A 72089-nucleotide genomic window follows, 5' to 3' on the forward strand; every position below is an offset into this window, starting at 1 on the left:
ATCTTAATGAATCCCATGAATACTTTCATTTCAAAGGCGCTATCTGCAATATCACTTCGCTGTGAGACAAAATCATCCCTGTTCGTCAATGGCATCCTTAGAAGAGTTCCCAATCAGCCAGTCTCTCTGGCAACACGCAACAAGGTGTGTGCGCAAGAGGCCTAGCCAACCATCTTAATCGTTGCCCCTAATCAATATCGATGATGGAACAATTCCATATCTAGAGAACATTGATTACTATGTCCAACCATCGACAGAAATTTGCGCCTCAAGTTCCATCATATATCACCGCTTTTCTGATGAGTGTGTGAATGTCTGTCTGTCTGTCTGTCTGTCTGTCTGTCTGTCTGTCTGTGTCTTGATGTACACAGTCAGGCTTACCTAACGAATCACCTGCATAGGAGCGGCCGCATGAAAAATGTTTGAACTTCGGATCGCTATGTCGATAGGCAATGTGCATACAATTGTTGCTCTTCGGACACTCTAGTGCCTGAAGGGCAGCAAGTGCTGTGTCAGGGCACGTTCACGCTGAGGTAGATGGCGGCGAGAATACGCGGAATCAACCTCGACAGCAGCAAAATCCGCTGGAATGGCTCGTTCAAGCTGAACATTCCGATCATCAAAACGGTGCGAAATCCCCTTTGGTTGTAGTGAAATCCACCGAAATAGCTTTTTTAGCGACTACTGCTGCTGAACTAATTCTTTGCGCCGTCTGCTAGTGGACGCATTCGCCATGGACCACTAGAAACGCCAGTCGAGCAGTAAAAAAAAGATGGTGGACACATCTGACTCTCTTGTCATGTCCCATTGCACATCAATAAATGTTGTAACTAAACACAGTTTGATTGATTTGAAGGGTTTTACGACCCAAAAGTAAGCAGAGTTTAACTCACTCCCTGTATTAGAGACCCTGATCCGGTGGTTGGCGTCACAAAGCTTGTCCCGGTCTTGCACATTTATGTTGATGAAAGAACCAATAAAGACGAAGATCCTTTCACGACATGAATCGCCTCCTTCTACTGTCGTCGTCATAACGACATTTTTTTCTGCTCGGCATACATTTCCATGCTGCGGTTTGTGAGCAAAGTAGGCAGTACTGCTTCCTCCTTCTCAATCATCAACATAGTCGTTCAAAGCAGTGAAAGTGCGCGAAAGAGAAACAGTGAATTCTACACGACTTGATTTGAATGCGTAACGGCGCAATGTAGCGGTGTAGTTGTGTAGAGACGTGGCAACATGCGAGGGACAGTGTATCTATCCAGTACTCGCCTCATGGTGAATGGTTGACTAGGCAGGAGGAGGACCGTGGCGATCCGGAGGCGCGGTGCACGTGCAGTGTGATCGGCGCCGCGTTTCGGCGACGAGAAAATTTTGCTCGCTGTAGACAACGGATTCTCTAATAAGAACTAGACAGAAGAGCACTTACTCTTTGCAATGAACCAGGTCACAATCTCCCATAAAGCGCAGTGTCAGTTATGCCCGACCACGCTTATTGTGTTTTCAAAACGAGGATGAACCACCATTGATTCCATCACCTTTTACTGAGTGAATGTATGTTGCTGCTCCTCATGCACCGCGAAAAAGTAGCCTGTCAGCAGGTTTAGTGGTACTAGGACTCAGCTCTCGTTTATGCGATTCCCTATAACGAAACCGAACACAGCGCTAGCGAAGGGCCGCAGGTGGATACGTAATATCCGGCGCGGGCTTTTGAATCAACGCTTACCAAGACTGCATGGCGATTTGGTGACATGGCAGTTAAGTGGTGTGAACGATACGGGGTTTTGGCAAAAAGAGAATTCCGCTAGCTGTAGACAGCGAATAACCCTGTGTGAACGCGGCTTTACAGCTACCATGCCTGTAAAGAGTGTAAGATGAATTCGCCAAGCAATTCGGAATTTTCCACCGACATTTATCTCGACCGCGGCTCACGCTATCTTATCTTTCGCTTATATATGTAAATTGATGTGATCTTAGGCCTCCTTCTTGAATGCATCAGTTGACCTGTCTGCCGAGACACAACCCAAAGCACAGTCCAAAACTCTTAGTTTGTTTTAAGCAGTGAGGCCTGCTACCGGAGGCAAGCCTTTCGTAATAAAGTTGCTTCGTGCGTCGGTTGGGTCTTCACGTTCAAGAGAAACGTAGACTAAACGTGAGCCATAAAAACGCATGCGACAATGTTGCGGCACGGCATCTGGAGACCATTCGCATGATGATCCAATACAGAGTCCGGGACTCAGTGACTGCTTCTGTAAGCAACGAGAAACGCAACGCAGAAACTGGCTGCCCGTCGTCACAAATCCGATGGCTGTGGCACCAATTATGATGGCGCACCTATTTGTGCCTTCTGCCAATTTATAACGTGGATCCCACGAGCCAGAAACGCTGAGCCGAATTGACGTCATTTCCATACCATTTGCAGCCGAACCAAGCACGGAATCGTAACAGAACAAATGAATGAAAAAAACCGTAGTGAGCTGGCTCTGTTACGGCTGTTATTCCGTTCGAAGCCGGAGTAATCTACTGATACACATTAGGTGCCAAATTTGGGTGTCTTGCTTGTTTCGCAGACAATATATGAAAAACCAGACGGGTAAGTCGGTAAGCTGAAACCGTTCCTCCCTCATATATTCTGTAGCCTGGGGCAAGTGTGTGCAAAATGCGACGAAGGATGACTCCGTGACGCATGACTGCAAGCGCACCCGGTCATTGTTTTTTTGTTCTTTATTTGTTTTTGTTTTTTTTATTTTGCAGCCTGCGGCGAGAGTGACCCTGCGATGTCTGCTAGAAAAAGTTTGTCTGCTGTTTGCCAGACCTAGAGCTCATAGGCAATTTCCTTCGGCTGTAGCGAGCGTTGGTGCTTTCGCTGAGCCGTCTAACTATATTGGCCCCCTTGTACCCACCCTATTGTAGCTCGCAGCCAAGCCAATGTAACATCAGCCAGTGCACTTGAAGTAAACTTTGTCGAGCACTTCTTTTTATCACTTACAATAATGAGACCCATTTCGGACCTGCAGTAACAGCCCCATTATTCCCTCTTACCACATCCGCAATATCCTGTTTCAGAATGTTCGAAAATACGCCTATTACTATGTTGTTTATACTGGTGTGCAAATAACACCTCAATTATTCCAATAGCATATGCTACCGTCAGCTTCATTTGTAGGTGCCTCAGATGTCGTTTGGAGGCGTGGCAGTCATTATTTCGGGCAGACACCAAGTCGCTCTATGGGAGCGCCGGCGATGAAGAGAAAATATTGATAAGTTCGTTCAGCCATAGCGGAATAAAACACATTGTTTTGATATCGGAAACCAGTGATTACAATGATTACCTTATTGGAATATGTTTTAGCATACGCGAAATAACATGGTTGATGTGCCATATGTTTGGTAAGCTCCTAGCGCTACGAGGACGTTATGCTCTGCGTCATGTCAGATACGACGCAGTGAAGTATAACGAGTGAGCTCATTAGACGTTCACAAAATCTGCTGTTCAAGACAAAAATAAAAAAGAAACATCGAAACCCGCACTAAGCTGTGGGAGGCTGGAAAAAGCAAAACCGGACAACCTTGAAGTCTAATATTGATACTTTTGGGATGTTGGTAGGTCTTATCTAGGTGATTAGTGTTCTTTCTGTGTTGTTCCTGGGCCATTCTAGGCGTTATCTGGGTGATTCTAGGTTGTTCCCTCGTCAATTTTACGTGCGCTCGAGTTGAACCGCAGACGGTCACAGATACGCCATGGATTTCTAAAGTGAAAACACGAACTCAAGCTCAAGCCAAGCACTCGCACCTTACATAGATCTACTCTTCACTCGCCTTCGGTGTAGGCCTTTCATCACTTCAGTGTCTTAATTCTGGCAACCGCCGTTGTTTTTCCCCTTAATTAGTATTCTCTTGTTGTACGAACTCGGGGTCTTAGGCTTGCCGCCGTCGCTACGCAGCTATTTTTTGTTGGCTCTATTCGTTCTTCATTATCAGTGCGCCAGCGGTGAGTTGTGGAATTTACCTAATTTGCGCGGCACATACCAGGCTGATAATGATCATAGCTGTTTTAGTTCGTCGGACAAGAATTTATCTTTAAGACAGCTACAGTGCTAAAAGCTGAGATTATCATCATCTCCATAGACGGCCTTGCTTGAATGCTGACGCGAATGTCATGGGTACAATCGCGCCCCGGAAGTGGTCGCATTTTCATTGAGGCGAAACTGTAGAGGCCCTTGGAGTGTGCTACAATATGCACAACAACGAAATGATACGTTTCACACACCAAGCTTTTAAAGTAAATGGGTCCCCGACTTAGAGGCATCACAAGCAAATTCCTTTAGGATAGTTGAAACCACTGGAAGTTTCTGAAAACTGTCTCCACAAGGCCCGCGGAGTGCGCCCTAGAGGCAGCTGGAGAAATACAAGATTAGTTATAAAATAAATATGTGAAAACACTCAATGGAGAAATATAGTTTGTTTAAAAAGTCTTCGTGCTCGACAGAAACGAGAGAGAATTGCTATGATATGGGAGCGTGGAAGAAAGAAAGAAAGAAAGACAGAAAGAAATAAAGGAATAAAGAAAGAAAGAAAGAAAGGGGAGCAGGTAGAAAGAAGGGAAAAAAGTGAAGGAAAGAAGGAAGCTGTAGCCATGCCTCTTGTTTTTGTAGCCCGCGAGAATTATTGGGTGCGATCTGTTGAATACCAGCAAAGCCGACGGCGCAGAAAGCTGTATCACAATCAATTGTTCACCGTCACCGCCGCCCAGCTTAAGATGGCATTGGTATCATTGGGCGCAGTAATCTCCCCGGCTGACTCCACAACAATTATTTATCCTTCCCCATTGTTCTTGCTTTGAAGAAGGAATACTGTCGAGAACTCAAAGCAGCAGCGAGCAGGTAGAATGCGAGTGTACAACGTGTGTTGTTCACCTTGTGGGAAGAGTGTTTGCGATTGTGGACAGTGACGCCCTCTTTTTCACCCCTGTCGCAACAAACGCCACTGGCACGAACATGCGCGTCGAGCATTTAAAACTCGCGCCTAAGTATGGAACCCATCTATCTTGTGAAAATGAGTATCGTTCACTAGTGAGACCGGTTTTCAGTTCACGTTCTGAGACTGAACAGGAGCAGCAAGCGCTGAGTCGAGCAGCCAAAGCGCTTGTTTAGATATGCTCCTTCTTTCCGCAATCTCCAGCCAAGGTTTGATACCTGGTAAAAGATAGAAAATGCTTTTGGGAGTTGCTTGCATTTACGTATTTCCTGCATTCAGTCATTGTAAATTTAAGACACCGAACCTGGGATTAATAAAAATAAGATATATATTTTTCCAGCGCATGCACTATTGTTGGTGGCAAGAGTGGCCACTGGAGATGGCGCCAGTTAAGGAATAACCTGCCACCCAAACGCTTGCTGGGCGAAATAAGTAGAACGAAATGTAGAGATGTTTCTTATAAGTTAGCCTGCATAACTGGCATATTACTTTCGTAAAAAATGGAGACGTCGAGTGCCTGAACTACAAAGTCCTTCAGTGGTTACCGTTGAATCACCATTAACACTAATCAAGCTACAAAAATATCAATCACTGTTCCTCAGCAACGACCAGCACAGCCACTTTATCACGATTTCCGAACCAATGACTGGTACACGCCTTTGAAGAGCATGGCCATCCAGCAAAGTTCTAGCTCATGGCGCCCATAAGACCGAAAAAACGCATAACAACACATGAAACTGCGTCACATAATGGCAGATATACCGCCCCTATATTGCAGTGAATGCTCTTGCAAGCAAGCTTAAGAAACGGGAACAATGAACGGCGCAGAAATAGATTAACTCGAGCAGCGATTTTCAGAAGGCTGCTGCACAGGAAAGCAACAAAGCAAAAGAACCCAGGTGAAAACGAGGAATAAGCTACCGGGCGGTGCGATCCTTTTTCTCTGCAAATAGTGCAGGCGTGGTGCGTGAAGTCATGAAGTCATCAGAGCCTGCAAGAGGGCGTGCGTCTGTCTAGGTCTGGGCTTAGCTGCGAGCAAACGGCATGACGAGACGGCCACCACTCACGCAACACTCGTTTTCGTATCGGGGCTGAGGCATGCCCCCAGGTTGTTTCACAAAGGCCGGCAGGGTGCGCTGGCCACGGTTCTTAGCACTGATTTTAAAGTGTCTTCTTCCTTTCACTCCGCGCTACACTTTGCCTATGCCTAATGTCGTTTTCAAAGGACTTACGGTAGGACTGCGAAGGTTCTACCACTGCCTTCAAGCAAGCAATTTTGTTTCCCGAAATCCGTGGCACGTATTGTCAATACTAATCATGCTGTTCTCACAACCCATCACTTAAATGTAACGAACGCACGTGCCTGATGCTTCGTGACCAATAAGCATCAAGGGTGTGCCCAATTTGAGGATCTGTTCAAGACTAGAAAGAAAGCGTGCCTCGCAAGATGTGAACCACGGAGACTGATTTCTTCTTCGCCTCGAAAGCGCGAAAATATTTCTAAGAACAAGTATGTGAAAAAAGAAAAAAGAAACGGTGGTTAGGCTTGCACGAGCCCGCCCTATGAACGCGTGGTTTTTTCTGGCAATACAGGTCATTGTGATCTCAGCACGTCTGCACAACTGGTGGGCAAGCAGGCAAATCGCAACTTTTCTTTGATAATCAGACTCATGGGCTCCTCTGCTTCGTGTACTTCGTGTGCTTATGCCAGCAGCGCCACCCGCCAGTCTGTGACGACTGCATTAGACTCCAATCCGAGAGCAGGCATGCGTTTCTAATTGTATATGCCGATGCGTGGTGCTCTCAACCGACATCGCGAATGCTTTCCTTCATGCATGCATGAAAACGGCAGCAGCTTCGAGAACATGCGTCACGGCATCGCTATAGAATGTTTATAATGTCGACACTATATAGTGCAAAGGTCCGCTAATTCGCTGAAGGTAACGAATGAATTATGCCCTCCCACAAATTATGCTGGTTAGAGCCATAAATATATCTCCGAGAACGGCTTCAAGGAAAACGTCGTAAAACATAGAGGACCTGTTTGCTGCAGCCGGTGCAGTATGCCCTATGGAGCAATAACAACTCCATTTTATACGCTACGAAAGTACTTACTACCAAAGTTCCCGTAAAATATACTTACAAATATTACTTTACTCAAATAAACCATCACGAATCGACAATCATTTTATGCGAAACGCAAGTATACTGCAGAATTACGCAGTCACTTTGGTGCATCAACGGTGCCACATCTTATATATTTGACTCAAGGAAACACATGCTGTGGCGTCACACAACGGCCACCAAGAATCTGATTGTTATGCCTGAAATTACAGATTGGTAAGCACCTGTCATTACAGGGACGTGGTTACACCACTTAACCGCAGCGCTCTAACGAATCACTCATGAGAATTAACAGACAGAGATCCCAGCTTACAGCAAACCGGCCTCCTTGCGTCATATAAGGGTGCGAATGGACATACGGCGAAGTGCATAGGATAATAGGCGGCTGACGATAACACTTCCAGTTGAAGGGTGCACACAGTGCCGAGTGTCCATAGCAGATGAATAGATTATTATATAGGCGGGAAAAAAACAGGTCGTTTTACAATCACCGGGTCATACAGAGTCCTCTTACAAGTCACAAACAATATCAATAATCCTCGGGACCACCGGTGCCAAGCGAAACTCGCTCTTGAGCCAGCATCAGTCGGAGAAAGAGAGAGAAGGTTGAACGAAGTGACGCGGCCCCTGCAAATCGAATGCAATAGGCGCGGAAATTATATACACAGAAGGCTCATAGTCCTCCAGCATACATACTGGCACCGCAATAGCTACGTCTATGGAGAGAGATTCGTATTGGCTTATTTATACTGACGGTAGGAGAAAGCGACAATTTAATCTCTTGTAGAGGCGGCATGAGTGCAGGAGGCCGTATTATTGGAACCATACGCGATGTATCATAAGCACAGCAGTCAGCCAAAAGCAGACGGCAGTGCTCTTCATTCACGTAGCAGATGACAAACAGTTGGCAAGACACGAAACAAGCACACCTCGAACACTCTATGTCGTGGTTATTCGGCCAGCCACCGCAGTAATGCCAGTGGTGGTGAGGAACGACCCTACTAGAATTCACGAGAAAATAATCGTGAGTGAGAAAAACGACAAAGAAAATACACAATGTTTCAAAAGTAATATTATAAGGATTAGATTTAAGGAGCACTAAACAATACGTGTGGGGTACCGACAAAAATATGGAGGTATACCTGATATCTTGTTTTCTTTTACTCCTAGTTGATGAGTGCGAAATTATGACGTCTAACCGCTCTCGCCCTGTTGAAACCGATCTTGCAGAAATTAAAGGGAAACGCTCCAAGCATAAGCGATGATGGTGTAATGGCAATACGTGCCGGCGTCGAGCAGAGAAACAACAGCCGTGCTCGGAGCGCTTTCTTTCTCGCTAAGTATAGTGCGTCAACGACTTGTGGGCCTAGCCGAGGGTTCAGCCAAGCCAAACGGAGTGATTGAAGGTGGATGAAGAAGACGAGGGTGGGAAGAGAGCGTTAACAAGTCACCAACAAGCACTTCATACATGGGCGAGTGTAGTGCCCTTCAACACCTGCAGCACCCTGTTAAAACCAAAAAAGCTTGTCTGGTCACGAACGTTACAGACGCCACCAGATCTGGCTCATTATTTGAACAATCCGGCGATTTGCGGGGCTCAAGGGAAATACCACGAAGCATTCGCGGTGTTGACGCGGCAACAAAAACTGAATAAAATAGGTATTGCCAAACACAGTTACGGGAGCGAACGTATAATGTCGTGTGAGAAATATCTGGATGCGGAAATATAAAAAGAAGAGTAATCAAAATATAAATTGAATAATGGCAGATGGCATCTGTGCAATGTCCTCTTTAATAAACGACAAAAAGCTGAAGACTCCCGCAGCAATGGGGAAAGAAGAGAAGAAACTTTTCGTACTGAGAATGTGTCCTCGCCACTCGCTGCTCTGCAATGTGCACACACTAACTTTTTATGTACGTTCAAGGCCCAATTGCGTTCTCTCTCCTATACAATAGGAGAGCCGTTTCTGAACAAATAGGGGGTCGTTAAGGAACCAGTTCAAACTAGATGGCACCTAGCTATGGTATGTATTTTCTTCTGGTCATCTCACTTTCCTAACGGTACCTGGTATAGCAGCGATGTTTATGAAGGGGATACGCGAGCATGTGGCTCGCGTATCCAGCACGTTCGGAGTGCTGCTTTCGGAACAACATCAAGTTAAAGGTGAAACTGCAATAAAAGCTAAAAGAAACAGAAGTACTGGTACTTCTCGTTTATTCATTTACACAATCGGCCACTGCGCTGAGACACATAAGTGGTTTGAGGATATTTGCTGCGCACTCGCGTGTCCCCTTTTATAAAGTGATGGCGGTATTTATGCGAACACAAAGATACGCTTATCTTTAAGTACACCTGTTGTACTAAGCGATACCTCTCCCCCTGTTAGCAATCTAACAAAATAATTAATTACGCCAGTATCCTGTGTTTGATGCATTGCCTTAGTGTTAATCCTATCATCTTTATGGTTCTAAACTATTAATACTCGGTAAAAAAACAGAAGAAAATAATTGATCTACTTCAAACAAAAATCAGGTTTCTTTTAAATAACTCCCTCACGACCTTGTGGGCAATTGCTTATCAGCTCTATTAGACGTGATTAAGTCACCCGTGTTGATGTGTTCACGGTCATTGTCTTTGTTAAGGAGCCTTATGGGAGGCAGTAATGCCATCTTACCTTTTGCTGGTTTCGACTTCATAACCCTGTTTAATTTCTGGGGGAACCAGAGATGAAATTACCGTTGCATGAAGACGATCTATCTTATAAAAAACAACTTCTCACAGCGTTAGTACAGTTTCTAATCAGGTGTACCTTAGTAATATCCGGTCAGCTGGGATCGGTTCACGTGAAACTTAAGTCAATGAGTTTCGCCTGCGGAATCACACATAATGCATTAGGGCATCCTGGAGTCACCAGCACATAAATGCGCGTCAGGAAATTTACCATAATTTTATCAAGTTCGCTGCACTGTTCAGCATGATGCCATTTCACTCAAAGCAGCGTTTGAAAAAGCTGAACTTGGGCCAACGATGGTTTCCTCGAAAAAGATAAACAATTTGCTCCCCCGCCCCAAATAAAAAAATCAATTAAAATAAAAATAATAAAGAAGGAAGAAATGAAGCAATGAACATAGAATACTTGTGCGGTAACCTTCCGCAGACAATTACGCTGCCTGAATGGACGTGTCGAAAGAAGGCAGGCAGAGTGGCGTTTATTCCGAAGGCAAAATTTGCGTAATTTGCCAGCAGGCCGCCATGTTCTTCAGTCCGGCGAGCCACATATTGGCAGGCTGTGAACAAGAACATAACCGATCGCTCCCCCTCAAGCGCTCGCTTTGTGGCGTTCGCTCACCTAACGTAATTTTGCACTGGGAGCAGAGGGAACAGGTCACGTTCCTGACTGCGATGAAGAAATGTTTCATTTCAGCGGGTACGAAACGAGACGCGGAAATGCGGAATACTATTTTTTTCTTGTTTTGTGAAGCTGCGCTATAACTCCTAGTAGGGCACTCATGAGGGACTTGTATTCTTGACGTCTGCTTCACGCAGAAGGTGACAGACGATGGGTGAGAAACAATATGGCACAAAAATGTGTGGTTTCGACTGCGCCACGGGCATAATCGGGCAACCCTGTCACTCAAACGAGTGACAGTGTTGCAACAAAACGCTACAATGTAAATATAGCAGCTACCGATCACCATAACCTTTGTTTTATGATTTGTTTGTTTGTTTGTGTCAGTGTTGCAGCGACCACTAAACAAACGACGTCGCCAACACCAGCGCACTCGTCACTTAAGACAGCATCCAAGAGAGCTTTCAGGACAGCACGACCAGTGTTGTCGCTGTTGAACCCGTTGTTAAGCTGGGCGAGTAAGAACAAAAAACACAGCCCATAGTTGCTAACTCCTGTGATGTATCCCGCATCAATAGGCTCGTTTACGAACACGCTGGAGTATTGTGAAAAACGGCGTATCAATGCTGAAACACTGCCGGCAACCTCACAGAGCTTTTGCAGATGGCATAGGGAAGCGGAGCTTATCTATCAGTAACTGGAAGGGTGTCGACCATAACAAAGAAAGCCGTGGCTGTACTTTATGATGTGAGAGACGATACTTGTGTGAAAAAGCATGCTTGGGCACCTCCGCCCAACGGCCATAAAAAAGAATTTGAGGATTTTCATGGCTGATGCGAGAAGGTGCATCACTTGGCTAACTATTCGTGAAACATTCAGAGAAGATGACGCAATACATAGTTTTGGCACTTGACAAAAATATACAGCTGTCTTAGACAGTGATGAACTTAGTGTAGATGAGACGTCCCCACTACGCCACTGATCGCCAAAGAGAGGGAAGACCCCTCAACACCATTTTTATCCGGTTCCCTCTTGGCTACGTGTCTGAATCACTATATACATACAGGGATTCGTGCTGGGGCCGGGAAGTAAGAGACGTGACGATCTTTTTTGGTTTACTGTTTCATGGACGCATTTAATTCAATAACAAGTGCAAATGGCGTACACACATATTGTCCGTGAACGACATCTCTGTTACACGAAAATATAACACATCTGCAAATACTCGCGACACGTGAAACAGGATACATAAGCGAAGTAACGGTGACAAACAAGGGTGCCTCAATGCAGAGTAAACACACGATGACACAAATGATAAAGTCATAAATAATAAAACCACGCAATGTCTCAATATGCCGCATCCCTTCCCGCAAAGCTGGTTTAGGTAAAGGTTGCGAAGTTCGTCTCACAGAATGTCCATGTAGTCGGGGCCTCGGAGTTGGCTGCTCAAGTCGGGGCCGAAGGTTGGTTCTCGGCGGCGAGGTCTGATCTGTCCCCTTCCGTCGTCTTCTACTTCTTTTTCCCCCTCGGAATGACTCTCCTCGCCTTTCTCCTTCCTTGACCCGTGGCCGCTTTTCTCGGATTCCGACTCCGCCCCACCGGGGCACCAAACCAGTCGCCATTATCGACGTGGCATATCTTCTTGTCAGTCGGAGTGTATCATCTTCGACGGCCGCCCCCGCGGCCCACACCAGTAGAAAATCCTCTCCCAAACAAAGCCGAGCAAGTAACAATGTACAAACTCAAGCCTAAGAGAGAGAGAGATGGGCGAGCTGTCCCAAGAAACTTTAATTACGGGCGAACAATGGTCCCGATGCTTCCAGTACTTGATAAGCCGATGTCCAGACCAAGCCTCAACGTTTGCATGCAGCTCAGTGTCTCCCGCGGAATTCTCCGTAACCGCCGCTTCTTCGTCATTCAACGCCGCGGGTGCCCATCCGCGCAGAACGCAGTAATGAGCCCTGGAGCCACGGAGGCTGACGAAAAGTCAGGTCGGACCCGATAAAAGCGCTGCGGCAGGGTCGCATTCCCCGAACCAACAAAAGGTGCTCTGCTGCTCCCCCATGCCACAAATCTGAAGGGTGCGCGTGGATTATCTCCACCGTACACTGTCACACTGTCTGTAGACAACAAGGCGCCGCCCGGTTCTCGAGTTTGCGCGGCGGAGCCTGCGAGAATAGTAGAAATAATCCTTTCAGGTACTCCACTCTCGAATGCCCATTCGTTACACTGAAGGTTTTCTTTTCCTTTTTTTGTACGTAGGTTAAGAAACGAGCGAAAACATCTTGAAAGGACCGGGGTTCAGTCCATGTTTGCGGAGACGTCACAATCCCTTCATCTTGCAGAAGAAGTTTCCCAGTGGGGAAATTCAAACACGAGAAATGCGGGCGCAGGGCGCATAGCGCCTTCGGGTTGCGCAGTGAATTTCAGACATTGCGGCAGTCTTAGGAATACGATATGCGAACACAGCACACTTGTGATTCAGCCCTGGCGGTAGCGCGTCGCTGAGAGGAACCAATCTGTGATTGTCGCCGAATCATCACCCACCACAAAGCAGGTTGATTCCGTATTTCTACCGCGCACAACACACTTGAAACCTTCAAAATCACCGCAGAAACACGTGGATGGCGCGTGAGCAAAACGCACACTAGTCACAACTGCTCGTCGAATAGTTTGGCACGCAGCGTTCAGTCAAGTGTGCGGAAGGTTCACTATCATGCGAGCACATCACACACTTCACCTGCACTGTCCACTCTCGGCACAACCGAACAGAGGATACACACATTTCAATACGCTTTCATTGCACACATGCACAAAGTTGTAAGACCTTATCGAACATTTCAAACCAAACGAAAAGCGGGATGGCGGGAGAACATAGGTCATACAGGCAGCAACACTGAATCGTCCTCGCATGTTATCTCCTGCCCGGCCTCTGCTGCACCTGTCAGTGAGGGAAAAGGATCTTCAACGCGAATTGCGTGTTCGGGTTGGTTGAGAACGTAGCGTATATGCTGTCCTGTGCAACTGTGACATTGAGCGTTGTACATCAATACCGATCACGACGCCCCCTGCCTCCTAACGAGGCGCGACACTTTCGTGCGGGGACGCGCCCTGAAACCATTTCAATTTGAACTTTCACCTCAACTCGTCGATACCGGGGCTGCTTCATCTCTTTCCACAAGCCAGCTCTTCCCGCCTCCTATCGAGGCACGACACTATTGTGTAGGGAAAACGCCGCAGCTTGTCTGTTATCTTTACTTGTCTCAACTCATCACCTGTTGTGCAGCGTCTGTTTAGGTATCTCGACCAACCACCTCGCATAATCGGCCTAGTTTGGGCCACAGATGCCAGTCACATATTTTGTCTATCTAAACCTTACCGTTTCCCAGACCATTCCCCCTCATACCCTTTCTCCGACAAGTGGCGAGGTATAGGTAACCTCACATTCACGGATTCTATGTTCTCCCTATCATTAGGTGTGAACCGATCTCAGGTGGTACCACTCACTCAGTGATCAACATCAGATACCATGCAACACAAAACCACAATAACCGAGTGAACTACCTGCCTCATTTCAAAGCACAGTCAACAAAATATAACAAGAGCACAAGCCACAGCAAAACAAAATAAAAAAACTGATGCTTCGACACAAGGTCTCCACTTCAGTAACGAACACAATGACCAAGCAGAAATCATAGAACATAAAATTACATACAACATTGTGGACTCTCATGGCCCTAGCCGATCCCCGAGTGCTCAGCGTTTACCTGTATGCAGAACTCTTACCCGACTCCGAGTCCCGGACCCTCGTTGGATGATCCGAACTTCCACCTACTCTACTCAGCCGCGGCCTGGGGCATATGCGAAGCTATCTTATAAGACCACCGCTGCGCATGCCTGGGTTTGCTGCGGTGTACATCGAGTGCGCAACAGTTCCCCTCTGGTCCCACAAAAACCACCCCGTTGCGATCTAGGCATTCCTCAATCTTATCTACTCTCTCCAACGTTCGGTCTACCACCGTGTCGACCAAGAGTCCAACAACTGCATTCTCAGAAAACCCATTCTCATCCAACTCCATATCTGCTACTCCTACTGGTAATGTCTCATCGTCTCGTGGGACCTTCGAGGTAGAAACCACAGCTAAACCGTCTGTATCCGCTCTAGCAACTACGACATCAACAGCATTTGTTTCACCCAGTGGCACCGGCGTGAGAGCGTTCCCCCCAAACACACACTCACTCAATGGCGGAACAGCCTTCTCGATCACGGAAAATACATTAACCACCTCCGCACACAGTGAACGGCGACTCGTTTTTATGGAGTTTGTTTCCTCGCGAATATTTACGATCGAGATTGACCTCTGCGCGTCAACGTCATGAGGAGAAGCTGCGTCTAGGTTTCCAGATTCGAATTTTGTCACTATCTCCTTGTCTTTGTGAAAGCGGCTGCCACCCGTCGAATTCACCTTTCGTCGCCGTTACCGGTGGAATTCTCACCAAAAGTGACCAAACCTGCCACAATTAAAGCACCCGCCGGGATAAGGAAGCTGCTTTGGGAATTCCTGCCAATGCTGCTTCACCTTATTGCGTACTGCCAAGCTCTCCACAAGTTTTTCGAGGCGGTCAAGGCGGCTATGCATCTCATGAACATCCATGTTCTCTTCTACGTACCCAACGGGTAACGAATAGCTCCTCGACAATTTCTCATTCTGTTCCTCCTTGACCGCTATGGCAATGGCCTCGTCAAACGTTTTCGGGTCTCGAGAGAGAACAAATCTGCGGACCGAATCCCTCAGGCCTAATAAAAATTGTGAGAGCAATTGTTCGGCTACAATTTCGCGGCAGAATGAAGCTTTCACCGGATCCTGACTATCGGAGCTCGCCAGGGTGGCGGTCCCGAGCGTGCGCAAGCGACTCGCGAATGACCTCAACTCCTCATCTGCCTTCTGCCTCGCGTTTAAAAACCGTTCCTTTTTAAAGATAAGTGGCTCCGTATCGAACCTCTTGAGGGCCAAATATTTGAGTTCAGAAAAAGTTGCAGCCGCAGTGACGCCATCATCCCACCACGCAAAATTGTGCGCCGCGCCTAACATCTTGCATCGTGCTATGCAGGCCAGATCACTATCCCGCCATCCACCCAAGCGACCAACCTGCTCCAAAATTTTCAATAAGACCCCAACATCCGGACCCATATCACCTCCCGTAAACGACGGAACCATGTCCGCTAACATTAACGCGCTCATTTCTAGTGGGTCGTCTCTGTCGGTAATTTTGTAGCCTGCTCGTTCATTTTGCCACCTCTCCTTCCCTAGTACGAGGGTGAAATCTCGCATCGTCGCCCCATCAGTAATCCCACCACTGCCACCACTTGAGACGTCCCCACTACGCCCCCGATCGCCAAAGAGAGGGAAGACCCCTCAACCCCCTTTTTATGCCGTTCCCTCTTGGCTACGTGTCTCAATCACTTTCCACATACAGAGATTCGTGCTGGGGCCGGGAAGTAAGAGACGTCACGATCTTTTCTTGTTTACTGAATCATGGACGTATTTAATTCAATAAAAAGTGCAAATAGAGTACACACATATTGTCCGTGAACGACATCTCTGTTACACGAAAATGTAACACATCTGCAAATACTCGCGACACGTGAAACAGGATACATAAGCGAAGTAACGGTGACAAAACAAGGGTGCCTCAATACAGAGTAAACACACGACGACACAAATGATAATGTCATAAATTAATAAAACCGCGCAATGTCTCAATATGCCGCATCCCTTCCCGCAAAGCTCGTTTAAGTAAAGAAGGTGAAGTTCGTCTCACAGAATGTCCATGTAGTCGGGGCCTCGGAGTTGTTGGCTGCTCGAGTCGGGGCCGAAGGTTGGTTCTCGGCGTCGAGGTCTGATCTGTCCCCTTCCGTCGTCTTCTACTTCTTTTTCCCCCTCGGAATGACTCTCCTCGCCTTTCTCCTTCCTTGACCCGTGGCCGCTTTTCTCGGATTCCAACTCCGCCCCACCGGGGCACCAAACCAGTCGTAACTATTGACGTGGCATATCTTCTTTTCAGTCGGAGTGTATCATCTTCGACGGGCGCCCCCGCGGCCCACACCAGTAGAAAATCCTCTCCCAAACAAAGCCGAGCAAGTAACAATGTACAAACTCAAGCCTCAGAGAGAGAGAGATGGGCGAGCTGTGCCACGAAACTTTAATTACGGGCGAACAATGGTTCCGATGCTTCTATTACTTGATGAGCCGATGTCCAGACCAAGTCTCAACATTTCCATGCAGCTCAGTGTCTCCCGTGAAATTCTCCGTAGCCGCCGCTTCTTCGTCATTCAACGCCGCGGGTGGCCATCCGCGCAGAACGCAGTAATGGGCCCTGGAGCCACGGAGGCTGACGAAATGTCAGGTCGGACCCGGCACAGGTGCTGGGGCAGGGTCGCATTCCCGGAACCAACAAAAGGTGCTCTGCTGCTCCCCCATGCCACAAATCTGAAGGGTGCGCGTTGATTATCTCCACCGTACACTGTCACACTGTCTGTAGACGACAAGGCGCCACCCGGTTCTCGTGTTTGCGCGGGGGAGCCCGCGAGAATAGTAGAAATAATCCTTCCAGGTACTCCCCTCCCGAATGCCCATTCGTGATATTGAAGGTTTTCTTTTCCTTTTTTTTATGCGTGGGTTTAACAAACGAGCGAAAACATCTTGAAAGGACCGGTGTTCAGTCCGTGTTTGCGGGGACGTCACATAGATAATCAGGACGTTTGAATTTCGAATTCTTACGTACTGTCAGAATCCCAACCGAAATACTTGATTCGTACGAGTTTTCTTGTTGTGGTGGCTGGAATACAAAATATTTATTATTGATATGGGTAGCTGTGCATCGTATAAAATATGAGAAACGTGTCATGGACAAATCTATGGCCTCAGTGCTGGTCGTTAGTTTGATAAAGACCTTCCAGAATCACAAACACGACCCTAAAGCCTCAATATACGCAAGAATGGGTCATATACATTGCGCTCAATAGTTTTTTTTCTTAGGCAGCTATATACACTAGCACAAAATGCTTAAGCTTTTCCTTAATTTTGTCTGTTCGAGTATACCCGATTGCGAATAGCCTATAGAACACCCTGTCTGCCTACACCCCAGTCTAGTATTGCTCTAAAATGCATTGTATATAAAACACTGTGTGGAGGAGTCACTCAGCTATAGACACGCATTTCTTAACGTTTTGCTGCTAACGAACACGCTTCAAGGCGGATGCGATCATCGCACAGGCTTGATAACAAATGTGTGTATGTTTTCAACGCATAACACCACGACCACGAAGTTCAACGTGCTAGTCATCGTACAGTTTCCTAGAATTAGGTAACTAGAGGGGACTTTGGCTTTGTGATCATTCAGTGACCATGGGGATGGTGGGTAATTCACGAATTCACCTGGTCTTCGTACTTGCGGCCAGTGAATCATACCTGTGGCTTCGTTTATGGCGGTGTTTTGCTTTTCTGTCGAAGGAAAGAACGAACCTTTTTGAAGTTCTGGAACTGATTTGTAAAGGTAAGTCTAAGATTATAAGGTGGTGAAGCGCAACCGTCGCCCATTCGCAGATATTTCTTTCATGAGAAAACAGGTTCAAGTCTCACTAAAACACAGTCTGATAAACAAAGATTAGGCATATCCGTGTATTACCCATCATTCCCATTCTCGCTACAGCGTCGTGTGTTAATACCCCCTTAGGCACTAGCGCGAGAGTTCCCTCTAGTGTATATTTAAGAAAATCTTTGCTAGTCACAGGCGGAGCTGGAAAAGAACCGACGCTTAGTTCTAGGTGGAATAACATACCGAATGGCTTCACCAACCTGTACTCTCGACTTGATGAGGTCTAGCTGTATGGCGAGAGTGTCTTACGATAAAGTCCGGGTAGTAACTGGCTTAGAACATGTTCTGGTGTTTCCCGGGCGGCCAATCATTGAAGTTGGTCGCGTACGATGGCGCTTGCCACTGCCGCAATTGTTCTTTCCGCCGCCATCTTTGTCTTACTCCACGGCGTCTACGATAGAAGACAGCAGACCCGCAGTGTTGGGTATCCGCGGTTAATTCATCACGGATACGGGGTATTGCTCTAGCTAGGAAAAGCTGCAGATGGAGTGGTGCCCTGATTAGGCGAAATCTTTGTATAACCTGTTCAGCATGAGTTGTGAAAACACCACGTACTTCTTTTGTGCCACTGTTCCCGTTGCGGCAATTGCATCATGGACTCTCCAGTAGACCGTGATTAAAATTGTTAATGAAAAGCCAACGGCACATTTTTGAAGACGATAGTTTTTCCTAGAATACTTGAAAGCAAATCCTTTGGTCTGTCTGCCTTTATGTCTGTCTGTCACGAGATTCAGCAACCACTGTATTGTTTAGGCTCTTGTTGAATGTCCCGCAACCTTCAACTGGTGGCTGCTATCATACTTGTGAACACTTCAATCAAAAAGCAAATATTACACCTATCTGAGGCGCCACATCAGTTCGTAAGTGCTGAATTGTGTGTTTTTTTACTATAAAATACATAGATAAGTAATCCAAATACCCCGGTTTTTTATAAGCTGCGCTGAGAAATGCGACGTGATTCATAAAAAATTTACAGCATGTCCAGGGAGTGAACGATGATAAGCGTGGTGAAGCTTCCATCCAGCCGTCGGCCCGTTGTCCGTCCGTCCGTCCGTCCGTCTGTGTGTGTGTGTGTGTGTGTGTATCTGTCTGTCTGTCTGTCTGTCTGTCTGTTTGTCGTCTGTTTGTCTGCCTGCCTGCCTGTCTGTCTGTAAATTACAGACGAACGCACGCTTCGCGCCACTCATCATCAATCACTCCGTGAATATGCTTTGAAGTTCCATACGAAAATCCCTAATTATATCCAGTTACAATAATGCCAGGGACAATGCACAAAAAGCAATGTAGTGAGAAATTCTTTAAAATAACTAGAAGCGGCTACTATTAAAACACACTACGAAAAAACTACCCACACCCTAGGAACTTCGCCTCTAAAATGCTTTGTGCCGTAGATATGGTGCTGCCTACTTCGACAGGCGTGTACTTCAGCGCACCAGTAGCACAATTGCACAGCCAGTGTCTCTACCATCCAATGCAATACGTTAAAACCTCAAAAATGGTTATTCTTTGCAAACTAGCATGTTCTATTGCACCATACGCAACCAAAACCTTGCTGACATGTCTTTTAGGAACTAACATATGGCCTGCCAGTGGGGATAATGCGGTAAAATGAAATATGTTCAGTAAAACATCCATTTTTATAGTACCAGGACGGAAAGTGTATGGGAACAGAATTACCGGTGGCCATGGATGACACCAGAAGAAATGTTGCATGGTGAGCAGAGGACTATTGTCTTTCGACAACATTTCCAGCGCCGCAGGCAGATGCGCTGCCGATATTTTTTCTGCTCATATTTTCCAGCTCTCTTCGAACAGTTGATTCATATTCAATTGTGTTTTGACAATATTTATTCGCCAATAAAGAACTAATGATGCAGCACCAAGCGAAGTGCCCACACGGGGCAGCACCTGCATCGAGGTAGTGTAGTTGGCACTGCTACGCCACGGCAACATACCAAAAAAGGCAAGACGCTGAAATGGCACGGCACCTTCACGCTGGGGTACCAATCTAGCAAAGTGTGGAGGCGTCGTATACAGCAACGCGAATACAGAGAGTGAAAGCTGAACCGTGAAAAAGCGAAGAGTGCGTAGAAACAGAGTCAGTCAAAATACGAATGTCACTTTTAGATGGCTGCAGAACGATTTAGGCGAAAACCGTAGGAGACACACAGAACACAGACTATGCGGCATTTTCTGTGTGTCCCCTGTGGTCTTCGTCTGAATTTCTCTGAAGCTTCTCCAACTATGTACCGACTCGCCCGAGTCTAAGTGCTTTTAGAATGTCACTTTGCCGTCACGCACGCCAGGTAAACGAGGAGACAAGTATCTACGACTTCACATACTTCCCCACACGAACTTTGCGGCCTTGCAAGGTATTAGTTGGCACACAATGTAAAAAGAGGAAGTACCTTGTATAGGTGTGAATTGGTAACTGATGTAACATTCAATGTGTTGCAGTTAAATGTTAAAATGCAACAATTAGGAGACTAATACCTCCCAATTCTCCAACGTTCACTTAAAAGACCCAATGCCTGTCCAACTGTCACCTACGGTATGACCACACACCATCCACTTTGCTCAAACAACAACTCTCCCAACGTCTATAGAACACACCGAACACCTCTCCGACATTTACCTACTGTATGCCCCAACACCATACATTTTACCAATTTAACAACTCTCTCAACGTCCACCCAGTCTAACCCAACCTGTCCGTCACCTAACTACACTGTACCCCAACACCCACCCATCTTATCGATTCACACTTACAGAACTTCCCAACATCCACGCAACATACCTTCTAACTGTCTGGCATGCCCTTATTACTTTATGCTTCCACACCCAACCATTTTACCCACCTACCAACTCTTCCAACATCCACCCAACACATCCACTAGCTGTGCGGCAACCAGCTACTGTATGCTCCTCCACCATCCCTTATACCCACCTTCCAACTCTCCCAACGTCTACCGAACACACCCACCAAATGTACCACCATTGAATTGCTGTAAGCCCCAACACCTGCCCATTGCACACCTCGAGATCCCACGCACCCATGAAGTCTTCCAACTTTCACCCAAGACACCAGCCAAATATCGCAGGTTTCTAAACCTTATTGCAATCATAGCCTCCTGGATGTCCATCATCCACAATGAATGTTAAAATAGGACATACTGGTCACCAAAGTATGGTACGCTGCCAAATGAAGTATGCACTCGCTTAGAGACGCGTAGAGGGCCGGACTTCATCCCGAATAAGGTCCTATCCACAGTCCTGCTCACTGTATGATGTGATTATAACCAGGTCACATAATGCTAATAGTTGATACTTACAGCGGCGCGTCTACATGTGCCTTTTCTGTTCGTATTTTTGGCGTTGCTCTTCAACTACAATGAAAGCGTCTGTAAGCAGGAGCAAGTGCTTTCAATAAAAGTTGCCAAAAAAGTTTCTTTCACATGCGTGAACACAAGCCGAGTGATTTTACTGTGCCTACTACCACAACAATTGTTGACGATTTCGCCAGCATGTAGCAAGGGCCACTCACTTTGTGCCCCACAATCAGCAGACATTAAGAAGCATAAATGCTCCCTAAGCAGGCAAAGTCCTGACGTGAACCATGGTGGCATTTTTCAAAGGCGATAGTCTTTCAACGCAAAAATTCAACGCAAACCTTCAACGCAAAAATTTTGGTCTGCCTGCCTGCCTGCCTGCCTGCCTGTCGGCTTGCCTGTCTGTCTGCCTGTCTGTCTGTGTGTTTCTCCGCCATAACGATACCTCAAACGGCCAACCCCGTTCGTAGCGCCCGCTAATATTGCTCAAGTTTCAGCGTTCGTTGATTGATTGATATGTGGGGTTTAACGTCCCAAAACCACCATTTGATTATGAGAGACGCCGTAGTGGAAGGCTCCGGAAATTTTGACCACCTGGGGTTCTTTAACGTGCACCCAAATCTGAGCACACGGGCCTACAACATTTCCGCCTCCATCGGAAATGCAGCCGCCGCAGCCGGGATTCGAACCCGCGACCTGCGGGTCAGCAGCCGAGTACCATAGCCACTAGACCACCGCGGCGGGGCAGTTTCAGCGTTCGTACTTGTACATTCGTTAATTAAAAATCAATTATTGCGCATATCTGAGGCAAAACAACATCACGTAAATATTTTGTATGTGTGAATTTGCACTACAGAAGGCATACAAAAGTAATTTTAAGGACCATAGCATTTATCACGCTGTGCTGACAATGCAACGTGATTCTCAGAAAGGCAAGGGGTTCCAGCGCTTTGCTAAGACGACACGGTGGTGGCACCTGCACATCGCTTTACGTTTTTACCTCATCGCCTCCAAAACGGGCCTCCACCTACACCTTATCGCCTCCAAGGCGCCTTCCTTTGTTTTAGAAGATAACTGCCAGATAGCGCTCGTGTCTAACCTGCCTCGATGCGCTAGTTCGCCTTCGCTGCATGAATCAAGACTCTCTAACGCAGCGCCTCCAGAATATAATTCACTAATTTCCTCACGCAGAACATCAATCAAACGTTTTGTTCACTCTCTTCAGACGCGGGCATTGCCATTTCAAGAAATTCTCATCCCGTCAGCCCTCCGCATTCCGGTGAGCACATGTCTTGTTTTCACGCTTAAGAGCTAAAGCAATACTAATTTGGACATTACGTTTAATGCACCATTAAGCTTCGTTAATAACATTCGAATGGTCCTTGTAAAACAATAAAAGGGCAGTAAACAAAGTTTTTCAGCCATTATCTGAAAGTGCAGCTCTACTCGGTAGGTCCCCTAATTCAGTGTTTTTCGGTGTAACGATGGCGTGATTTCTCGTTTCCTACCAATACTAAGCGCCCTCAATAGTGAGATCTGCTCACTAGTTTGATATTCATCGCCACTGACGTGAATTCTCTCGAAACGAACCTGAAGGTTGTCCAACATTAAACAAACGTCGTCTTACAAGCAAACGAAGAAAATGAAAACAAAGAGACGCAACAAAAGATAAACGTAATCCATTTATACAAAGCGATGAGCTGCGTCTGCCACAAACATGACTGGTAACGCCCATGTGCTCTTTTGAATCTCGTGACCGGGGCTAATTATCGTGCTTCAGTTCTCCGTGAAGCCCGTCTACGACAACAACTCACGCAGGGCTGGTGAAAGCAAACGTATCTTGGTAATCTAGTTCATCGTGTTGCATGCGATGAGTCCGCTCACAATTTATAATTCAATTTCAGCCCCAGACACACAAAAAAGATGCCCGCAATAGTGGGAGCCACAGCACGCTGTCATCCCGCTTTGTACGTGAACCTTCGAAACTGACAAAAAATGATAAACTTGCCGCTTCTTAGGTAACTTGAAACGTATACAGTTGCACACACGCAAGCAGTGCCCTTTTGAGCTCAATTTAGTTGTGGGTGCGGCACATTTTGGTCACTACAGCAAGCAGACTGCGGTGCGTACAAGGCTTGTATTGTCTCGAACAACACGCTTTCTGAGGCCGTTGATCAGAAAGCACGACCGTTAAATACATCGTACACACGAGCATGATGAGGGTCTTTGCAGAATGCTACATTGAAGGGACACTAAACAGCATGGTAGATGGTTACATCCCCTCACGCCACGAGGAGCACAAATCTTACGGCGATAGGGTAAGCCAGACACTCGTTACAGAGGAAAAGTGACGTATTACTGATGTTCCAACAATTACTCACCATGGCATTAAAGTTTAACATGGCGTCTCTTTATGCCAATATGCAACTTCGCCAAAAAAAAGATTAATGGAAATACGAAGATATCGAAAAGCACAAATGGGCACATTTATCAACTAACGCTTTATTGTAAGAACAAGGCAACATAAAGAACAAGATAAAGCAAGAAACGACAAGAGGAGGGGGGAAGCAAGAGGGATCTACGTCAACAAAGACCCAGACAACAAACACAGCGGACGTTGTCTAAACTTTAGATTTCAAGAACATTCAAATTCACTGAGAGGCCTTTCCGGCTTTCATTAAACCAAAGCATTTCAAAATGGCTCTGTGCTAATTCCTTTAGTGACACTTTGGCGCTGTTCCACTAAAATAATCAAAGAGCGTTCGAACTAATTGAGACTGTGCGTATGCTCAACGAATCTGTCTTGCGTCGGTGCTCTCTCTGTTGCTTTACAAGAAATAAAGTGAAGTCATGACGGGCTGATGTTGCCTGGTTTGGCGAGTAGATGGTGCCTGGGTAATAGTTGATAAGGATCTCTGTTGACTTTTCTTCCTCCTCCACCCCTTTGCCATCTCTTGATTTTTATCACGTTCTTTATCTTGCCTCAATTTTGCTATAAAGTTTCAGCCTGGTAGTCTGTGCTTTCCTCTACTTTCGTGTTCTCTCGTTTCCTTTTACGCATTTACATAACTAATAATTACCAACTCGCCCACCATACCACTCTTCTGTCTTTTCGTACCTATCTAATTATCACCACTAAACAGGCGCTTTAACGAATTCGAATAGTTAGCGGCTGTTCACAGTTTTTTGTTGCGCTAAGTATTTTGAAACAAGAACGGGACCGAGGCAAGAGGCCAGCAGATGGTAGGCAATATTGTCGTTATAGATACCTTATTGAGAACCTTCTATACTGATGATGATGAGGATGATGATAATAGAAATATTAATGATAAAAATATTACTAATATAAAAGTAATAATGACGATGAAGATGATATGCGGTGTTTTTTTTCTTTATTCATACATATCCCCGCTTTGCCAGAGGCGTTACAGCAGGGGGGTTACAAAGTTGAAAAAAATACATCTTCATTAACACTGCACACTTGCTTAGATGTCAAACAATTCCATTCGTTAATAGTTTTAACAAAAAATGAGTTTGAATACAGGTTCGTCCTGGCCCGGCACGGCTTTATTTTGTGTATGTGGTCTGTACGTTGAGATATGTAATCTGGTCTTTTTAAGTAAGTGTCGCTGTCTAGTCCCGTTTTTTTATGAAATATCTGGTATAAAAGCTTCAAACGCAATTTTTTGCGACGGGACGACAGTAACTCCCAGTTTAGCTCCTTTTTCATTTCGGTACAACTCTGCTTTTGTCCGTACCGACCCAAAACAAACCTGGCTGCTCTGTTTTGTATTTTTTCTAATTTATTTATCAAACCTGTTTGTGTTGGGTCCCAAAGAGTACAGGCATACTCCAAGATTGGACGAATACAAGTGAGGTAGGCCGTGCTTCTAAGGTTAGGATCTGCACATCTCAAATTCCTTTGAATATAATTCAACGCTATCGCGGCTTTGGAAACCACATAATCCACATGTGCATTCCAGGAACAATCATGCGACAGCAATACACCCAAATATTTGTACGAGTATTTTTTATCTAATTTATTTCCTCCTAGACAAAAATTTGCATCAAATATTTTTTTCTTCTTTGTAAAACACACATGAACGCACTTATTTGTGTTTAACTTCATTTGCCACTTAAGGCACCATTGATGAATACGTGCAAGATCAGCCTGCAATTCAAGGACATCATGTTCTTTCTGAATTTTTCTGTAGACTACGCAATCATCAGCAAAGAGCCGTATACTTGAGCTTATATCTTTGTTAATGTCCTTATAAAAATTATGAATAGCAGAGGCCCCAATACAGATCCCTGGGGGACGCCCGAAGTGACCTCTAGAAATTCCGACTTAGTACCATTCAGGACAACACATTGGCGGCGTTGTGACAGGTAATTCTCTATCCAATTAAAAATTCTCTCATCTATATTAAATATTCGTAATTTTTCGAGGAGCAGAGGATGCGAAACAGAGTCGAAAGCTTTACTGAAATCTAAAAAGATGCAGTCTGTTTGCCCACCTAGATCAATTTCGGATACTAGATCGTTGTAGAACTCGAGAAGTTGGGTCGTACAGGAAAAGCCCTTACGAAAACCGTGTTGAGTCTTTGTTAACAAATCGTAATCTAATAAATGCTTCATTAGAGCCTTATATATTACATGTTCAATGATTTTACATGATATCGAGGTAAGCGAAATAGGTCTATAATTCGTGACATCTTTTTTAGGACCTCCTTTGTGGATCGGGACTACATTTGCCACTTTCCAGTCTTGTGGCAACTGGCCAGTGCTTAGTGATTTTTCAAAGATCAGGTAAAGGTAGAGCGAAATGGGGTTAACGCACTGTTTTAAAACTCTTGGAGAGACACCGTCAGGGCCGATAGCTTTACTGTCGTCGAGATTCCTGAGCAAGGCCTCAATACCGCTGACACTAATTACAAGAGGTTCCATGAGAGGAACACTGCTACTTGTCAAGGATGAGCTCAATGCAGATTTAGGAAGAAAAACGGATTGGAAGTAGTTATTTAGGCACGTGGCTTTATCCGTATCATTGGAAAGAGTGCGTCCATCGAAAATAAGTTCATTTATTCCAACCGGATCAGACCCACATCCCTTTAGATATTGCCAGAAAGGTTTAGGATTTGTACTCATATTTTCATTCAATCGTTTAAAAAAATGCTGCTTTGCATTTACTGATTCTTCTTTATATTCACGTGTTAGCTCCTGTAGCTTCTTATAATGAACTTTACCTTTCATTTTTTTGTATTTTTTGAATACCCGTCTTCGTTTCTTAATTAGTTTCAGGATACTGTAAGTCACCCACGGTTTTTTACGTTTCTTAAGCTTAGCCGAATCCATACTTGGTATGTACTGCTCTGAGAGTTCGAGTATCTTATTTTTAAATGTGTTCCACAAATACTCTACACTGTGTTCCTCTACCAAGCATTCAAATACAGGCAAATAATCAAGAAGCCTTGCGGAAATTGACGGATAGTCGCCTTTGTCAAAAAAGAACAACTTTCTTCTGATACTCTTCGTGATTTTTTGAATTTTTGTTATAACGCCTGCTACTACAACCTGATGGTCACTAATGCCTGGAATGATATCAACGTTACTTACTAAATTAGGGGAGTTACAAAAGAGAAGATCAAGGGTATGCTTAAGTCTTGTGGGTTCTAAAACGTACTGTATCAACCCAAAAGTGTCAACAATGTTCTTCATTTCTAGGTTATTACGGCTGGCATGCAGCACCTCGCATGAGTGACTTCGCCATTTTAGATCGGGTAAATTAAAATCACCCGCTAATAATATCGTACGGTCAGACGCCTGTGAAACGATGTCACCTAATAATTGCAAAATACTGGAGTTCTCGGCGGGCGGTCGATAAAACGTCCCAGCTTCAAAAGAAAAATTGTTACTGACTGTAACAGTACTCCAGACACATTCGACAGCGTCATTACCGATATCAAGATTAGCGAATGAAAGGGACGAGTGAACTAACAAGAAAACACCACCCCCATGATTCGGCCTATCTTTACGGTAGGCAGTATAATTGTTTGGAAACACTTCATGATCAGAGATGGATGGGTTGAGCCAAGATTCTGTACCGAACACGACATCGGCCTTCACGGTATCAAGCAAGCCAGCGAATTCGTCTATTTTGTTTATTACACTTCGGCAATTCACTACTGCAATAATTAAATCACGATGAACGCAGATGGTACAATTTTTCTGTAATCGTTTAGACAAGGCAACGACTTCTTCCTTTTCATCATCCCAAGTAAATGCTCTGCCGTTTATAATCAGTTTATCGGCTTTTAGCTTAACCAGGTTTTTCTTATCCGCCCTTTTCGCTTTACCATATTCCCAAAGCTTATTTCGTACAGTGCGCGTTTCGAATGAATAGTCCTGCTCAATGCTGTACTGTGTACCTTTCAAATTCTTGGCTTTTTTAAGGACGACCTCTTTTTCCTTATCAGATGAAAAGTTCACAATAATTGGCCTTTTTTTCCGTTCATTAAAACGACCTACGCGATGTGCCCTTTGAACTGATGTCAGTTCGTATCCGAGTTGGGCAGTGCAGATGCCCTTAACGAGGGCCTCAGACTGTTCCCAAGTTTCATGCTGGTCATTATCGTCTATCCCGTAAAACACAAGGTTCATTCTACGGCTTCTGTTTTCGAGGTCGATATTTTTCTTTTGAAGAATTCGCATCTGATGAGTTAGATTCTTTATTACAGTGGCTTGCTCATGTACCAATTTCATGACGCTTTCTATATGGCCCTCGGTCATCTCTAGCTTGCTCTTTATTTCAGCTACGTTAGTATCACTGTTAGTTATCCTAGTATCAATATTCTCTAACTTACTCATAATAGTATCCTGCAACTTCTTCAAATAATCCATTTCACCTTTATCGAAAGGCCCAGGATTGAGCTCAATGTCTCCAGAAAGTAGTAGAAGAAGAGCAACATATAGCACTCGGTTCACAATAAAGCGAAAACGCTTCCCATTAACTCCAGTGCACACTCGCACCGTGGTGCTCGCGACACATGCCTTTGTGGGAGGAGCCGGCAACGCTAAAAGTGCTTTAGGAATTTCAAGCATACGAACAGCACTTACCTGCAAGAGCAGAAGTGTTTTGAGCTTCATGTCGGCAAGCGTGCCGGCTCCAATTCCCACGCAGCCAAGGTGTCGCGCAAATATATACGCCAGTTCTGGGTCACATGATGTTCCACACATGCAGCGACTGTCGCCGTCGTAATTGCTCACGCAAGCGGCCCAACAAGGATCGCAGCACTCCTCGTCCAGCGATGAAGATGCTCGAGCTGATGACGCTTTGCGTGATGTATCCGCAGATGGGATGGCAGAACACACGTGTACCGTATGCCCGCCCAAGGGCCAGTGATGGCCAAAGAGCACCAAACAAGAACCTTGAACTGAGTCAGGGTCAAACAGGGAGAGGTTAGACAGCGCTACTATTAAGTTTTGTTGGGCAAGATAGGGTGTATATACCAGGTACAAGTCAACCACTGCACATGCGCGCTGTTTTGCTGGTGCAATACCAAGCATTATCCCAGCGTATCTACGTCGAAACACGAGAGTGATGAGCTTGTGACTGACTGCACATTTGTGTGTGTGGTGGTATGTGTTTTTTTCCGCTTTTTCCACTCTTTTCTTTACCTCTTTCAATATCCCCCTCCCTCGTGTATGGCCGCAACAAGGCGTTCCTGGACTGGTTAACCGTCCTGCCTTTCCTTTTCTACAGTTTTTTCTCATCCTTTCTGACCGACGCTTTTTTTTGTTTGCTGGGGATTGTTAATGAGGGGGACTGATAAAAGATGACGCTTGGATGTGATTATGGAATGGCTCTGCAAGTTCCTCTATGGTGCGATCACGGTGCTCAAACAACGTGACAGGGTCAGAAAGACGAGCTTCGCTGCCACACAGCACAAAGTGCGGGGTTAATTTCTTCACAGGCATTTCTTTGAATGACTAGAGGTACTGCCTTAAGCATATGCCAAGGAAGGGACCTGTCTGCCCATGATACGCTCGTCCACAGGTCAACAGCATGCAAGGAGTAAGGTACAACGCACATAAAACGAAACTAACTTTCGTTTTAGGGTTGAAATTACGAGTTCCCCACCAAGCACCATATTTCCCGCCATGGCACATGGCTTGCCTGGTTTGTTTTTGGCTAAAAAAATAACCTTGAGCCTGAATTTATGGGAAGTCTTTTTCTCTGTGCGATAGAACACGCAAATATGGTACTACCACCAATATATTTTGTTCCTGCTTCTGCTGACGTAGTTGGCACGCTTTGTATATGCTTTCTAGGCACCTACATACAAACGGCCTCTTAACGGACTCGGGCAAGCCGGCATGTTTCAGCCGTAGTGCCTGCTCATTGAAGCTTCAAAGTCCTGTGCGAAGTCATCACACAACCTGGTAAAAGCCATATAGATTCCTAAATATACACTAAAGGGAACTGAGGCGCTCTTGCCTACGGTAGCTGCAATGCACGGCGCTTGAGCGAGCGTGGGAATGACGGGTAGTACATAAATTTGTCCAATCTTCGTACTTGTGGCTGGATGTGTGTTTGCGTGGCTTGAAGCTGTTTTGTCACGAAACGTACGTCAGCAATTGTTCAGATTGCATTTCACCACATAAGTGTTTTAGGCTTACCATTTTAAATAAGATAACGAAGTTTAAAATTGTTCATTCTTTTCTTCTAAAAAGTATAAAAGAGCAATAGACGAAGCCACAAGTGCGATTTGCCGCATAGAAATACAAAGACTATGCCAATACGTGTACTAATCATCATTTTTATGCTCACTGAACAATTTTAAGAAACTCTAGGGTAACAGCTGATTGCAGGCAAGAAAGGGCTATTCCTTTTTTATTACCTTTGATGGTAAAAAATATTATGCAATATGGGCTAGCTAGACCAAAGAGCGTACTTATAACATGTTTGGTTAGCTGGAAAATGCAGTAAATGTCCAGAAATGGTAGAGCAATTCCAACCAGCACCTCGTAAGTGAAACAGCAGCCTGCCACTCTCGCACTCAACGCTCCTAAAATGATCCATACACTAATTCTCCATAGTTGCTTATAGTTCTTGAGTACCGAACAATCATTCACATAGCGAAATACCTGAATAGACACTTTTTGCAAATTAAGCAACACATCACGGTCCAACGTGCTATAAAATATGCGCTCAGGGCGGAGGCAACCTTAGACCCGCTGCATACCACATATTTCTGAACACATATCTTGTCCCACAATGCAAGGAATGTGTGTTTCAGATACAAGGTGAACAACACCAGGAAAGACTCTACCAAGATTCCACAGCGCTTCCAAAAACAATCTCTTCGTTGTCATTGGTAACGCGGACCTTAATGCAATTCATCGAAAGATCACGCGGAAGGGAGTAAACTAGCTCTTCGATATAAATGTTTACATCAGGGCAAGCTAGAAAATGGATGGTGGATAAGAAATTAGTGCCTTCAGCAAAGTTACGTACAGAGAAATAATCAGGATTGTACAATAATAACGTTAGAGTTATTTCAAGAGAATCAATACCTGGGCTGATTGGTTGAGAGTCATGGTGATAAACGTTCGAAAGGCAACGAAAAACGCAGGACAAGTGCTAAATCTTTCATGCGCTTAAACAACAGCTATGCCATGCACAATAACGCTATTTACAGTAATATACTGGTGCCTTTTCCTACCACAATGTGGTTGGCCACTCAAGAGGGTCAGAGCTAATAGGTGTGTCATTGTCAAACTGGGTCTGTTTTCATGGTGGTATGATAAAGCCACCATCTTTGTAAGTCATTGTGTTGGGCACACATCACCGTAGTAAACCGGATACCGGGCAGATTATGATGACAAGCGTACACGTAGGAACGTGTATGAGATTCGATTCACTAACATGTTGACCCCGAAAGTACCAGTTTTGGGAAGACTTTTCTGGCACTGTGATTGCATGTTAAGATAACCGTAAGTCGACCAAGAAACGCGCGCTGTGCTCGAGTAGGAAGTCTTCGCGAAGTAATGATGTACATATTGGGAGTGCTCGCGCCAGAATCGAGATCAGATTCTCCACTCGAGTGCGTTGTCGGTATACAGACGACTCACTCTAGTGGAGAATTATGAATTGCTTCTAACCACCCTGGACACATTGATGATTGATTGATTTGTGGCGTTTAACGTCCCAAAACCACCATATGATTATGAGAGACGCCGTAGTGGAGGGCTCCGGAAATTTCGACCACCTTGGGTTCTTTACCGTGCACTCAAATCTGAGCACACGGCCCTACAACATTTCCGCCTGCATCAAAAACACAGCCGCCGAAGCCAGGATTTCATCCCGAGACCTGCGGGTCAGCAGCCGAGTACCTTAGCCACTAAACCACCGCGGCGGAGGGGGGGGGGGAAACCCTAGATACATTACCACAAGCTTAAATCTGAACATAAGCACGCTATTGTGCATTTCACCTCCTCTCGTGACGGGGACGATGCTGCCGAGAATCAAATCCATGCCACAGGTTCTCATCCGCGGGAGCACAGCCGCTAGGCCACCTAAAACTTACTGCCTATCTTTCAGATTTTTAAGTCACCTGATCTAAATCAGAACGTAACATGTGTAAAAAATAACTATGGTAGTTTATAGTCGACAAAATGTAATGAAAATACACTGAGTAAATGCAGAACAAAATGTTCTGCTCTCTCCTGTGTTTCACGCGTTGGAATAAAGGTGGAGCTGCCTCTGTTCGCCGAGTCTTATAAACGCAACCTCGTCAGCTTGCATAAGACGTGTTCGGTTAGCTCAGAGCTTCCAGACTGAAGCTTTAACCATAGCGTAATTGCACAAATATTCGCGCGACTCGTCGCTTCCTTCTCTCGGTCTCTTCCTTTTCTTTTGCTTCCTTTCATTCTGTTTAGACATGAGATGTTTCAATAAAGACGTGCCCAAGGTAACCGAAAGTCCTGCCACGTATTGTTCATAAAGCTATTCCTATCTGTCTATTCATTTACCGGCTCTGTTAGGCGTGTGTGCCACAGATAAAGAAACACACGCCTTCAGGCATGGCCAACGTCAGAAAGCAAACACCAAGGTTTTGGCAGTTCTTGAACATGTCCTGTGCCGTAGCATGATCTTAACAAGATCTGAGATCGAATCATAATCTGGTGTTTACCAAATGAAACACTTTGCAATATGACCTTTAAGACATAAGGACTTTGAACATTAGGATAGTGCCGCTGTCACAGCTTAAGTGCGAGTGTACTTGCACTTTGGTGGTGCGCTGCAAAATGAGAAAGGGTAGTGTACTTTGAAAACGATGGTGGTGGTATTTAGCTGGTTTGTAGCGCAATATGTATTTGTTACTTTTACACCCTGTCTCATAGTCAAACGGTGTTGTGTTCGGAGAAGTGGCACCAGTGGCACACGCCGCAGCTAATTAGTAGACAACGACTCTCATACATATGTGCAAATGTGCATTGAGTTTCCTATAGATATACTGGACAGAACTTTAGCACTAGTGTCTATTAGAGTTGCAACGCATTACGCTTCCACCAGCATGAGAATGATGGGTAGTGTACATATTTGCCTAGTCCCTACAAATATTCGTTCTTTTGAGTCCATTCGGCTCCGCGTGACCTGATTTTGCATTGATGCAATTAAAATTTCAGCAAAGGTTTGGCAGTTACGCTTGAATACCTTGAACTATTTAAGATCAAAAATTAAAATCAGGTCGCAAAGTTCAAGCTCGAAACAGTGGCTTCTCATACACTCATGGGCAGGCATCTCGATCATGAAAATAGAGCGTCTACTAGGTATATGTAAACTGGTTGCACCGCCCTCCTAAGTGACTAGAAGAACCCCCCCCCCACGCCTCGTGCGCACGCCTAAAGTTATTCAGGCATTCGTTGCAATACACCTGCTGGCGATGCGCAGTTTTTGTTTCTCTTCTTGCTCCTAAAAACTTCGCGGCAGACGCCACCAAGAAAACCAGGTATAGTGGCCTACCAAGTTTTGCATATACTGTCACAGTGGAGTTTCATCTCACAGAAAGGCACACAGTTGGCAGTTTCAAAGGCCGAAGCGTAGCTTTTGAGAGTCGGGATCCCACCTTCTTCCATGGAGTGGGCACCTGCTTTGAAGGTGGCGAAGCAGGTGTCACATTTCCCTGTCGTGTAAATCTGCTTCGAAGGCGGCGGCTACAGGACAGGTGTCGCGACAAAATTCGTCGTGCTCGCCTCTCAAGCTTCGAAGTTGTCATTCACGAGAAAATCTTACGATGCGCGGAGATATACCTCTCTACGAGCTCTTCCAAGCCTTTCGAACATCAGGTAGTCGTTGTAAAGGGCGTTTAAGTACGGAACATAAGTGAATGTGATGACGTACTTGAACTTTCGAATTCCTGGCAGCTTAGTGTTCTTGTGGGGTGTGGCAACAAAACGGTCTCCAAAAGATCGCCATCCATGGTGATCACCATCGAAGGTCGGCATCTGTAGCTTTGGTAGCTGAACTGATTTTTGACGGTGCTCTGTCGCCTGGCTTGCCGCGTCACTACAGTTCGGAAATCTGAGTTAGCCAGGCACGAGTTCAGTGGTTCGAGCCTGCGTTCTGACAGTCCTCTCACGTCCTTAAAGTCAGAACTTGGCGCGTGAGACCACGTAAAATTTTCTCGTTGTATTCCTGCGCCGCTACTGCTTCCTGATTTAGCTTCTTTGATATGTGGTTGCAAGAATGAGTTCATTTAGCTGCGACAGTCCTGCTTTCTAGTCTTTGGTGTAATTTATACGATGATCAATCTGAGAGGCATAGGCATCTTGTGGCTGTGGCAGGTCCACCAAAAGTGTGAGCGCTATCATGATTTCTGCGCTGCATGCACCACGCTTGCGTACCTGCGCCCTGGTAGCTCGTCCCTGGAGAAAGGTTTCCGGTTCGTTCCCGGGTTTGTGCGGTTAATGTAAGAAAGTAACGGTTCCGCAGACGTTAGATGGAGACTAGTCGTTCATTGCTCACGAAAGTCAAACAGCCCTTCCAGCACGTGGGCGTGCTTTCTCCAACATTCTCATCGCCGCGGTAGTTCCGCGCGCTTTTTGATGCTCCGTATCAGGGCATTTCGCAACAGGTGTCATTGTCTGTTAGTTTTTATTAATTAGTTGTCTGACAAAAAACGAAGCTTCAAATTTACCCTTCTGTCCTTCATAGTATCTAGGATATCATTCTGGCAGGCTTGATGCCTTGAGGTACTGTGCAAAAGGTTATTAGTCAGCGGCCAGCTCGTAAAAAAAAATCCCCCGCTAGGCGACGCCAACAGGCAGAAAAATATTGTGTTACACACTCGCCGCAATGGCTATTCCCAACGCTGAGTGCCCCTCTCATGTTTTGATTTATATACATAAAATAACAAAGGGATCACCACCGCTGTAGCTCAGTGGTAGAACACCGGACGCATTACTCGAAGGTCGCCGGTTTGGTCCCTGCTGGTGGAAAGTTATATTTTCGTCCAGTTTCCTTTATTCAAGTGATGTTATCTATACTTTTCTCTGCACAATTTTGTGTTAGTGCTTTTTATTATTGTGTCTAACAAGAAAAAGTGTCCCGAACTTTACCCTGCCTTCCTTCATCATTGCGACGCTTTCATTCTGGCAGCCGTATGCAAGGCATTATTGGCCAGCTGCCAGCTCCAAATGAAATCACGACGCAAAAGAGGCAAAAAAGAGTGCTCGACATCGACCCCGCAATCGATACTGGCGGCGCTGACTGACGCTACCATGTTTAATTGTACATACTTACCCCATAAAGTGTAAGGAAGGATGAACACCACTGTAGCTCAGTGCTAGAGCATCAGACGCCTTATTCTAAAGTCGCATGTTTGGTCCCTGTCAGTGATAAGTTATTGTTTCCTCCGCATTTATTTCTTCTTTCCTTCACATGTACATTACAATTACATTTATTACATCACCTGTAATTTCGCTCGCTGTAATGTCAGTTCTCTTTACTTATCTGTCTAATGAAAAAACAGCTCTTAAATTTATTCTTCCCAGTAAGCAATTGCTCTAAAAAGTAAGAGTCACGTTAACACAATGATTAACTTGGCAGTAACTACTTTAAGTTACGAGGTATAAATTGAGTGTTGCTACAAGCATTTACTATACCTCAAAGTTGGTAAACACACACTCTTTCTGAAAATGAGCACATAGTTACCACCGAGAGATGACATGACAGGCACTTCTGCAAAGCGCGTTACAAACACATTCTCTGTAGAATAATTGTAATATTTTTCGCGCATGTAGATGGTTAGCATGAAAAAGAAGACCCTTCAAGGTGCTCCTTAAGAGCGCAAAAATACGATATACACGCCACCGGATTATGCAGAGCATATACAAGCCAATGTCACGATGTGCACAGGCAACGTGAAAACCTAAATGCCACTACTATTAGACAACCAACACCATGGAGCTAAGTAAAGTTCAACAAAGCGCCTCGTTTTAATAATTAAGCCCAGAAGAACAACGCTGTTTAGGTCATGGCGCCACCCTACTGAAACGTTCCGCATATACGGATCCGTACATACGCAATTATTGGACTACGGAAAGCCTCATCATGCGGAAAGATGCGAACATCCGCAGCTTAAGGAAAGCGCCATATCATGCGAAAAGATGCGGATATCCGCAGCTTACGGAAAGCGCCATATCATGCGAAAAGATGCGGACATCCGCAACTTACGGGAAGCGCCATATCATGCTAAATTACCCGATAAGCAGCTTACGGAAATCAGCATAATGCAGAAACCGTGCATATATCTGCTGCATCTTGCAAAGATCAAATGGACATCCTAGATCTCAAGTAAAAGCAATTGACCATTCACGTTGTTTGCAAAAGCAAGTACTGTGTAGAAATATATCTGAATATTTCATTCTTAATATGTTGCATGAAGGTGAAATATGTTTGCTATCTGAAACAGCCTTGATGAGTAAACAAAGGCTTGAAAGAAACATGTGTTAAGAAGCTACTTAATGAGGGATTGAATCATCGGCATCTTTCTAATTGTCGTGATGCGGAAGCAAAATTACTTTTCCAATAAAATACATTACAAAACTACAAAATTAACATGCTAGCGATCATAAATGGTGGTTACATTGCAACACATTAATGCAGTGTTCTATGCAAGACCTAAAGAACTTGATTGATTGATTGATATGTGGGGTTTAACGTCCCAAAACCACCATATGATTATGAGAGACGCCGTAGTGGAGGGCTCCGGAAATTTCGACCACCTGGGGTTCTTTAACGTGCACCCAAATCTGAGCACACGGGCCTACAACATTTCCGCCTCCATCAGAAATGCAGCCGCCGCCGCCGGGATTGGAACCCGCGACCTGCGGGTCAGCAGCCGAGTACCTTAGCCACTAGACCACCGCGGCGGGGCAAGACCTAAAGAACTTATAAAGTTATTATAATCAATAGAGAAGCATTAATATACACACCAGCCCTGCTACAATCAATATGTTTTTTTATTTGTGTGTATGCTGCAGCTGTGAATAGTGACATTGCAGTGTTGATCGTACACAAATGAGGTGACCGCACCGCGATTTCACGAGCTCCACCTAAGACACAGGATGGTGGCACAATGTAACAGCAATTTTAGAACGAAATGTTTAAACATAAATAATAATCATAGCACTGTGAAAGTGTGGCGCTGTGTTTATCTCATGAATGCCTTGTGGAGATCGGCGAAATGCTGCTTGAGGTTCCGACACCACTGTAAATTTGGAAGGTCACTGCCATAGAACTTATGTGTCCTTCATAGGCACCTGGAGATGAAAATAATTGGCACAAATAATGTCAGAGACACATGTTAGCACATTAGTTCACATGCACAAGAAATATAACACACAGAATGAAACTGAAAATGTAAGGCACACAATCCTTTATGTTATGCATATGTGAATAATAGAAGGCATGAGTGTATAAATTAGTTCTGCCACATCAAAGAAAACAGCATGCTTATCACAGTGAAAATAACTAGTTTGTCACGATTTTGAATGGTAGAGATAATCGATTAATATGTCCTTATGAAATTATGATTTAAATGCATCCTGCACAGTAAAACTTTAGAAACTGCAAGTGAAAGCTCTCAATGTACATTTAATAGTGTGTGCATGTACATCTGCTGCCTTTATACTATACAGTTTTTGCACAAAATTGGCATCTTGAACAATTTTGAGAGTTAAACCTATGCAATTTATGAAGGTTAAAATCACCATGAAAGCAAGCAGGACAAGGCAGGTGCCAATAAAACTCTGTGCAAGCCAGATAACTATAACCGAACTGCACACATATAGGGGAGCAAGAGTACCAGAAATTCGGCTGCCGACCTGCAGGTCGCGGTATCAAACTCCGGCTCTATTTCCGATGGAGGCAAGAATGCTGTAGGCACATGTGCTCAAATTTGGGTGTACGGTTAAAGAACCCCAAGTGGTCGAAGTTTCCAGTTCCCTCCACTACGGCGTCTCTCATAATCATATCGTGGTTTTCGGACGCGAAACCCCACATATAAATCAAGAATAACAGAAATAAACTGCCAACAGAAAAGTTGGGTGCATTTGCTATCTGTAAGTGCTTACACCTTACTACATACAGCATGCTCATTCCATTTTAAATACCAATATTGAAAATAACTGCTCTATTAGGAATATAAAAGGTAAGGTAGAACTGAACGACTCTACAAAAAGTGACCCTATTATGACATCACGTTTTCTTATAACAAAATTGACTAAGACTCTGAAATATCATTATGCAAGAAAACATCTTCAAAAGAACAATCAAGTTTGAAGTCATATATTTTTAATGTGGTTACTATGACTATAACCAAGAAATCGACCTCAACATGGCTAATATTAGTTTTTAAGGCCTATGTTCACTAGACAATCAACTATAACACAAAAAGCACGGCGTTCAGGCAAAGCACCACACAAAAAAAAAAGAAAGCAGTCCTCTTTGTTATTACCTACAATGCCTTTAAAATGGTATTTTACCTCTACTTCCCGCTTTTTATCAAAGTAACTGGTGTGAAACAAGTTAGCTGAAAATGCACTGTGCTTCCAAAACCTGTTGGTTGAATCTGAATTTTTAAAAAATGGTGAAGCTTGCACTAAATTAGGCTCCACAAGCCTTGGAACAGCGAGACTGCATGGCTCTTAGGACTACTTTGGTTACTTGTGTTTTGTTTCTGGGCCTAAGCATAAAGACAAGGACTTCACTGAATTGCTGCTAACAAACAAATGCTTTCAAAATTGCCCGAGCGTCAAAGGATGCTCAGACATTTGTTGTTTTTCGCACTGGGCTATTCTACACCAAACATACAAACCATACTGCCTGGCGACCATCACAGATGTATAGTTTAAAAAATGATGGTAATTTACTCTTCTGAAAATAGCTACTTGCAGAAATGTTTTGAAGAGAAAAAAGTAGTGGTCACGTGGGTACCTTCAGAATTTCGCAGAATGTCGTGCGGGTGTTATTTGTGAGAAAAATTTCAAAGTACCGCTTTTTCTTGGCATATCAAATTTGATCTTCATAATAAGTAAAGGTGCTTCTTAAAGTATTTGAAGCCGAGTAACATTAGTGCAATTTTTTCGCTACATAGGCTTTGAAGAATTCAGCCAAACTGTTTATCGTTTGCATTTCTTGTATGGCAATACTGCACTTTGTATGAATATTTGAGCCACAAATACTCACTGCACAGAAGTTATATTTCACGAAAAAAATATAGTTAGGTCCAGATTACAAATATCACTATATAATCATTTTTGTCCACATTGAGATGCAACTTGAGCGCTGTTTGTCTAATTGAAAATTACTTTTATGTGTAAGTTGAAAGCAAATAAACAGTTCTTGTTCTATGGCAAGTGTTATCATTACAATTTTTGTTTAAATGAGGAAAATGATTTTTTAAGTCTCCTATTGAGGGCCATGGAGAACTTCGGAACGGAAGCTGTCGTATATCAAATGCAGAAAACAGCCATCATAAGAAAACTTCAAAAATTCATTTCTACTTTAAGACAAAGTGTAATCATATATCTTGCCATATAAAGAGAACTGCTTCCTTGCTTTTGATGTGGCAAAAAAATTGCACTAATATTAATGAGCTTCATGCACTACACACAATCACCTTTACTTAATACCTAGACCGAATTTGGTGTAGAAGAGGCAGTATTTTCGAAACACTTTTTACTTTTTACAAACAACACCCAGACGACATCCTGGGAAGTCCAGAAGGCACCAACGTGGCCTAATATTTTGTTCTCTGCGATATATTTTAGCATTTTGCTGTTTTCAATACAGTAACCGAGCACAATATTTTTTTTTCTAAACACATTTAGTACGGTTGGCAAAATGGCTGGGATGTTTGATGTGTAATTGCTTCACTGCCAGCATTTATTCTTCCGAAGCTCAAGTTATCACCTCTCTGTTACTGCCTCCCTCACATACAATGCCTGCATAGGAAAGAAAAAGAAAGGCAGGTCCGACAAAGTTCGCAAGGCAAGATATTTTCATGTTGGATAAATTCATTACCATAAACAGCAGCAAAATAACATTCATTTTGAGTAGTCCAAGACACAAGCTATATACCAACATACTAAGAGCCAAGCACAAACTTTTCATTTGAACATGTGTGGTGATAGACAGGAAGCACTTATTGCAAGACTGATCAGTCTGTAATTAACTGAATGAAGTACAATGCACTGTTCAATCCAACACCACATAGGCATCTTTGCTATAGCAAAGCCATGTGTCTTTGATTCATGCACTAGATGGGACAATGCAAATGTAACAAAAAAGGTGAAAAAAGAAAACAAAGGAAAAAAAGAAGAAAAGGGGGGATGCAAAGTAGGAGCAGTGTAGCAGTACTTTTACTTTGCATCCCCCTTTTCTTTCTTCTTTTTTTTCTTCTTTTCTATCATTCATCTTTTTCTTCCTTCCCTTACCCCCAACCTCCGACAGGAGAACACTTTGTATCAGCGCAACCTAACTAAAAAAGAAGCAGTTATAGAAAAACCTAATGCAGGTAATCTTCCCCGACACATCTGTACATTTAGAGAGGTGACGTAGCTTCTGTGATTGTGGCAGTAACTCCAACAGGACCAGTGCAAAAATTGGCACTACCTGGCTAAACAAATGTCCAAACATGCCTGCCCGACTCCCTCTAGCCATCCCGGCTGAATCTGACACATGATTTCTTAACTGCTGGCTGGACCAAAACAAAACCACTGAAGCACTCACAGTACACAGCGTGAAGTTCCTCTGGAGTGGTCAACTTCGTCTTCTGCGTTGAAAGAGCAGCAGAGTGTACTGATAAGGCACTCCTTGCAATGGTTTTCAATGCCACACAGTGACCATGATGTTCCTGTCGAAGAGAGCTTCGGGAACTTAGAGGGTGCTTGCTCTTTTCTGGGGGCTGCTGCCGCTCCTCGTTTTCTGCTCAAGGTCAACCTGCACAAAGTTGTAGACGAGGCTTTAAGAGTTGTATATAATGATATGCAAATTTTCGCTGAACACACATTTCCTCGTGGCACACTGAGGAATTTCTTATAAAACTTAAGGCCTCACTTATGCAAACATTTACAATCAATCCGAAGATGCACTCGACTCTAAAGGAGCAAGTTTGTTATGTAGTGTATATAAAGAAAGGTCATTCAGCTCAACCACAACTACAGTTGCACACTAAAACGACATTTTACACGATCCTGTTTATTTACATGGTCCATTTTATTTATTTACACGGTCCATTTTACACGGTCCTGTTTTACACGATCTGGTCTGCATGAACTCTTGAACCGGGCACCATATAGGTTGAAAGACACACACAGACTTTGAGACAAACCTAGTTTCCCGTGGAGCATCCTCTTGCACTATAACAACACATATTAATCTAGTTAGTTGGTCAGAACGAGGTGAAAACAGCTCGCACTTGAAAAGCACGGGCAGAAGGAATGACGCCTGCACCCTGTGCTTTCTGTACATTCTCGTTGAGGGTGCAGTTTTCATCTTATCCTTATGCTATTTCGCATTTATAACATTGTTCGCTGCATAATCTTTGTGGTATTGAAGTGTGTGAGACCGTCGTGTGTATCCCATGTAATTTATAAAAATAGAATACAAGATAGCTTGATTCAAAAATAACAAAGTGCATCCAGCGCCATGTCCTGTAGCCATTCTTTAGCCAAGTGGCAGAATGATTTATTCTTCAAAACATATCTTACTTGTAACCACTACAAGAGCTAACTCGTACACCAGCACATTCTCTATGCCTCTTCAGATTATAAGGTACCTTTTTTACACCAGAAAATCTTTAAGAAAAATAGAAGTGTTGTATTTGAGAAGAACGAAAAGTAGAAAGAAAAAAAGATATTGATTCATTTCTGGGGTTTAACGTCCAAAACCACCATATGATCATGAGAGACGCCGTAGTGGAGGGCTCCGGAAATTTAGACCACCTGGGGTTCTTTAACGTGCACCCAAATCTGAGTACACGGGCCTACAACATTTCCGCCTCCATCGGAAATGCAGCCGCCACAGCCAGGATTCGAATCAGCGACCTGCGGGTCAGCAGCCGAGTACCTTAGCCACTAGACCACCGTGGCGGGGCAGGAAAAAAAAGTTAACCTGCCCTGTACAGGGACCGAGCCTGCGAACTTCGAATAACATGTCCGATGCTCTATCAACTGAGCTACCATGGCGGCTATCCCTCTTCCATTTTGTACGTTATGTATGTGCATTTATACATCGAAGAGTCAGTCAGCGCTGCCTGTTACCATTATGGCGAGTGTGGGACACCTTTTTTTGCCTACTGGCAATTACATTACGATTGCAATTACGTTACGATTACTTCCAATATCCCTATACTTCTTTGGCAGCATTATGCATCTGTCCGTTCTTAGAAAATCTGCTAGTCACAGGAGGAGGCAATAGTTCGCCCTCCCACCTAATTGCATGTACTTGAACACATGCACAACTGATCAAAAAAAACAAGTCACACACCGCTAAGATTACTGAGATTCACTGTTTCAGATTCATGAGTAAAGGAAAGAACTATAAATTTAAGGGTTTGTTGTCTTTGTAGAACACATTATAATGAGAACTAGCAGAAAATGATGCCAAACAAACTATAGGGGATGTGATCGAAAGTAACTTTAACAAAATTGTGAAAAGAAAAGTGAACAAAAACGTAACTTGGCAACGTTTTTTGACAATTGAATTGACATTACTATTATAACATCCCTTTATTTTACTGGGTAATGTTGTCGGGTAATTCTCATTATTAGAGTGGTGAGTAGGCTGACAAAGAAAGTATATGGCATTGATACTTCTTTTGAACACCTAAAAGTTTGAGGAACTTAAAAGAGTGGAAGCTACTTTGAGTAGACCAGAATATTTAGTTGGAGCGAAAAAAAAGGTACACACATTTTTACCAGGCTTTTTAACCTATTTTGAGGCATAAAAGTGTATGCTGCCAGTAATGTTAAGTACCATTACTTTTGTCACACTATGCAGTGTAGCAGGTTTAGTTAGAGTGGTGATAGTGAAGGATTAATCAAGCACGCCACCAACTGCGTTCACATCAATGGTCGCGTATTTTAAAAATAAACCTGCTGTATAGTAAAAAAAATTTTAGAGCATTTATGATTTTATCCAAATCAAGTTAAACCGACTGGGTAAGCAAACCATTTGCATAAAATCAAAAGGCATAAAGTGATTCATGTATTATAACTATGTGAACAATTTCAGCAATGCAGGGCAAAGTGACAACAGTTCTATTAAAAACCCCTCTCATTATAACATGCATGAAAAGCACCACTCCAGAATATTTTATAGTGCATGTAATATCGAGACTACTAGACTGTCTATTGACCTTTTAGAAGAAGGGTATCTCCTTCACATTCAAGGGGCAACCACTAAGCCTTTTCCTGAGCTTTTCTGTGAATATTTCCTGAATTTCAGATATCATTAGGATTGATTTAGAGTAAACAGATTTTGCTGGCGCATTGAAACCTAGTTCTGTATGTAACTGCAATTATGGGTGCCAAACCATCTCCAAATAATTTTCAACATTTAACTTATTTTTTAACTGCAGCAGCACAACTAGCTATGGGTGCCCAAAAAGTAGCTAGAAACAATACCTTTACCTCTTTGAGCCTTTTGGAAGTGTTCAGCTTCTCAGTGCTGACCTTACAACATTTTTTTAAATACGTGTTTGTGTGCCCACTGCCCTTGCTCCTTGTACAGTGAGGAGGAGAACATGGCAAGAAGAGACAAGAAAGAAGCATAGCGAAAAAAAGCGAAATAAGCGAGGACCTCTTTCGTATCGTACAATGTGTGTAACATTACTATTGCGACAACATATAGACAAATTATCAAGGCTATGTATCCATTGTAGAGTCATACACAGCTGCAACACCACGACTAAATTTCAACCTTGTGGTGGTTCAGGATCCCTTTATAGTGGCAAGCTTATGATATCTGATTTGTTTGGCACATACTAAGACGCAGTGAACTGTGATATGGTAATCTCATTTAGAATGCACGTCATGTGGCTTCATTGTATATGTGGCCACAAGTAACTCTGGTTGCAAAGCAATATGGCAGAGCCTAAACAGACGTCACCGACCGCTCCAATCTGAACTTGCCTTTGCTACTTGCCCATTATCATCCCAGCAAAAAATTAATAATTGAATCTGCTACAGATAAGTGCTAGCTTTTGCTAAGGACCAAGTATGAAGGATGTTTTGTCATTATTGAGATCAGTTATTTGTTCAAGAACACTTCCTGTCAAACACAAATACATTGCTGTCGAAGCATCAAGACTCAAATATAAAGCAAAAAGAAGTGCCTCTTTAAAAATTACAGGCCACAAGGCAAGATAAATATTTGATATACTTGGGATGTAAGGCACGCACAAGAGGTGCTGCCATATTATACTTTTCCTTGTGTTGAAACCTGCTTGCTTTACTCACCCAACACATCTGTAAAGATGCCGTGAAAACACCAAGGAGCTGATGCAGCAAGGTTGAACACATGTCCAGGGATTCCACCACTCCTAAGCAGCCCTACAGCCTCCACAGTCCTGCAACCATTTGTAAGATAAATGTAGTTCTACCCAAAGTTCTTGGTTTACGGACACACATGCAAGACGCATAACCACTCTATAGGAAGTTTGCATGATAATGCGCTGGGTAGCAAAACGGATGCCAATATCAAGTATCCCGGCCTGCCGCTTCTTTCTTTCCGTTCTTAATTAATCAATCCATGGTTATTAAATGTTCCCTCAATGTGAAGTGTACTGGCAGTCCGGTGAAGAATTGCAATGTATTTAGAACACAGTCCAATTCATGGCAAGTAAGCATGCAATAGCGTTTTGTCAGCTCTTCGAGAAAAGAGCATGAAGTTTAGCTAAAACCCATGTTTTTTATAAACACCATTCAATTTGATATAAAAGTTGTGAGCATTATGTAAAGGAACACGGATTCATGTTTAATCAATGATTTCTTATAATGTACTGATATGAATGCAACTAACGGAATATGAAACGATAAATTTTGCTCGAGAATTTAGAGTTATGAACACTATCGCACTTGCCTGCTGCATCTTGTCCAAAACAGCGGCAAGATAGGCTAGTTTGTGTAGGTGAGTAGTATGAGCAGTGCAAAGTAACAACAAAAAACACCAGTAACAACAGTATGGGGCAAGCACAGACTGCCAACTGTATAATTTATTACACAAAAGTTCGCCTGAATATCAGTCAGACAACTTGTGCAAATGAAGGTCCAGTTGGGCATGAACAAGTTACGAAATCAACAATGCCTGCTTTCACTAACAGAACCCTCATTCACATAAAGTATGCAGCGATAGGCCCCTACCGAGGTACGTCACAGCATGATGTCACTGGCACATGTAAAAGGTGTGGCTGGAAAAACACTCCCGCTGGTGGCTCAGCCCGCTACAGTCGTGCGGTGTTTGGGGCAAGTTTTAATTTTTCAAAACTTACACTTCACGTTACAATGTCGACATTAGCTGTAGTATGTGTCAGCAAACATCGAGCTGTGTGGTAAACTGTGTGGTAAAATATTTGCCACGCTGTCTGTGTATCTTGAAGAAGTGAACACACGTGGTGGCCTGTGCGAGCAACAGTGGCATAGTCTTCAAAAATGTGCACTGTTGATTGCGGCATGTAGTGTGCATTGAAAGGTATTGAGAATATCGGTTCATTTGAGAATACTGAGTGTGGTGTGTGCAGTGTCATTAACAATGTGTCTTGTTTGCGAAGACTAGCACTCATGGCAGGGACCGGTCGATGAAAAAACTTGATTCGACATTTTAGTCAAGGTAAATATGCAATTGACGTGACCATCTGCGAGTGGGGACATCTCGGTGTTTGCGCTCTGTGCAGAAAAAATTGCAAGGTCACCGGGCTGGAAGATACCATTTGCTGAAGCTGCATGTATGAATCGCCCCGACGAGTACGCAAGCTCAATAAAGGTATAACTCGTTTTATCGAAGGCCTCATATTTCTTCATGTAATAAGCAGAGATTCTTGTTTCACATATACTCAGTACCTTTACCGCTCGATATTCATGAAGTGACAATGCAAACAACAAATTTGTGTGGTAGGTCCTAAGGGAGCAATGTAAATATGCAAATAAGTTGTAGGTGTCAGATGCAGCGATGTAACTGCACAAAAGATTACGTATATATTAGGCTACAGGTTTGGAATCGCATACATCTCAGTGATCTATCAGGAACGTCACAAACAACTTCCTTGCCAACCAGCCATTGCACAGAGGGAGGAAATGGCTGGCACGGTGCTCGAAGTGACGTCACACTATTTGCAAACATAGAGAGGTTTCTTACTTAGGCAACATTTTGCAATATATATTTTTTAGATGCAAGACTGTACTCATCCACAATGATCATACTGATGTCTTTTGTTGTTACTTTGCGCTGTGAGTTACTAGGCATTTAGTCGCCATGATCTTTAAAAGCTAATTTCAGTGTTTTCTCTCATATTGCTAACAACTGTGTTGTTGCATAAATTGGACAAAAAAGCAACACAGAAAGGCTGTCACAATAAATACACCAACATGGGTATTCGCCTGCAAACGAAAGTCGGCACTGGTCCTGTCATTACCCGTCTTCCTTCTCTCTTTCCCTTGTTTGTGCTGAAACAGCCAAACACCTGATGAGTTAGATGAGAAATATTAACGCATCAAAACTATAAGTGCTTGCATCAGCAACTACACAACAGCGTGATAACCGCACCCCTGCCACACAGCAGCGAAACATATTTTGAACATGCTGGCAGTGTATTATTTTTTAAAAAGCAACTCTGGCAGATTACAAAATCTCACATTGTGCATGCAAGTTTTCTTCAAAGTCAGGCGTACAATGTAGGTGCTGGCCGGTACATTATTAGTTAGAAGCAAAGGCGTCTTGCAGGTACACATGCAAATTGCACGAACGCCTTTCTCTCTCTCTACACTAGGCACACACATTATATCTTTCAACAAGCACACGCCACTGTTTAGGGGCATAATAACGCTCTACCGTGCACGTATGCTAATCAACCCACTTAGGCGGTTGGCTAGGTGAATCAAGCCAAGTTACAAATTGTATCGCCCGCGAACGTAAACAAAATGCTGCTTTGCATCAAATGGCACTGCAGGCTTCGTTTAATCAACAACGGAGCAAGCGCCGTGTGCGTCTTCCTCACTACATTGCACATATGAAAAAATCGATCACCATACACATGCATGTTGCCGCAGTTGTCTCGAATTAGCTCCAGTAAGGCCGCGCCGATGCGCCGTGGCTCTGCTGGCGTTAGCGTTGTCAAAGCGTATCGGCAACCGCACTCGCAAAGGCTCGTAAGGTTGCCGTTTCACGACGCCTCGTTCGAGTGCAGCAACACACACTTGCACTGAGTGGCATACTTGGTCTACATAAAAAGTGTCCCCCTTACCTTTAGTTTCTTTCACACTGTCCTGAGCGAAGTGACCACAGGCGTCAGCCGTCACCTCGGAGTCCTTCGAGCGCCCGCCCAACCCGCCGATTCCTTGGACGACTTGCACTTGATCCGCACTCGGACAACCGCGGGAATAGGGCAAATCTTAGCACATCACACGAACGAGGAACGGCGCTTCCTTGCGTAAATTTACATTTCGTGCTCTCGTGTGTAGCAGCGCGAACACATGAGACACGCACCGAAACGGCATGCCCACAGAAACAAAGAAGACAAACAACATGTGGCTTTAGCTGTGAATGGATTTGACTTGGATATCTGTGTGAGAAAAATAAAAAAAACATCTGTCGCTGCTATAAACTGAAAAAAATGTATGTTATCTGGCAAAATAACTTTAAAAGTGATAAACGGTTATTCAAAAATCAAGTTACAACTTATGAATATTTTCGCAGGTCTTTGTTTTGTTTTTGTTCTAGCAGACGACAGCCTCCTGCTGCTTCTACGACAGACGTAGTGCGGTTTCACGTTCGGTGCGTGTCGTCGACGCAAAGCTCTACAGTAGTGATATCAGAGTTATCAATTCTCAATGAATCATAGGATGGCTACAAAGCAGTAATATTTTGACATAGTGCAGTGCGCAATCTTTCAAGGTATGACATTTCTTTGCTCTGAAGCAAATCGAAGCAAGTCGGCCGGCGCAATCAGCTGATGTCGCCGCTACGCGAGGCATGGTCGTGCGCAATAGCGTCGCGCCCCGCGCTCGATTTGTCATCAAGCGATAGAGCTACTAAGTGGAATACAGCTAGATGCAGGGATTAATGGCGTATCACTCTAATTCCCTGTGGTGGCCGACTCAATCGTAAGGGAGCCCCGGGAAACAACCTTCAACTGCTCAAGCTTGTGTGTGGGTGTAAAAATACTTGTTTTCATCCGCGGCGGGGCAGCAACCTATAGTTGAAAGACATGCGAAAAGCATGTGACGTATATACAATCCCAAAACATATTCACACAACAATAGATACGATCGCATATCGTACATAAATATGCCAACACATAGCGTGTAAAAAGCAAATTTATATACGTAACTTAAACTCACATATTACCTTCAGCGCGAATAGCTTAGCAAGCTGACGCACTCAGTTCACGTACGCGAGTACAACTAAGTGGCGCAGGTTCGAGTCCCGCCAAGTTTAATTTTTTTTGTTTTTTTTTCAACGTTTTTATTGTAGTGCTATCTTTTCTGATGCCTTAGGTTCTAAAACAAAATAAAAGCAATATTGCGTTCAAGTACGTATGTGGGACTGTGTTTTTTGCGCAACAGTTATTAGTATAATTATTTTCATTATTAATTTTTTATTTATTTCATAATATAACAAAATTAAGGACTAAGGGGAACAATGGGTCTGCTTGATTGTGAAGGGACTCGAGAAGTGAGAAAACTGAAACCAAAAAATTTATTTGAGAAAAAACTGAGCATTTCACAGCCGGACCAGTTTCTTCAAGGGTAGGCCCTAGGTATGCGCGAGACTTGCTATATGACTCATCTCAAGCTGTGGCAGTTGAGGGAAGGCAATATCACCGAGAAGCAGTTCCAAAATATATTTTGGTTGATGTTTTTTAATTTCTCCAAAATAAGGGCTGCACAATTGTGATCGAGCCAAACCAAGAATTGCGGGCACGAAGTCATCAGACAGAAAATGAATAATGTTGATTGTTTGAAAAATTGCCCTTAATAAAAGGAAGAGTTATGGAGTGATACGTAGCTTAACTCGCAGTAGGAATTTTATATATACATATACATAGTTTAAAATGGACAATGTTGCACACACAGACATTGGTTAAATTTTTTTTTGCAGCACAGTTGAAGCATCTATGTAGAACTGAAGCATCGAGAGAAGCTCATGCGTCCTCACTTTATTGCGCTTTACATAGCTTGTATGCGTCCATGCAGCCATGGTATGATATATTTTAAAGCATTTGTTTAACCTATAATCTTCTTATTCATTAAAGCTGGCCCATAAGTTGTGTCTTATGTAGCACTACAATTGAAGCATGGTGGTCTGAAACAATGCTTTTGAAAATCTCAAAACGACCCAGCCCTATACACGACCATCCGTGCATCAGTGATAAGCACCATTATGTGTTTGTACATATCAGTTGTGCTCTCATACTTAATTATTTTTCTGCCCACTCCCTCTGCTCCTACCTCGTTTCTGTGGTGAAGCTGTGGCAAGTTGTGTATAGCTGTATTTATATTGTAGGAGCACATACTATCAATAAAAAATTATTTTTAGGCTAGATGCGATTAGTTTTCATAAATTTTCATTTCTTTTGTCGGTGCTCATGAGAGCTAAGCTCATGGTCGATATTTTAAAATGACATTTCTCTTTGCCAATGTTAATGAGAACAGTTTCGTTAATATTGACAAGTTCATTCACATTGAATTTAGTTCTCATTATTATTGTTTCTACCAAAAACGCGCCCTTGAAGTTATGCTTTTTTTGCTTGATTTGTTTTTGTGTGACAGCATGCAAGTAAAATGACAGTTATTGTCATTCCTTGTGAATGACACATTTTCCGTGTGACAGACTTTAGCACCTGGTCATCTGCAGAAGTTGTATTCATTCTGGAAAAGGGCGAACAGCGGTGACTGACAACACAGACTAGGCTGCGTTATTCTGTTGTACTATATATGTCACTGTGCATTCATTTATAACTTTATAGAGCTCGTATTTCCTGCTTAAAATGTGACAACAACATTAGAGTTTCCACATTTTTGCAACAATCCACATGCCTTTCATACACTATTGCACATTTTCGTAAGCACCTTACAAAATCTGTATATTTCCGTAAGACCTTACATTCTGTATTTTCCTTATGAAAGCTTCTGTACACTCCATACACTTTCCATATCCTCCCATATCTTCCATAATGAACTCTCCGAATGCTCCATAAGTTTCCTTATCTTTCCAAATTTTCCATAAAACCCACTCCATCCACGCCATAAAACTTCTTTATCCTTCCATATACTTCATAAAAAGCGTTCCATATATGCCATACATTTTCCTTATCTTTCTGTATACTCCATAAAAAGCTTTCCGTATACGCCATACAATTTCCTTATCCTTCATATACTCCATAAGAAGCTTTCCGCAAATGCCATACAACTTACGTATATTTCCATAAAACTCCATATGTTTTCCGTATGTAGCATAAGGAAATGTTACGGAGTCCATATATTTTCCGTAAAAATTCATACGGAACTTTTCAGTAGGGCAGTGCTGTAGTGGCCCATGGACCACGCCTCTGCGAAAGCCACGCCAGTTTGCAGTATACTATAATGAGATAATTAACGAAGATAGGGTTCATAAAGACGAAGCTATATAGGGGAGAGGGTTAATCCACCATGAGGAAAGAAACGAATGAAACGTGGGATAATGGGCATAGCGCATTGGAGTCAATGCACCGCTTCAGTGAAGGTCGTTGTCTCGAGTATAAGTGGGATTATTTTCAGGGCACTGTATCCTACACTGAAGAAGAATTATGTCGAAGACTGTTAGGAAGTCACGCTACTCGTAAAAACGGGGACTAGATAAGTGGCATGCGGCACAGTCTCCTCCCGTATAACTGAGTTATATGGGAAACTACGTTTATACGGGAGAAAGCTCTTTTTTATTTTCTTTGATAGAAATGTTTCATTTCATTAGAAACAGGGCGACAAAGATAAAAACTTTTCTTCTTTCTACGTTTTAGCAGATGTTTTCTTTCGTGTGCTTCGGACGGGACACTAGAGTGAAACACTGTGCAAAATTAATAAATTAGTCATATGAAAGCTCTTTCTCCCCACAATGTGTCATCATGAAAAGATAAAATAAATGTCGCGGTTGAGATTCCAATAACTTGTAGGGAACTTCAACGATCTTCTTGTAAAGAGGAGCGTGAAAATAGTTTGGAAGAACGCAGTACACAGAAAGCGCTCCCCAAACCTAAAGATAAAAAGGCTGCCCGGCCATCTTTAGAACTATGTGCATATTACCAGCAATTCGTTGGAAAATTTTCACGGATCGCTTAACCGCTAACGAGGCTCACCAAGGAAGACACACCCTTTATTTGGCTAGGTGAACAGGAAGAGTAGTTGAATGAAATACGGAAGCGTCTTCATATTCACCCAGTTCCTGCTCATTTTGACTAGGAAGCGGAAACGGATCTCCACACCAATGCGAGAAGTTTAGGGTTCGCAGCCATATCATTCAGTAGCAAAATGGGTAAGAACGAATAATTGTGTATGCTATAGTCTAACTCTTTCGAAAGCTCAGGTGAACTACTCAGCGACAGAAAAAGAATGCCTAGCAGTTAAATAGACTATCAACAAGTTTCGGCCATATTTATATGGTAGACCTTTTAAAGCCACTAGTGACCACCATTTATTTTGCTGGCTCGCTAATCTCGAGGACACGTCTGGAAGGCTTGCAAGGTGAAGCCTACGGTTACAAGAATACGACGTAATGGTCGTATATAAACACGGTTGCAAGCACAGTGATGCTGATTGCTTGTGTCAAGCGCCAATTGAACCAACAATCTCAACTTCCGCAGAAGATGGGCAAGACTTTTCTTTTCTTGGAGGAGTGACGACATCACAAATGGCGCATCATCAGCAATCTGTCCCAGAACTACTTATACTGATGAATTACCTAAAATGCCACTGTGTTGACGATACACAAGTCTTTCATGGTGGTTTGAAGAAGTTTGCCTTGCTTCCGGAATAACGTCCTGTGTAAAAGAAACTTTGAGAAGAATACAACATTCCTGCTCGTCGTCTCTTCAGTATTACGACCGGAAATCTTAAAGAGGTGCCACGACGAACCATCATCGGGACACTTGGGAGTTAGCAGAAGAGTAGCACGGCCAAACATGCTGGGTTATGTGCAACACTACGATAGGACTTGTCAGGACTGCCAGAGACGAAAGACGCCACCGTTGAAACCTGCTGAGCTCCTGAAACCTATAGTGCCACCAGGGTCACCATTCGCACATGCGGGAATGAACTTAATCGTTCCAATTCTTCTTCATCATCTGGAAAGCGGTGAATCATAGTGGCAACTGGCTATCTGTCCCGATATGCTGAGACGACGTCTTTAGGAAGGGGAACAGCTGTTGAAGTCGCCGAATTCTTCGTCACCCACATCTTACTGCGTCATGGAGCCCCTACATTGCTGATAACGGATTGAGGGAGCGCGTTTACAGCTTAGATGACGAAGTCCATGTTAAAATTGACACCCACCAGCCATAGAAAAACGACAGCGTATCACCCACAAACAAATGGACTAACGGAACGACTGAACAGAAGGTTGGCTGATATGTTGTCGATTTATGTTGATCTGGAACACCGAATATGGACAAAATTTTGCCGTATGCAACGATGTGCTTAGAATACTGCACTGCAAGAAAGAGCCCGTATGACGCCTTTTCAAATTGTTTTTAACTCTACAGTCAGCACAATTTTAGACGGAATGCGGCCTGTGGAGGAAATGTCTGAACACGACCATATTATCGGTGACTTTATACAGAGGGCAGAAAAAGCAAGACAGCTGGCACGACAATGTATTCACCAGGAACAACAAGTCGACATGTATAGACACAATCTGCGACGAAGAGACGTGCAGTACGCACCGGGCGACAGAGCTTGGGTGTGAGCTCCTGTAAGAGTACGTGGCTGGTCAGAAAAGCTGCTATGCCACTATTTCGGTCCCTACAAAGGTCTTCGACGGAGTTGTTCCCTGAACAATGAAATTGTTCCAGACGGACAAGAAACCTCATCACGGCTGCGTCAGCGCACAGAAATTGTGCATGTCGTAAGAATGAAACATTATCATGACAGATAATCAACCATCGAAAGGACACTTCCCCTTCACGAAAACAGCTTTCACCAAGGAGCTGTTTGAACGAGTCTGGAAAGCATCCCCTATGAAGCATAAGGATGATGCAGTTTTGGAAAGGGGCAATGGCGAGAGCCACAAGAAAACTACGCGCGCTCTAGTAAAGATGAAATAGGAAAGATGGACACGGTCGCAGGAGTCCAAGGACGGAGCACCACTCAGCGAGAGCTCTTTCTGGCGGCTGGAGATGGTGTAGTGCGAGCCAGTCGGCCAGGGCTGCGCTGTCGTCGGAGATCGCCGGGACACAGCCTGTCGGCACGAAATCCTGAGAGCGAGTCATTTGTTCCTTCCCTTTCAGTCATCTAGAACCAGTCACAGCGTTTGGTTTAAGCCCGAAAGCGACTATGCAGGAATCGAGAAATTTAGGAACGCTACAAGTGCGTGTCAATTCACAGACGGACTCACTTAAAACATTGCTAGCAATCAAAGACTTAAGCAATTTGACAACGCGCATCATGGGTCACATTAACAATACTGTGGGCATTTGTTATACGCATCCTCTTCACCTGTACATTATCATCATTACCATGTGTGGCTCATGCATCCTCATCGTTGTCGCGTAGCATCACCATTTCGGTTCACTCATCGTAGACGTCAGCTGCCGGTTCCTCGGGCCTAATAAAGGTCATCCAATTCGAGACTTCATACGTGTTGGCACGTGCCGTTAGATCCCTCGCCATCCTTTCGAACACTCTGCCCCCTGGAGCTACGTTGAGGTCACCGCTTGGGCCAGGTGTCCGGAAATATGTCGCACCAAGATGAGGTCGGTGCTGCAGCTGTTCCCACTGCACCACCGCGTGCCGCGCCTTCTCACGTCATAAGCAACCTCTAGCGTGAGCCCCATCCCTTCGCTGGTATGCGCGGGGAAGATGTGGAGGAATAGCTGGACGATTTCGAACGTGTCGGCGCTGCTAACCGGTGGAACAACACCTACAAACTCGTGCCCGTGTCATTCTACTTCACGGGCGTCACGAAGACGTGGTTCCTCGACCACTTCATCGACATCTCCGACTGGTCAGGCTTCTAAGATCAGCTTCGCCATGTCTCTGGCACACCGGCTGTTCGTTCGGCTTTCCCGAAGAAAGCTCTGGTGACTCGGAAACAGCAAGTCGGGGAGTCGTATACATCCTACATCGAGGATGTTCTTTCACTTTGCCGCCGGGTTGACACACCAATAACAAGGTGCACCAGCTTCTTAAGGGAATCGCACCCATCGCATTCAATGTCCTTGCAATCCAGAATCCGGCTACCGTTGCTGACGTTGCGACAATCTGTCAGCGCATTGAAGAAGTTGAGTCTATTCGCTTACAACCGGACAGTGACGTGGCCTGTATTACGGCATATCCAAAACTACGAGACACAATAAGGATGATTATACGCGAATAATTAGAAGCAATGGGATTCACAGTACCTTCAGTTTGTCTCATTCAGTCTTCTTCAACGCCATTGTGGGATGTCATCAGGGAGCAGCTCACGTTCATGGCCCACATGGCCCACCTGCAGCCCACTGTCGCTCGTACTCTCCCGTCGTTCCCGCATACCACCGCCGCGCCCCCAGGCATCGTTAGCTCGAACGTACGCGTAAGTTCCTGCCGCACCTACCACCCTACTGAAACATTCTGTATGATGCGGAGACCTAAAGTACAGAATTATTGGAATATGGAAGACGTATGATGCGGACTCCGCATTTTATGGAAAGACGTATGATGCGGACTCCGCATTTTATGGAGAGACGCATGATGCGGACTCCGCATTTTATGGGGAGACGCATGATGCGGACTCCGCATTTTATGGAAGGACGTATTATGCAGAAAAACTGAAATGTGTGCATGTTACGTCGGAATCTAGTACAAAGCAATACAATGTGTAAATTGAATAGACGTCCACATCTTGAGTACATGCAATACTGTGTACAAATCACAATATCTCTTAAATATGCATGATGAGGGATTGAATCGTCAGCATCTTTCTAATTGTCGTGTTGCAGAAGCAAAATTAGCTTTTAAATAAAATATGTTAAAAAGCTACTAAATTAACATGCTAGTGATCATAAATGGTGGTTACATTGCAGCATATTAATGCAGTGTTCTAAGCAAGACTTAAAAAACTTATAAAGTTATTATTTGCAATATAGAAGCATTATTATACACATCAGCCCTGCTACAATCATTATATTTTTTATTTGTCTGTATGCTCCAGCTGTGAATAGCGATATTGCAGTGTTGATGGTACGCAAATGAGGTGGCTGCACCGTAATTTCATGAGCTTCACCCAAGATACAGAATGATGGCACAAAACGCAATGTAACAGGAATTTTGGAACAAAATTTTAAACATAAATAATAATCATAGCACTGTGAAATTGTGGCGCTGTGTTTATCTCATGAACGCCTTGTGGAGATCGATGAAATGCTGCTTGAGGCTCCGGCACCACTGTATATTTGGGAGGTCACTGCCATAGAACTTATGTGTCCTTCATAGGCTCCTGAAACTGTAAATAATTGGCACAAATAATGTCAGACACACAACTTAGCACCTTAGTTCACATGCACAAGAATTAAAACACACAGAATGAAACTGAAAATGTAAGGCACACAATCCTCCATGTAATGCATATGTGAAAAATAGAAGAAATAAGTGTATAAATTAGTTCCGCCACATTAAAGAAAACAGCATGCTTATCACAGTGAAAATAACTAGGTTGTCACGATTTTCAATGGCAGAGATAATCTATCGATATGTCCTTAAAGAATTATGAATTAAATGCTGCCTGCAGAGTAAAACTTTAGGAACTACCAGTGAAAGCTCTCAATGTACATTTCTTAGTGTGTGCATGTACATCTGCTGCCTTTATACTATACAGTTTGTGCACAAAATTGGCATCTTGAACAATTTTGAGAGGTAAACCGATGCAAATTATGGAGGTTGAAATCACCGTGAAAGCAAGCAGGATCAGGCAGGTGTCATTATCTGTGCAAGCCAGACAACTATAACCGAACGGCACAGAAATAGGGGAACAAGATTAACAGAAATTCGGCTGCTGGCCCGCGGGCCGCGGTATCGAATCCCGGCTGCATTTCCGATGGAGGCAGAACTACTGTAGGCACGTGTGCTCAGATTTGGGTGCACGTTAAAGAACCCCAAGTAGACGAAATTTCCAGAGCCCTCCACTACGGCGTCTCTCATAATCATATAGTGGTTTTGGGACGTCAAACCCCACATATCAATAGAGAATAACAGAAATAAACTGCCAACAGAAAAGTTGGGTGCATGTGCTATTTTAAGTGCTTACACCTTACTACATACAGCATACTCATTTCATTTTGATTACCGATATTGAAAATAACTGCTCTATTAGGAATGTAAAAGGTAAGATAAAACAGAACGACTCTATAAAAAGTGACCCTATTATGATATCACGTTTTCTTATAACAAAATTGACTAAGATTCTGAAATATCATTATGCAAGAAAAAATCTTCAAAAGAACAATCAAGTGTGAAGTCATAATTTTTATTATGGCTACTATGACTATAACCAAGAAATCGACCTCAACATGGCTATTGTTAGTTTTTGAGGCCTATGTTCACTAGACAATGAGCTATACCACAAAAACCACAGGGGTCAGGCAAAGCACCATTAAAAAAGAAAGCAGACCTTTTTGTTATTACCTACAGTGCTTTTAAAATGGTATTTTTACCTCTACTTGCCGCGTTTTATCTAAGTACCTGGTGTGAAACAATTTAGCTGAAAATTCACTGTGCCTCCAAAACCTGTTGGTTGAATCTGAATTTTTAAAAAATGGTGAAGCTTGCACTAAATTAGGCTCCACAAGCCTTGAAACAGTGAGACTGCATGACTCTTAGGACTATTTTGGTTACTTGTGTTTTTTTCTGGGCCTAAGCTTGAATAGAAGGGCTTAATTGAATTGCTGCTAACAAACAAATGCTTTCAAAATTGCCCGAGCGTCAAAGAATGCTCAGAAATTTGTTGTTTTTCCCACTGGGCTATTCTACACCAAACATCCAAACCATACTGCCTTGTGACAATCACAGATATATAGTTTTAAAAATGATGATAATTTAGTCTTTTGAAAATAGTTATTTGGAGAAATATTTTGAAGAGAAAAAAAGTAGTGGTCACGTGGGTACCTTCAGAATTTCGTAGAATGTCGTGTGGGTGTTATTTGTGAAAAAAATTTAAAAGTACCTATTTTTCTTGCCATATCAAATTTGATCTACTTATTAAGTAAAGGTGCTTTTTTAAGGTATTTGAAGCCGAGTAACATTAGTGCAATTTATCCGTTACATGGGCTTCGAAGAATTAAGCCAAAGTATTTATCGTTTGCATTTCTTGTATGGCAATACTGCACTTTGTATGAATATTTGAGCTACAAATACTGACTCCACAGAAGTTATTTTTCACGAAAAAAAATAATGTTAGGTCCAGATTACAAATATCACTATATAATCGTTTTTGTCCACTTGGAGATGCAATTTGAACTATGTCTTTGTCTAATCAAAAAATAATTTTATGTGTATGTTGAAAGCAAATAAACAGTTCTTGCTATATAGCAAGTGTTATCATTACATTTTTTGTTTCAATGAGGAAAATGATTTTTGAAGTCTCCTATTGAGGGCCATGGGGAACTTCGGACTGGAAGCTGTCGTATATCTAATGCAGAAAACAGCCATCATTAGGAAACTTCAAAAATTAATTTATTCTTTAAAACAAAGTGTAATCATATAACTTGCCATATAAATAAAACTGCTTCCTTGCTTTTGATGTGACAAAAAAATGCACTAATATTACTGAGCTTCATGCAGTACACACAATCACCTTTACTTAATGCCTAGACCAAATTTGGTGCAGAAGAGGCAGTATTTTTGAAATACTTCTTTTTACTTTTTACAAACAACACACAGACGACATCCTGGAAAGTCCAGAAGGCACCAAGGTGGCCTAATATTTTGTTCTTTGCGATAGATTTTAACATTTTGCTGTTTTCAATACAGTGAACGAGCACAATATTTTTTTTCAAAACACATTTAGGTAGGTTGGCAAAATGGCTAGGATGTTTGATGTGTAATTGCTTCACTGCCAGCATTTATTCTTCCGAAGCTCAAGTTATCACCTCTCTGTTACAGCCTCCCTCACATACAATGCCTGCATAGGAAAGAAAAAGAAAGGCAGGTCCGACAAAGTTCGCAAGGCAAGATATTTTCATGTTGGATAAATTCATTACCATAAATAGCAGCAAAATAACATTCATTTTGAGTAGTCCAAGACACAAGCTATATACCAGCATACTAAGAGCCAAGCACAAACTTTTCATTTGATCATGTGTGGTATTAGACAGGAAGCGCTTATTGCAAGACTGATCAATCTGTAATTAACTGAATGAAGTACAATGCACTGTTCAATCCAACACCACATAGGCGTCTTTGCTACAGCAAAGCCCTGAGTCATTGATTCATGCACAAAATGGGACAATGCAAATGTAACAAAAAAGATGAAAATAGAAAACAAAGGGGAAAAAAGAAGAAAAGGGGGGATGCAAACTAGGAGCAGTGTAGCACACTACTTCTACTTTGCATCCCCGTTTTTTTGTTATTTTTCCTTCTTTTCTTTCTTTTACCTTTTTTTTGCTTCTCTTACTCCCAACCTACGACAGGAGAACACTTTGTATCATCGCAACCTAACTTGAAAGAAAGCAAGGGCTGCACTCTTCTGCGTTATAGGTTTTTTTTTCAGACAAACATTTCCAACAGGCACACACGCCTACACCAAAAGATGATGTCATTACTAACCCCACATAAACTAACACGCCTAGGATGACATGGTGACTTCTAAAAAATAGGTCCTCCTATCGCAACATCGGCCAGCCTGTCTGAGGCACTTCCACTGTTCACCCTGATTACCTGACTAGATGCTTCCATCTGTCAACTCGCATCTTCATTTTGGATAACACTAAGACGAGCTTACAATAATGAATACGCAAGAAAGTTTAGTGGTGTATCATGCATCAGATTAAGCAACTGTGGTAAAAAACTTATTGATAGCTTGCTTCCTGGCTTTTTATACTAACAGTGCTTGAAGTAGCCTGAAACTGCATAATGTCTTCTATGCACATGAACCAGATTGACAACCTAATGCAAAACATGATTAATAATATTGCGAGAAGCATGATAACGACAAAAACACCAGCCACCCAAATTTCTTGACGTACATGTTTATAAAATGTTCTTGTACACCCAAATGAGGTGCTTATCATACAAGCCGAAAAAACCTACAAGTAGGGCCTTGGGGCCTCCTGTAAGTAGTCGTGTAGCATTTTTTCTGTAAAGGGCTTTACACCTATAAGTGAGGAACAAATCTCCTGTACAATGAAGAATGTTGGCAGCTATCAGCTACAGAAAAAACTAATGCAGCTAATCTTCCCCGACACATCTGTACATTTAGAGAGGTGACGAAGCTTCTGTCATTTGTGGCAGTAGCTCCAACAAGACCAGTGCAAAATTGGCATTACTTGGCTAAACAAATGTCCAAACATGCCTGCCCGACTCCCTCTAGCCATCCTGGCGGAATCTGACACATGATTTCTTGCCTGCTGGCTGGACAACACAAAACCACTGACGCACTCACAATACACAGCGTGAATTTCCTCTGGAGTGGTCAACTTTGTGTGCTGCGATAAAAGAGCAGCACACTGTCCTGATAAGGCCCTCCTTGCAATGGTTTTCAATGCCACACAGTGACTTTGCGGTTCCTGTCGAAGAGAGCTTGGGGAGCTTGGAGGGTGCTTGCTCTTTTCTGGGGGCTGCTACCGCTCCTCGTATTCTGCTCAAGGTCAACCTGCACAAAGTTGTAGACGAGGCTTCAAGAGTTGTATATAATGATATACAAATTTTCGCTGAACACACATTTCCTTGTGGCACACTGAGGAACTTCTTATAAAACTTAAAGCCTCGCATATGAAAACATTTACAAGTGATCCGAAGATGCACTTGACTCTAAAGGAGTAAGTGTGTTATGTAGTGTATATAATGAAAGGTCATTCAGCACAACCACAACTACAGTTGCACACGAAAACAACATTAGCTGGACGCTGTGGGCCGCTTTCATGGCATAGCTTAAGTTGACACTGATCGTCCAACGATACTAAAAATATGCAAAGATTGCCTGATTGATTTCAGCCAGTACTGAAGGGTAGGGCACGAATCTATCGTTCTACTCATGAGCAGTGCACAAAATTCAACATTAGTACCAACCCATTCAGCTAAAAATTTTGATTAGGATTTCTTAATTAAAGAGACTGACAAGTCGCCAGAATGTGTGATTGGAGGTGGAAATCAAAAAATGTGAATTGAACTGCATTCTTTTTGCAACTTGAGTGCCGTTTCCTTTTAAGATTGCACTTAAAAGCCTAAAAATCAGTATGTCATGCAGCCTGTTTGTTTATTGCAAATAATTTGATGCTTTAACATGCAAAAAGATTAGTGGTCAAAGTTACAGCATATATCCATATTACCTGTGCCAACATTATTCTGAGCTGCCTACGCAGAGGAGTCAACCCTCAAAAAGCAGCGCTGTCATCGTGGTAAACGGTGCGAAATATGTGCATTTCACACGCACATGAAATGCATGCTTTCGCAGCAAACTGCAATGCACAAACATATAAAGCTGTTATGCTGACCTCCTACTGTTTGCTGCCTGTGTAGTGTGACACTTCGTAGCAGTCAGAGACCCGAAAATTCTTAAAATGTTTCCAGCACTTTCTATGTTGCCACTAGATGTACTCATGAAAGCCATGTCAAACAAAAGAAACGAGCCCCGAAAATTCTCTTCTTTCACTGCATGTTTATACGATCAGACCAGTAATCTTTCTATTGCAGAAAAAAACAGCTACTATAAAAATATATTATTCGGTCCCATTAACTGCTTTATGCTTTAAGCCATGTTATTATGATAAACGGGTGTCCGGTTTTACATGATCTGGTCTGCATGAACTCTTGAACCTGGCACCATATAGGTTGAAAGACGCACAGAGTTTGAGACAAACCTAGTTTCATGTGGAGCATCCTTATGCACTATAACAACACATCTTAATCTAGTTAGTTGATCAGAACGAGGTGAAAACAGCTCGCACTTGGTGAAAACAGCTCGAGGTGAAAACAGCTCGCCAAACCATCTCCAAATAATTTTCAACATTTAACTTATTTTTTAACTGCAGCAGCACAACTAGCTATGGGTGCCCAAAAAGTAGCTAGAAACAATACCTTTACCTCTTTGAGCCTTTTGGAAGTGTTCAGCTTCTCAGTGCTGACCTTACAACATTTTTTTAAATACGTGTTTGTGTGCCCACTGCCCTTGCTCCTTGTACAGTGAGGAGGAGAACATGGCAAGAAGAGACAAGAAAGAAGCATAGCGAAAAAAGCGAAATAAGCGAGGACCTCTTTTGTATTGTCCAATGTGTGAAACATTACTATTGCAGCAACATATAGAAAAATTATCACGGCTATGCATCCATTGCAGAGTCATACACAGCTGCAACACCACGACTAAAATTCAACCCTGTGTTGGTTCATGATCCCTTTATAGTGGCGAGCTAAAGATATCTGCATTTGTTCGACTCGTATTAAGATGCAGTGAGATGTGATATGATAATCGCATTTAGAATGCACGTCTTATGGCTTCATTGTATATGTGGCCACAAGTAACTCTGGCTGCAAAGCAATACGGCACAGCCTAAACAGACGTCAACGACCACTCCAATCTGAACTTGCCTTTGCTACTTGCCCATTATCATCACAGCAAAAATTGAACAATTGAATCTGCTATAGATATGTGCAAGCTTATGCTAAGGACCAAGTATAAAGGGTTTTTTGTCATTATCCAGATCAGTTATTTGTTCATGAACACTTGCTGTCAAACACAAATACATTGCTGTCGAAGCATTATGACTCAAATACAAAGCAAAAAGAAGTGTCTCTTTAAAAATTACAGGCCACAAGGTGCAAGATTAATATTTGATATACTTGGGATGTAAGGCACGCACATGAGGTGCTGCTATATTATACTTTTCCCTTTGTTGAAACCTGCTTGCTTTACTCACCCAACACATCTGTAAAGATGCTGTGAAAACACCAAGCAGCTGATGCAGCATGGTTGAACACATGTCCAGGGATTCCACCATTCATATTGGCTAAGCAGCCCTACAGCCTCCACAGTCCTGCAACCATTTGTAAGACAAATGTAGTTCTACCCAAAGTTCTTGGTTCACACACACACATGCAAGACGCATAACAAGTCTGCATGATAATAGCAAGTTTGCATGATAACTATAGCAAGTTTGCATGATAATGCGCTGGGTAGCAAAACGGATGCCAATATCAAGTAAGTATCCCAGCCTGTCGCTTCTTTCTTTCCGTTCTTAAAAATTAATCAATCCATGGTTAATAAATGTTCCCCAATGTGAAGTGTACTGGCAGTCCGGTGAATAATTGCAGTGTATTTCAAACACAATCCAATTCATGGCAAGTAAGCATGCAATAGCGTTTTTTCAGCTGTTAAAGAAAACAGCATGAAGTTTAGCTGAAACCCAAGTTTTTTTATAAACACCACTCAATATGTTATAAAAGTTGTGAGTATTATGTAAAAGAACACGGATTCATGTTTAATCAATGATTACTTATAATATACTGATATGTATGCAACTAACTGAATATGAAACGATAATTTTTGCTTGAGCATTTCGAGCTATGAACACTATCGCACTTGCCAGCTGCATCTTGTGCAAAACAGCGGCAAGCTAGGCTAGTTTCTGTAGGTGAGCAGTAACGAACAGTGAAAAGTAACAACGAGAAACACCAGTAACAACAGTATGGGGCAAGTATAGACTGCCAACTGTATAATTTATTGCACAAAAGTTCGCCTGAATATCAGTCAGACAACGCGTGTAAATGAAGGTCCAGTTGGAAATGAACAAGTTACGAAATCAACAATGCCTGCATTCTCTAACAGGACCCTTATTCACATGAAGTATGCAGCGATAGGCTCCTACCGAAGTATGTCACAGCATGATGTCACACGTAAAAGGTGTGGCTGGAAAAACACTCCCGCTGGTGGCTCAGCCAGGTACAGTCGTGCGGTGTTTGGGGCAAGTTTAAATTTTTGAAAGCTTACACTTCACGTTACAATGTCGACACTAGCTTTGGTATGTGTCAGCAAACATCTAGCTATGAGATAAAATATTTCCCACGCTGTCTGTTTATCTTTTAGACACTTTTGTGCCTCTGGGTGTGATAGCGTCATTGGTAACAGGGGTTGTGTAAAGGCATAAACAAGAGCAAAATGTGTGTGCCGATAATTCAGGGTTCTCGTGGTGACAAATCCGCTGTGCTTTCATTCATGAATCATCCTGTTCTGAATATTCTCAGATAGATCGGTTATGCTCGCAAAAAGTTTGGTTTTTCAAGCATCCCATCTACTTCTAATGACTGTTTGCCAAAACAATGCTACGTAAACAACAGGTTTCATTCACCGTTGTACGATTGGAGAAATAATACCTGTTTCACTAGGACTTCCATCAACATTTCACAACAGGCCATAAAAACTTGAAGTTACATTTTTCAAATTGCAATTTCATGTACATTGCCATCTTGATCATCAGTTGACGTGGACGCTGTTTAATGTACTATGTTAGTTAATATCTACACGGTAACTTGAGCGAAATTTGAATAAAGATAACAAACTCCTGAACTTGCCTGCAGGTATCGCAAAGGTTTCAATTGTGAACAGCAATTTCGTCACGTTGGAATTCTCGCAGAGAGTAATCAACAAGCAGCTCCTAAATCATCGGAAGCCTTTTAAATTCAGAAGTTTAACAATATGCTTGAGTGAGCCATTAAAACTTTTCGGAGATATAACTGCCTCGGTGGCGGTTACACCTTTAGGTATGGATGTTTCTTTGAATGTGGACGTTATGATTTCAAAAGATGCTGTAGTAGAGCTGTCCGAAAATTACGACCTCCTGGAGGCCTTTAACGTGCGAAGACATTTTAGGTCAGTTGCCTAGCACCACAGCCATTGATCCCCTGAATCGGGCTCAGATGATGCTTAAGGAAGCAGGAAACATGAGCTGTGTCACTGCTTCAAGCGCCGCTCCTATGAGTGCCATCGTTTTCATTTGCTATTGATTGCGAAGTATCTTTTAGCGAATTTGAACTGGTTTCAGTGTGCTATTGTGTTGTTTTCTTTTCCATATTGTTAATTTTTGGGTACCGTTCTGTACTATTATTTTATTTTTCGCTGCAGAACTTTGTGATATGGAGTAGCCGAGGCAATAGGCACCTCAACCTCTCCACAGCGAAACAGTTAAAACAGAACAGAACCAAACAGAACTTCTACGAATTTGAGCGTATCTATCTATCTATCTATCTATCTATCTATCTATCTATCTATCTGTCTGTCTATCTATCTATCTATCTATCTATCTATCTATCTATCTATCTATCTATCTATCTATCTATCTATCTATCTATCTATCTATCTATCTATCTATCTATCTATCTATCTATCTATCTATCTATCTATCTATCTATCTATCTATCTAGCCGCCCACAACTTCTAGCTCTTCTGGCCGTTTTGATAATCGTATTCATACGAAAATCGCTATGCGATGACATGACTGTATGACGCTCATAAGTGACTAGTCAAACATGAACAATATGATATGTATGTCATGAACGTCATTATTTACATAGCCTCGTCTTGCTGCTTTTATGGTGGTTTAGTTCACATCACATATTGCAAAACTGGCATAGTATGACACGCCTCCGTGTCGGACACGAGGGACAGACCCTAACGTAGAAATCATAAAATGCGTGTCATGTAACAACATGACTACATGCCACGCTCATGATGCGCCCACGGCTGATTCACTGGCTCCACATATACAAAAATTTGTAATACGGGACATGAATGGATGACGAAGGTATGCGACTGGTGCAAGCATAATAATCATGATATGCGTGTCATGTAACAACATGACAACATGCCACGCTCATGATGCACTCGCGGCCATTTCGCTAGCTTAGCATATAGCATTTTTGTTGTTACGCGATTCCAATGAATGATGAAGGTATATGACGGGTGCAATTATGATAATCATGACAGGCATGTAATCTTAGGACATGGCAACATACTACGCTCATGATGTGCTTGCTTGCGGCCGTTTCGCTAGATTCGCATTTACCAAATTTGGTATTACGTGACGCGAACGGACAATGAAGGTAAATGTCTGGTCCAAACAAGATAATCCCCACATGCGTGTCATGTAAAACAAGACTTCATGCTACGCCCATAGCGCGCTCGCGGCCATTTCGCTAGCTCAAAATATACCGAATTCTGTATCACGTGACGTGAATAGACGACGAAGATAAATGGCACGTCTAAACATAATAATGATTATATGGAAGTCTTGTACGGCATAATTTACACCCGCCTTGCAACTCTGTACTGATTTTGAAGTGACATATCAACCTTTCTTATTTGTGCTTCTCATATAATCGATTTTCACTGTACGTGGGCTCTGCCACTTTTTCTTTTGGCCACGTGCTCCGCGTTGCTTTCTTTTTTTGTCCACCAAAAGGAGGTTGCTAAATCATCATCATACCACGTCACGTCGCATGACGCCACGCAATAATCTGCGGCGCCGTGATTATGTCATAAGAGTCTTACATGGGTGAACTCGTACCGTGATGATGATATCTCATCACTCGACCCAACGGCGATGGCCAAACTTCTCGTACGACGTGGCACATGTGGCTTTTGCCTTAATAAACCCTACTGTGGCCCTACAGTGGCTACAGTGTCTCCTTTATTCTTCACGAGAACAAGAGCTCGAACATATTCCTCGAAATGTCATCTCATGAGGATCTCCAAGAGGTCAAAGAAAGGTGGTAGTATATACCGCTCCAAAGACGACGAAAAACTGCTTTGGCAGGACGACGAAGAAGAGAAAGAAAAAAATAAAATCTTTTGTTTCTGTCAGTGTTTGATCGTTATATTGCCGCCGTCTTCGACAGGATTGAGATAGCAAATATGGGGAGAATTTCGACTTACCCCGAAGTTCAAGTGACAAGTCTAATTTTTCGACGCGCGAAATGAATGGAGACACGTGCGAATTGTCTGAAGGTATTGCGCCTTCTGAACTTCGTTAGTTAGTCGCTCAGACAGCTGGGAAGACACTGTATGAGCTCGAACACCAGCTATCAGTGAAACTGAAACTGAACTACTCCTAGTTTGAGGAATGCATCATGCGGCCGCTTTTGAAAACGTCGTCAAGGACTTCGCCAAGCAAGCAAGACTTTTCCGTTGACTCACGAATCATGGAAATAGTCTACTGTCAGCAGCAGTACGCAGACCGACAGAAACAATCCAAGGACAGTCTTCTTGCCGTCATCCAAACACAGCAAAGACTCCACAAGGAGGCAACAAAGCCTAATTCATTCATTGGAGAAAGCTCAAGGCCGGAAACCTGCACCAAGTTATAGGAAAACGCGTGTGTGAATCACTCCGGGCACATGTACAATGAGCGCATCAGGAACATGCGTCCGTTTCTTACCGGACTGGCTAGAAGGTGGTACGAGCATCATCACTACGCTTGACACGAGAACGACACATGGGACGAGTAGAAATGGAGTTTGCTGGTAACTTTCAATGAAAACCCCGTTGAAAGGTGGGGCAGAGCAAGTTTTTACAAATTTTGATCAGGAAAGCCCCTAGAGTATGTTTATTAGAAACGACGGCTTCTTCAAATGACAAGCCCGGCACTTCCGGAGACCGTAATAATACCACTCATTATTCATGGCCTTCCTAAGGAACTCCAGAGACAGGCACAAGTGCAAGCGCCTGAAACTGTTGAGAAACTTTTAGGTTCTTTCAGAAATCTCTCAGTGGATCTGAATTGCCAGAATCCACGTCGGTCAGATTACCATTCAGAGAAGGCACCTTGGAGGTCGTGGAATATCGACAGTTGGCATGGCCGAAACCAAGTGGTCAATGTAATCTCCGAGGCGAGCAACGACCAAGAGCATATTGCTTCTACCCACCCAGACAAGGCTGAAAAAAATAACGAATAAAAGGGAGTGCGCAGTCCTACTTGACGACCTAAATGAAGACTGGTTTTCTAACGGCTATTAATCTTGTGTATATCAAGCTGAATGTAAATGGTAAAGATTTTAATGCACTAGTGTGCAGTGAAGCATCTGTGTCTGTCATAAATGAGGCACTTGTTAAGAGGAAAGAAACTATTAGAGGGAGGTCTGTACATGTAGAAAGCTTCGATGGGAAGACAAATCTATGATGAATGGGTGAGAACAAGTGTCTCTTTTCAAGGGCAGAACGCTTACCATAATTCTCTCGTAGTGAAAGGGTGTGACTACAAATTTTTACTTTTTCAACCTGATATGAAGACCCTAAAGTTAAACCTTTATTGGAATAATGATGTCACTGTGGCAAAAGAAACGTGCGCTTCTTTTAGCATCGCGGATCGCGTTATTACATGCGAAGACGAAACCCACCGCCCTTTTTCCTAACTCTTCTGCCTATTGATTGATATGTGGGGTTTAACATCCAAAAACCATCGTATGATTTTGAGAGAAGCCGTAGTGGAAGGTTGCGGAAAGTTCGACCGCCTGGGTTTCTTTATCTTGTGCCCAAATCTGAGCACACGGGCCTAAAGCATTTCCGCCTTCATCGAAAATGTAACTTGTCTGCTTAAGCAACTACCCCCCGGCAACAACCAAATATTTGATTCCTTTCAAGCTGAAAGTCGTTACACCGGTCAGGAGAAAGTCTTATAAGATGTCGTGCGAGAATAAGATTTGGTTGAAAAGCGAGATCAAAATTATGTTAGATGCTTGAGTAATACAGCCCTTGGTCTCCACGTTCGCCTCACAGATTGCGCTGGCTCCCACAGATGATGAATATTTGAGACTATGTACAAACTACCCAGTCTATTATCACCAAACAGACCCATTTCCTTTCCAAATGACAATAACGGAAGAAGTAATTGAGGAAACGGGAGGTTGCAAAGTCCTTTCCCGAATAGATCTTTTCAAAAGATTTGGCAGGTGCCCCTCGAAGAATAAAATATCTGCACAGCCTTCGTGACTCCTTTTGACGTATAACAATATAATTGCTTACCTTTTGGGTGGAAGAACAGCGCTGCCTGGTTTCAAAAGATGATGAATGGCGTCTTGAAACCTTTCTTTGGAGCATTTTGTAACGTCTGTGTTGACAATATTTTAGTCTATTCAAAAAATGAGACTTCTCACGCTCAACATTTCACGCTGTTTCTATCACTCTGAGCGAAGCTCAACTGAAAGTGAATTTCAAGAACAGTCAGTTCTTCAAGGCGAAACTTACATTTCTTAGACTCATCCTGGACGGATTGACTAAAAGTACTAAGGAAGAGTCTGCGGAGCGTGTGCGGCAGATGAAGAAGCCAGGCAATGTACGCGCAATTAAAGTGTTTCTTGGGCTTGCCGGACACTTCAGAAATTTCATAAAAACTTTTGCGGCACGAGCGAAGCCACTGATAATTTTGCTTCACAGGAATACACTTTTATTTGGACTGATGATTGTGAAAAGGCTTACGATGACTTAGTATCAGCCATATCAACAGACCCGATCTTAACGCTGCCCGATTTCACTTTTCCTTTTGAACTGGCAAGCGATACTTCCAACTTCGGCGCAGGTGCTGTTCTGTAACAGCGAAAACATGACAGAGCTGCCCTAGTTATTGGCTACTACTCGTATACGTTCACGAAGGTAGAACAGAACTTTAGCAAAACAGGGAAGGAGCCATCGATGTTGTTCTCGCAGTGAGGTATTTTCGATCTTACATCGAAGGAAAAAAATTCAAACTGATCATCAGGCGCTTACTTATTTGCTGAATGTTTCTCAACCAAAAGGGAGAATTGCCCACTGGATCAGTGAAATTCAGCAGTTTGATTTTGTAGTCGCACACAGAAGCGGACAATAATTACAGTATGCCGATGCACTTTCTTGGCTTCCTATAGTCAGTGGCAATGGAAGAGAGGAAAGTGTCATTTTACTAAAACTCTGAGAAAGTACTGAACAATTGATGCCCATAGGAGGAAAGTTTCAGGTTCCAGCTACGCTAGTACGAAAGGTTCTTGAGCTGTGTCATGATAGTCCACATTCAGGAAGGCACGACGTTTTTTGGCAAACCTATTACAAAGTGAGAAGGCAATTTACATGACCAGCAATGAAGAAGGATGTTGCCGATTACATCAGCTCCTGCTATGACTGTCAACTCAAGAATGCCAAATACAAGCAGAAAACGGACATTACGGTTTTCGCACTTCATGCAAGTGTGCCATTTGAAACTGTTCATGGTAACTCTGCTTAGCTAAAGAAAAAAAGTGAAAGCGTGTAGAAAACTTAGTGTTTTTTAGTGTGCATCCACGAATGCTTAATAATCGTTGCAGCCAAGCCAGGAAGAGAGAATGCGAAAACTGTCATAGCACTACTGAATAGAATACGTTCAAGGGAATTAAATGCATTGTGTTTGACAATGGGTCGGTGTCCAGAAGCCGGGAACTTGCAAAGTTTGGCCCCATACCATTTTTCAGCCAACGGGCACGCAGAACGGGTCATACGAGATATAAATCAATACACAAGCATGTACTCGTGATTCCCAGGAGGGTGGAAATTTCACCTTCAAGCAGCAGTGTGTCATCAAAATAGATCTGTTGGAGATCTGCTGTTTAATTGTTCTGTTGGGGTTAACTGCCTAACTCCACCAGTTTAGATGGTAATTTTTTTAACTTTCCTAATTACCGTTCCTTATAATACACATTCAAACCTCCTGAAATGGTGGCCACTACAATAAAGCAACTGTGTCATTGTCAGATAAGAAGAATATGCGGGGCCGAGGCGCTTTGTTCAAGAATCTCAAGTAACTTATCAACCCATCATCATCCGTACGTCTGTCCCAGCACTTCCTCCCCCCCTTCCCCCAGTGTGAGAGGGAAGATTTGATTTGGCCAGACGACCATATCATGGCAAGAGGGCCACCACACGGCGCCAAGCGCCAAACAGACGCATCTTGCTTTCCGGCGTACAAGCCAAGGAGTCCTATTTCTAGCTGCTAATGAGGGATTTCTTATTAACCAGGCGATGCCGAAATGCCAGCGGATTCGACTTGTGTGCCAATTGACAAGGTGAGAGACACGTGTGGGACGCACTGTAAGAGACTATGATAGAATAACATGAAGTTTCAAGAAGAATCATGTTTTCTTTCTTCTTCTTTCAACTTTTTTACTATCTTTTATTCGCTTTTTTTGGTTATTTGCTGTATTTCTGTCTTTCATTTTTGTGGTGAAGTGGAGGAAGGGTGGTTGACGAAGTTGCCAAAATGTAGACAAAGATGGCACTGTCGATTTGTGCCCAAATGCACGGAGAAATGTTTATAGGCGATAAACATTCAGTCCAGGGAGGGACCGCTCGTATCACAGACAAATGCGCTCCATGTTGTGGCCTCTCTGTGTGAGTCTACAGCGAAGCTTCATGATGGCGTACACTTATCGACCTAACCAATCGTGATCCCCGTGGGTGTTCGAAGGTTCTCAACATCCAATCACACAGAGGCTTGCCTCCTTCGCGGTGTCCTCTGCAGCATAATGTTTAGGTGATGTTGAGAAGGAACTCCAGGAGACAACTAAGTGACCTTCGTTGTCATCCGTTTCCGATATCAGCAGGCTGAAAGAACCCAGAAAAAGAAACAACGGGCTGTTGCCCCGTATATGTTATAAGGATCGAGGAAACATTAGGAATAGCATAGATGGTCAAGCATTGAATTGCTAAGCGAGAACAGGGAATAGTTCTCGCACCACAATATATGGGCACACAGACACATCGACGACAAAAAGACAAAACGGGTGCTACAATGGAACTTAGTTTGCTGCAAGCGAAAATTGAACAAGTGTACAGCGTGATAACGCTCTTTGAAGATTGTGTTTTGTGCACTTCACATGTGAACACTTTGCATGTAGAAGTTAGGTATGTTACTACTCAAGCTCTTTCTGGGACAGAGCAATTCACGCCCCATTGGTCTTCTGCGCTCGATTGGTGCTTACCAGACGGTCACGATATCGAAATGCGGCCGCGGTTGCTGCATTTTCGCTGGAGGCAGAAATATTTGAAACTCTTGCACTTCCACTTAGGTGCGCGTAAAAGAACCTTGGTAGTCTAGATTTCTGCAGCCTTCTACAACGCCATTCCTCACATTGTGACCCCTACATTTATTATTATAGGACAGAAAAACAGAAGCAACACTAGCACGATTGCTTTTAACAATCCTGAAAAAGAAAGCTTCTAGTTTTTCCAAGTGGCATGATTCTTTCTTTCAGATAGCACGCGCGTAGCGTCGTATCCCTTAGTACAGGAGCACCTGCAGCAGTGGTCTGCCAAATGTCCTCCCATTGCATACGCGTCTAATACCGCAGTGTGGTTTCGAAAGCTGTCAAACAGCGCCCAGTTTGACCAATGCATGAAGGCGGCATCTTGTAGACGACACCCATCTGGAAAGGCACAAGCGAAGTCGCGTGCCTCTTAGTGCACACACTGTTGCCTCTGCGGCTATTCACCACCGGTCAA

The 72089-nt window shown here is 43.4% G+C and overlaps 1 long non-coding RNA gene across 2 annotated transcripts; it reads right to left on the reverse strand.

Moving 5' to 3' along the window:
- Positions 1–25550: 25550 nt before the first annotated feature.
- Positions 25551–47910, reverse strand: LOC142767669 (uncharacterized). Of its 2 annotated transcripts, XR_012885086.1 has the most exons (5): positions 47467–47910; positions 44468–44577; positions 40737–40946; positions 36885–37264; positions 25551–36623 (listed from the first exon to the last, which is right to left on the reverse strand). It is a non-coding gene; the product is annotated as an uncharacterized LOC142767669 (long non-coding RNA). The 2 variants fall into 2 exon arrangements; XR_012885085.1 differs by having other exon boundaries at positions 25551–37264.
- Between the last annotated feature and the right edge of the window lie 24179 nt (positions 47911–72089).

The sequence above is a fragment of the Rhipicephalus microplus genome, chromosome 7 (assembly GCF_043290135.1).
Source record: "Rhipicephalus microplus isolate Deutch F79 chromosome 7, USDA_Rmic, whole genome shotgun sequence".
Lineage (NCBI taxonomy): Eukaryota > Metazoa > Arthropoda > Arachnida > Ixodida > Ixodidae > Rhipicephalus > Rhipicephalus microplus.